Here is a 72,089-nt window from a genome sequence, read left to right on the forward strand (position 1 = left end):
TAGACCACACTGACCAAACTTTGCCCTTGAGATGTAGTGGAGTAGAAGTAAAAGGATAGAGAATTGGAAATACTCCAGTAAAGTAAAAGTGCCTCAGAATTGTACTTAAGTACAGTACTTAACACACACACACACACACACACACACACACACACACACACACACACACACACACACACACACACACACACACACACACACACACACACACACACACACACACACACACACACACACACACACGCATTTTGTCAGAAAGAGACTGATTGCTCTGGACCAAAGTTGGAACACTTCACTGGAAGACGATGTCTGCCAAGTTCAACTTCATCTTTCAGCACTTAAAGGTCCGTTTTGAGACAGACAGTGCTTAGAAGGCTTATCCCTCACTTTACAGTGATTCTCAACCCTTTTCATTTCAAAGAGCCCCAGATTGATAGGCCGAAAGACCCCCACTTGATAAGATCTGCATGGAAGTGGAACCCTATAACATTTTCTCCTTACTTCCAGAGCTTTATATCTGTATGCCAGAAAGAGAACGTGATGTCACACCATTGAAAGTAAGCAGTGAACCTCATAAGATGGCGCCACCTGTCCATTGAACTCAATGGAGGCTGACTGTCATGTTGAGATTCTGCATCTTCTTGCATCAAGACTGATCAAAGTAGCCATTGTTGTTGTAAAGTGGTTCTCAACCTTTTCAGGCTGTGACCCCCCAAAATAATCATATTTGAACTGGGGACCCCACAAAATAATCATATTTGAACAGGGGACCCCAGGAGTTGAGGAGGCATTACATTTAGTTTGACTGTGTTTGACAGACATAGTGAAAATAGCCTTGTTGTGAGCTTGCAGATAAGCTATATTCACAATTTTTGCCTCTTTCTTATATTATTTGACAATTTGGCCAATGTTTGACTAGATTTTATACGGTATAGTGTGTTGATTGCTTTTGATGCAGTAGGCCTAATGGTCTTTTTTTCATTTCATTTCAGGTATTAAAAAGGTCTTAACAGTCCTTAAATTGTCACTTTACTGTCATCTGGGGACATCCCAAAATCATGTGGGGGGCCCCCGACCCACAGGTTGAGAACCACTGTTGTAGAAGACTGACTTGTAAATAGGGGCAGGCTAGTTGTGAAGTCTGCACTGAAGAGACACTTGTTCACACAGGCTTTTGGCAGTTAGTTTGTTTATTTGTTGATGTAAAGCGTCCTTGTGTTTATTTAAAGGCGCTTTAAGTGTTGAAGAGGTTTGTTAAGGACTGTAACAATGAGTACAAAATACCATAAATACAATATATCACATTGCTGCCATAATGGAATATAGTATGCAATATAGTAGGCATTTTTTTTTAAATACACAGGTTATCACACAGTATACTGGTATCAGTCAATACCTGACAGGTGAAAGCATGGCAACAAAGGTGATCAAAAGAGTAAACCAGAGAACCAGATTTATGGGCAGAGTTTCCTCTTTTGTCAACAAGAATGCCCCTTTCAGGGGCCCTGATTCAGCCCCCTTTTGACTATGCTTGGTACTCATGGTACTCCAACACCTCAATGTCACTGAAGACTAAGCTTCAAACCTATCAAAACAAACTGATTCAACTACTTCTCGGACTAGGGCCCATGACCCACCTTTCTCCCACTCATTTTGCCAGCCTAGGCTGGCTCAGGGTAGAAGACAGGGTTAAACAACAAAAAATGGGATTGGTCTTCAAAATTGTAAATGCAAATTTGCCCGATATGCCCCCAATACCCGCATATCTGACTAAATACCTCCAAAAAGTTAGTGACACCCACAGTCACAAAACTAGAGGGAGCGTTAACAACGATCTGGTACCACCCACCCATAAAACAAACATGGGCAAATTCCTTCTAGTACAGCACTGCCACCCAGGTTTGGAATAGTCTAACACCATCCCTCAAAAAATGCAGTTCGCTGGGCTCATTTAAATCAGCCCTGAAAATTCACCTTTCAGGAGGCCAAAAAAGGAGGTAGTACCATTTTTCCTGTTAGATAGAGTAGACAACCCCCCCCCCCCCCCGCCCCCATTTTATTTCTGCCTTGACTCCCACTCCCCCATTGTTGTAAATATAGTGCTGCTATTATTGCTTTGACCCTCACCCCCCCCCCCCCCCCCCATTGTTTGTACATACTGTATTATTATTTTTTTACCTGTATTCTTTTGTGATGATATTTGAACTGTTGGTGACTTGGTGCCACACTATATATGACAATGAATTCAATACCAATTGGGACCTCAATGGAAACAAGACCGCAAGGACTTTTTTTGAACAGACCTTTTAGACAAAGTTTTTTAAATGTAGCCTAACTGTGCTGTTTTACATTTTTGCCTAATCAAATATTCAATCAATCAATCACTATGTATGATCAGGCATTCATATTATTCAAAAATAATAATCCACTTATATTATGTTGGGAGCCTCAACAATAAGAAACTCATGGAACCCTATCAAAGACCCCTGGGGGGCCCCCAGACTGCATGTTGTAACTTGTGTGCATTCAACTGCTGCAAATCAAATGAGTTCAATACATTTCTGGAAGAACTTCAGTGAAAACTCCTTTAGCAGCAGCAATCTATGTGGGGATAAATAATATTATAGTCTGTACTCTGTCATACAGTGCGTCGCTAGCCGTCATCAAAAATAGCAGATATATAAGCCCATACACACACACACACACACACACACACACACACACACACACACACACACACACACACACACACACACACACACACACACACACACACACACACACACACACACGCACACACGACACAGCACTGTGTTCGGGGCCGCGCGACGCTGTCGTACGACGAAGCACACGGCGGCGCGTCGCAGCGTGCGCGCGCAGCCCGTCCGTCCGTCCGTTCGGTTCACACGATCACACAATCCTCTCTCGCCGCGTGCACGCGCCTCTGGAAAGGAGGAGGAAAGATGGTGGCCAGCGCTCGGGTGCAGAAGCTCCTCCGTCGGTACAAACTGGCGATAGCCGCCGCGTTGACCATCCTCCTGGTCCAGGGTCTGGTGGTGTGGAGTCTGAGGAGCCTGGAGGAGGGCGAGGCCGAGGTGAGCGGTGTGGTGGTGGTCCGGGGGGGTCCGGGCCGGGGGGGTGTTGTGTGTTTGATTCCCCCGGCGTGGTGGACGGTGGTGGCTGGCAGCCCGGCAGGGAGACTCAAGCTTCGGTTCTTTAATTCTAGCGCTGTTAGCAACGTTAGCGGCTAACTGTGTTATATCACGGCGTAGTACGGTTCACGGTGGGGTTGCCAAGTCCGCTTATTATAAGCGACTTCGGGCTTCTTTTTCTGTAAAGTTGATTGTACATTTTGGTTAGTTGGCTTAGTTGCTTATTTAGGCTTGTTTCACAGTTATTTACAATTATTTTAAACCAGTGGCTCATATTTTCATGAATGTTTTGCCCAGGGAGCATCAGTGTTGTTAGAATATTTTATAAAAAAAAACATCCAAATATTCAACATTTTATTTCAAGAGTTTTTTGAAGTAGCCGATCTACAAGCTCACAACGCTTCGCGACGCGTTGTGAGCTTGTATATCGTCTATTTTCAAGTAGCCGATGCATAGGTTTTTGAAGTGCTCATGTGGCTCCTTTTGGGCTTGTTTTCCCAGACCTGGTTGCTTATTTCTCCCACAATATCTGGCAACACTGGTTCATAGCCAAATGTGCTAACATTAGCATCGCCGAGGAACTCCTCACTGTGTTTGTTTAAACTAAAACAAGAAGATTCATGCCGTCACTGTTCACGCCTTTTCTCCGTTTCCTCGCCGATAAAACGTTGTCTGGTGACTGACTGGCACACACACAGTATTATTCACTTTACATGATGATATCTTAAAAGTTGCTGTCACCGTTTTATCGATTTTAAGTGTCAAAGATATATGTTACCAGCGGCGGATCGTGTTTGACTTGGCCGCCTTTAGGTGCGTTTCGTTTGGTCTGTCAGTGGCTAGGGCTGTCACGATTACACATTTAAGTTGACGATTAATTGTCATACAAATAATTGCGATTACCTTGTTTTTGGGCATTGGAACATATGTATCAGAAATGTGTTTCTGTTTGCCTTTTAGGCTTTGTAATAAAACAATCTACAGGGCAGATATGACAAATAACTGAAATATACAAAGACATTACTGACATATTTAATAATTGTATACTTATTGTATTTATTTTATTAACTTATTGTAATTGTATACTTTAGATTACATTAATTATGTAATAATTGTGAAAGGCTAGCTGGTGTAGTAACGGCGATGTGAAGCTTCGTTAGTATCACTCCATCACGCCACGGCGTCGCTTAGCGACAAGAACTGATGATTTACAAGCTTGCACAATGCACATCACTAGTTTGTCGGCGACGGACACCGTGGTACGACGGAGCATAATTTAGGATTGAGACGTAGACAGGAGGAGGATTGCTTCTACTGTGTGGTGGTGTCAGCTGTCTAATGCCATGTCACTTCCATCAAAGGGAACTTAACTGTATGCTCTGATTAATTCCGACTGACAGGGAAATAGGATATCTGAATCTGGTCTATGCAAATCTTAACAGCTATTCTGCATAATCTAGCATATTGCGTTTTTGTCTTTCTATAGAAATGCATTCCAGATTGAATATTTCTGTAATCTCTGCACTGTTCGTCTTGTTTTTGTCTCTATGATCCCCACCGAGAGATAAGCACACTAGTTGCCAAACCTTTTAATTTCAAGGACCCCCATAACTCAGTTACAAACAAAGTATGTGGCGTTACATACATCCAGTGTTGCAATGCTGAATTGGAACGTGGTTGCACTCTATTTTAATGACCTGACGCGCACGTCGCTTAACACCTACACTACAGGTCACACAAATGGACAATTGATATGCGTCTAGGCTCATTCCTATGTTAATCCACCTGGTGTGAGTCGGGAGCCTTTGTAAACTTTGTCGAGGTGTGAATTTAAAGTAGTTTTAAATCTATGCGTGTGCCTGCGCGTGCTCCTGGTCAAATAGGTTCCTGCACGGCGTGCAAGGCCGTCCCATGAGCAATGCAACCCTGCATACATCCACTGAGCCCGGATCACCCACACCGGAACTTGAGTTATTTCTTTGTTTCCGTTTTTGCCAAGGTTTTGGGTAAACTCTGTGTTCCTCTTCTAGACCAGTAGTTCTCCAAGTGTGGTCCAGAGAACCTCAGGGTTCCAAATGCGCAGACAGACAGACAGACAGACAGACAGACAGACAGACAATGTAAATCCTAGATATAGTTCTTAACTAAAGAGAATAAAGAGTGGTTTATCTGACTGAGGCCACCTCAAAGAAAGTCTTTGAACCGGTCATGGTAACATTGGGCAGCACCTCTCTGTGTGGGAACCTTCCCTCTGTAGCTCACATGCACACCTGGAACAGTGCCTTGGGGTTGTGCCTCAGACCCTCCCAGTTCTTCTCTAAATAAGGTAATTGTGAGCTGTTAACAGATATGGCTCCCAGAGGGCTTTACATTTTTCGCCATTATGTTTTGAGGCACATGGATACAGTGGAAGACACAGGAATGTGAGCTGAAATGTGAGTTTGGTAGGAACCCTCTGCCCTCTTTTTCACATCATGATGTGACATGTGCAGAGCGTGCAGAACCTTCCCTCCAGACTGGTGGGTTATAACACCACAGATCTTTGCCTGAAGGGAGAGGCAGGCAGCGGTGGGTGTTATGAAGGCTTTCAGTCGGAGGAGATATTTGAAAAAGTGGAAAATCAGGGATTTGTATTCTGTACTTGGTCTTGGTGCCTGGCATTTCCACAGAGAAAACGTCCCACTGAGTGTGGACCAGCTCAGACAGTGGCCCGTACACAACAGCCTGCTAAGCTCCATTCTCTGCATTTCTCTGGCCCTCTGCCCTTTCTGTGGATAAAAATAACATTGTCTAAGACGCAATTAATCCATTTCCCCTGGACAGACGCCAGTGTAAACAGGAAACGTGAAGCGTGACATACGATTCCCCCTGAGGGAAGGAAGCGGCGTCCATTTTTTTCTGACCCCACTCACTCAACTGTGTGTCCCAAGTAACGCATGCTTCCTCCCTCATCGGGTGCAATCTTATGGAATGGCGTGACTGTCGTTCACTGGAACACTGTTCATCAGAGCTCGGAACAGAGAGCGGCAGACAGTCTGTGAGAGTTGTTCAGTCAGGGAGGCATAGCAAGGCAGAGAGAGACAGAGTGATTCCTCACAGCTCAGCAGTGTCTCATGTCAGCTGTGTTCTAATCAGCAGCTGGCTGTGGACGTGTGAACATGGCCACATGTGTTTTTATTAAGGCTGCCTGCCGCACAGAAGGAGCAAGCAACGGCTTGCGCTCTGTTCGACTCACTCTGTGCGTATTCTCTCTGGCTCTCTCTTTCTCTTTCGTTCCAGCAGATTCCGGCGCTGATATGGCTTTGCTCAGCTCTAATTGGAAAGTAAAGAGGCTTCGTGGCTCGCTTTTGAATCGATACATTTTTGACGCGATGGGGCTAATTAAAAGCTGTGAAAATGGGTGATAAGAACATTTAAAACATTAGGCCTTTGCTCCACGCAGCTGTTTTCTGTGCAAGAACACACACTCATAGAAGCCTCTTTATCAAACATGAGAGGACAATAGTCTTTAAAGGCGAGCTCTCACTCTCGCGCAGCTGTCAAACTTAAGCTCTCTGTCCTCTGATATGTTCACTTGCCCGTTAACTCGACTCTCGGGAGAAGCGAGGCAGCAGGCAGTGCGATGCGTGGTATGTTGCTGGGCTGTACAGTGCCTCTCGCTGTAATGGCTTTTGGAGTGTGATGGGCTGTCAGTAGCTGACTGCGCTGTATTGGTTGGCTGCTGCCTCGCTGGCGCTCGTTTATCTGCCCTGTGACGTCCTACCCCGCGCCCGCTGGCCTGGCCGCAGCCCCCGTTTTGTTCCCACTGTCCCTGCGGCTTGTGGCAAGAGAGCCTGCTTTCTGCCATGTCGTCGTCTGACACAGGCAGGAAGCCCGTGGCCCACTCACTGTTATTCTTGCCCCCCCCCTCCAAGTGCAAATTGTTGAGGCGCCTTTCGCGCAAAATCCAATAAACCAGCGTGGCAGGGATGTGATATTGCTCATCCAGAAGAAGCCAAAATAGCTCAAGCCCTGCTTTTGCGACGCCTATCAATTTTCGGAGGCCTGTTTTTGTATTCCACTGAGGCCGACCATACGGCGAGCTGTGATTTGCACCGTTTATTCCTATTATACACAAGAAAATGCTGCATGTCAGCAGCAGAGGATGTGTTTAAAGAACGACCTATAAGAGCAGCATGCCAATGAAACCCCGGGCAAGAATAGCTTTGCCATAACATTCTCGACTCAATCTTTCACATTTGTGCTTGTTTATGTTGTTTCTCTTCTGCCTCCAATCCCCAGTGCAGGAAGATGAACATGACCGATTCCCCCAGAGAGAACTGTATTGTCTTATTGATCTCTCGCTACACTGTTGCTTTGAGATTAAATTGTGTTGTATATTGGGGACGGTGAAGTATGATGTTGGAAGTAGCATAGTCCAGTGGCCACAGATCAATAACTCAAGATGATGGTGGTAATGCCAGCAGCACCAAAGCAGTTTCAAACCCGGAGAGGTACAAAATCGACCCTTACGGGTCCATTTTGAGTTAAATTAACACTGAGGATTTATGTGTTTTTATTTTGTATTGCTGGGAAGATAGACATCTTATATTTCATGTAATGGATGTTTTAACACAGTTCTTCCAGATGAACACAGGCCACTGGAGCTGCGTTGTAGTGTTGTTTTCCTCTGTGAAATGTGCCTGTTGTTACAGATACGGTTCTAAATCCCGTGCTCTTTTTGGATTTACTGTCAACGTGAGGAATTCCGCCAACAAAACCTCTCAAGTTCGTCATACTTCTGGGATTTAGTTTATTATCACTTCAAAGCAGATTATAAGAGGATCATGTCTACACCTGTTAGGAAGGTGTTTTGAGGGCCATGAAGTCAGTTAAGTCTTTCTTGGTGCTCTGTCTGTTTTGTTGTTGTTGTCGCTTTCAAGGCGTAGATGTCATCTTCATCATGACGACTCTGTAGTGTCTCTAGCCACGATCTGCTCTATTGAAGGTCTTAGCTGCTGGATCAGCAATACGTGACAGGGCTATATTATATTAGGCTGTCCAGTTTAATTTTAGTGTCAAATGGCAGGCTGTAACACTGAGCACGATGTGAAACTCCCCAAGATGAGAAAGAGAGAGAGGCACACACACACACACACAGCACACACACCTTCATCAGAGTTGCCTTTTTCTAGTCCAATACCTACTTTGGTGCTCCCCAAGGAGTTTTCCAAATCTTCCAAGATTTTTTACATAATTAGAAAATGGCAAATTCTGTCTGTTTTCAAATAGCCGAAGTACATAAACACGCCTTAGGTGGTTATTGACAGCGGCGGCTTTCTGTATCCAATCCTCATCCTCAGGCTGCCAGGGTCTGATGTGACGTGGGGGGGGGGTGTTGGTTGAGTAATAGGCTCTATGCACAGCAGCCATTTTGGAGAGAAATTGGGCCTCTTCTTACTTCCTTCACAGGTGTTACCGATGATACTAATGAAGGCTCTGTTCCATTCTGGTCAGGGTGCTGATATTGTGCATGTTGGCTCACTAGAAACACTCCATTTTGGTTCTCAAATGGCCCCTTATGGTGGGTGTGTAACTCTGAGAGTGTACAAATGGAACCAAATGGACCCGTAAGGGTCCATTTGGTTCCATTTGTACACTCTTAGAGTTATGGGGGTCCTTGAAAATAAGACAACCACTATGCCACACTAAATGGAACAGAGCCTTAATTACTATCATTGGTAACACCTGCGAAGGAAGTAAGGAAGGGGCCCAATTCATTCCCAATATGGCTGCTGTGCATAGAGCCTATTGAAGTGACGGGGTTGGGGGGTGGGTGGGGGGGGGGGCAGATCACCACTGGAACTGGCAGGGTGGCTGCTGATAGGTCTATTTGGCCCTACTCCGACAAGGTTGTTGGCCAGCGGTGCGGAGGATGGCATCCCTCCAGTGGCGCCCTCCATTGTCCATTTGAAAAGGCCTCTTCTGATTACTCCGCAACGGTCCCCGCCGTCACGTGTCACAGAAACATGCTCGCTAGCTCAGGCATAGTGATCTCAGGTTGGCCCCATTGTGGACACCCTCAGTATGGTCTCCTGAGCTCTCCTCCTCCATGATTTAGGAGGTGTGCGTAGGCCTACATGTGCCAAATGTGGAGCACGTGCATGTAGGGCTGGGGGGGTCAAGATTATTTCAAACTTTTGCCTTGATTACGATTAATGAACAATTATAGCAGATCTACATGCTCACAACACGTCGACGACGCGCTGTGAGCTTGTTGAACGGCTATTTTTACTTTCTGTACACCACCATTGTACAACAAAGTATAATACAGGGTTAAGTGGTTAATCGGACTACTCGATTTAGTCAATTATAAAAAATCTTAAAATGGATTGATATATAAGAAGAAAGAAACCTGCTTCTCAGTTAATCGATTAACCTACATGAGAAAGGTTACGTCAGTAATTCTAAATAATCGTTTTTTAATATATTTTTGGTTAATTGCCCAACACTACGTGCACGTGTCCACTTTTGCACACAAGCTTTGCCACAGAGGTTTCGTTAAGGTCCCCACACTGACTGTCTTTGTACGCGTGCCGCCTTAACCCGGACTGTCTCTCTCAGATTAACTTCCACAAAAGGCAGAGCTTTTGCTAAAAATAACCCAGATCATAGCAGCATGGGGTGGGGGGTGGGGGGGGGGGTAAACTCAAAACCAAACTGGAGTAAACACGTCCTCGTCTCTGGAGCTCCTGTGCTGTGTTGTCTTAGCGGGTTTCTTCTTTCTCTTGTCATGTTAGAGGTTGAATCATCCCCTCCTCCTTAACAGCAGCAGTCGCCCCCCAATGTTCTGCTGTTATGACTGGCAAGACATCTGGGGGTGTGGAATGGATTCTAATCACGTCTCTTCTGTCTACTCCTCCTCTGTTGCTTCTCTCTTTCTCCCCCCATCTCTCCCCTCACTCTCTCTCTCTCTCTCCCTCTCTCCCTCTCTCCTCCGTCTCCTCAGAGGAAGACGAGGCGGTCTAAGCTGCCCGACCACAACAGCCAGGACCCCAAGCAGCGGGACGCGGTGCCGTGGGACCGGCAGAACGACGCCCTGTCGGGGAGGAGCGGCGGCCGATGGAGCAGCCGGCTGCAGACGGGCGGCGGCGGCGCCGCGGCGGCCCGGGGCGCCACCAACCGGCGCCGGAAGCCCCCCCCCGGCGGGCCGAAGGGAGCCGCCCAGGAGCAAGGCATCATGACGGGGGCCGGAGTGGACGGCGTTCTGCCCCATGACCCCTCCAGCAGCCGCAACTTCAGTGAGGCCAGAGGAGGAGGAGGAGGAGGCGGCGGCGTCATACCACCAGTCATACCGGGCGAGCCGGGCAGCGTGGACGGGGTGCCCCAGGCCGCCCCCGGCGGTGACTTTGTGCCCAAGTGTGACATCGTGGGCAAGGACGCGCTCTCCGCCTTGCACCGCGCCACCACGCCGCAGTGCCGGCAGGAGATCGCCAACCTCGTGTGTCGGCACCAGGCCGGACAGCTGATGCCACAGGCACTCCCTCAGTTCTGCCCTCATCTCGGTGCGTTCACATGCCTCTCTGTGTGTGTGTGTCTCTCTCTCTCTCTTTCGCTCTCTCTCTCTCACTCGCACGCTCTCATCTCTCACACGCACTGCAGGTTTTTAACCCATTGAGACCTGAAGCCGATTCTACATGTCTCCTAAATCTCAACAGTTTTCTGAAAAACCTATGTTTCTATATCAGAGGTGCTCAATCCTTTTCATGTCAAGGACCCCCAAAATGATATGTATTTGGCCGCGGATCCCCATCAAAATATTTTGTTCCAGGGACCCCCAGAAGCAAAGATTTGAGTTAAAAATGTTCGCTTTAAAAATATATATATTCAAAGATTTGCACACATTTTCACGATTTTTCAAAAATAGCAGATCTACAAGCTCATAGCGCGGCACTCGGTGCCGCGCTATGAGCTTGTATATCTGCTATTTTTGAATAGCCCAAAGTGTAAAATAATGCTTTTTTAGCTCAAATCTAAAAATGACACAGTTCCAGGTCTTAATGGGTTAAAGATTTATTAGCACAATTTTCTCTCATTGATACATTTTTAATGGAAAAGGGAAAAAAACACTGCCTCGTCGCGACCACATTTGCATGAATATTACATGATGCGATGCTCCGTCACTGTTCCGTGTCTGAATGTTCTACCCCTCTGCCCAAACACAGTCCGGACTCTTACAAACACACACCCATTCATCTCTGTCAGTCGTTGATTTCGGCAGGTGTTGATGGTGTGTTATGGTTTGTTTGCTGTAGCTGCGAAGATCGTCCTCATTTGTCTTGTTTCAGTGTCTCTGTTTCAGTGTCAGAGAGCCTCTGCCCGAAGACCAAAAGTCTAACATCTTCCCTGGCCAAGAGGCATTCCCCTTTAGGCTAGTGGATAAGATGTTTGGCTTTTAGCATCTCTTCCCTGCTTTGTCATTTTGTTATCTCTTTCAGTTATTGTTTTCTTTATTTGTGATGTACATGTTTGCACATGCCTGGAATTTGTCCTCTGCATATAACCCATCCCCAACCATTAGGTGCTGCGTTCACACTAACGACGACACCGCATCGGTCTACAAGTCATTTTCAAACGTAGCCAGACATGAAACTACAAACTGACGACACAGCATGATGCGCTGCATATCAAGTCAAGGGCCGTTCACACCGAGCACTTACTATAACTTTTAAAAAAAATCACACCCTGTGTGAAGGAAGCGGTGCCTTTGGGGCGGCCCTTAACTCATTTCAGTTCGTCCCTATTGGTGGTCTGAGTCCACGTACTAAATTTGTACTTGGTAGCATGCTGCAAACTGGAATGATGGCTGTTTAAAGCCCAGCCAATGGGCAGACAGAGGGGGCGGGGCTTAAGTAATGACAGTTAGTCCCTATTGCTGCCTTTAGTCCATGTACAAAATTTGTACTCCATAGCATGCTGCGAACTTCAGTTATGGCTGTTTGAAGGCCAGCCAATGGGAAGACAGAGGGGGCGGGGCTTCAGCAATTCATGCTGGTCCCTATTGGTGGTCTAAGTCCACATACCAAATGTGGACTTGGTGGCATTCTGCAAACTGGAGTTATAGCTGTTTAAAATCCCGTGCTCATCCCGTGCTCATACGGGCACTGGGGGTCCCTGGACCCCTCTTTGATAACTTCATCAATTCATGCTCGTGCCTATTGGTGCTCTAAGTCCACATACCAAATGTGGACTTGGTGGCATGCTGCAAACTGGAGTTATAGCTGTTTAAAATCCCGTGCTCATCCCGTGCTCATACGGGCGCTGGGGGTCCCTGGACCCCTCTTTGATAACGTCATCAATTCATGCTCGTCCCTATTGGTGGTCTAAGTCCACATACCAAATTTGGACTTGGTGGCATGCAGCAAACTGAAGTTATAGCTGTTTGCTTCTTTGCCGTGCTCATCCGGACACACGGACGGACGGACGGATATACGGACAAAGTCAAGCTTAGAGCGGTTGGCACCGCTAAAAATACTTTTAAAAATGAATCGTCGTTAAGTCAAGTGGATGGCCACACCACAACTATAACAAATACAATGGTGAACGATATGGTTATAGTGCTCAGTGTCAATGGCCCTTTATGTTGGTCTCAACTTTTTAGTGCTCCAGTGATGCAGTTGGTGTGATGCAGTTGAAACAGCAATCAATCATATGTTTTTGTTTCACCCTTTTATTTATCTTTCTCACTGCAATTCCTGCCCTGGAAGAAGAACTTGTTCTTGCTCTTACCAGCTCCCTGTGCCAGTTAACCTTCTCTCTTTATGCAGTGTGGCTTGAGCAACATTTGAACGGCAACTCTGCAGCGAATGTCGCTGGCCACGCTTTCCCGTCTTGTAGCTTTTGTCACCACTAATGTGAATGTTTAGCATTAGGCTGGAGCATCATGTCTCTAACATGCATGTCCTTTGGTCCTCTAGGAGTGTCCAGTCCAGTTCAGGCAGGCGATGAGCTGGCCAACAGCCTGTCCAAGGTGGAGAACCCTGTGCGGGTGGCCTTTGTCCTCATGGTCCACGGCCGCGCCATCCGCCAGCTCAAGCGTCTCATCAAAGCCATATATCACCGCGATCACTACTACTACATACACGTAGACAAGGTGAGCTCTAGTGTGGATTGGACTACTACTGCTATACTGTACTACACATTTGTAAATGGATAAACTATACATTGATGAATGAACACTGAGGATTTTACCGTGTACTACGACTGCACACACACACACACACACACACACACACACAGAAAGAGCATCAGTACGGTGTAAACACACCTTAACCCATTAAGACCTGAAGCCGATTCTACAAATGTCTTCTACGGTATTCTGAAAAACGTATGTTTCTATATCAGTGCTTCTCAAACTTTTTCATGTCAAGGACCCCCAGGATGATATGTATTTGGCCGCGGACCCCCATCTCAAAATATGTTGTTCCAGGGACCCCCAGAAGCAAAAATTTGAGTTAAAAATGTTCGCTTTAAAAGAATATAAATATATTCATTTGCACACATTTTCTCAATTTTTCAAAAATAGCAGATCTACAAGCTCGTAGCGCGGCACTCGGTGCCGCACTATGAGCTTGTATATCTGCTATTTTTGAATAGCTAAAGTGTAAAATAATGCTTTTTTTTTAGCTCAAATCAAAAAGTGACACAGATGCGTCCCAGGTCTTAATGGGTTAATCAAAATGATTAGTCATCGCTGCCATGGCATAAGCCAACCTTTTATGCCAGCGAGATGATGCCTCCGCGTAGTGTGCGCCCCGACCACTAATGCGTTTACGGGCTGGTTGTTCTCGCGTCAGAGAGGTCAAACGTACCCAGAGGGTCTCGTGTTAATTATTCCTAGTGTAGTGGAGGAAAGTGCCCCGTGGTGTGGAACATGACGGCCGAGTAAAATGATACAATGCCAACGTTGAAGCGTCGGATCCCAGGGGGCGTTCCAGCGCTGACGAGGCGGCAGATAGTGTGCTCTCTGAGTCTGTACACCTGTGTACACCAGCTGGATAGGTCGCTCCCTCAAGCCGCGGGGGGCTGTCTCGGTACAGTCGCGCCGGGACTCGCAGAGAGACTAGTGCATAGCAGTGATGAATGAGGCGTGAGACGGGGCAGTCACCACGGAGACCGCAGAGTCAAGCCCGCCTCATCCGTCTCGGAGGGAAGGGGCCGATTTGAGAGTTGGAGCCGTGGAAAAAAAAGGAGGAGGAAGAAACGGGTCAAGTTGTACTGCTGGAATTAGTCCACCACCTCCTCCTCCTCCACCACCTCTCTCCACAAACCACCCCTGTTCTCCTGCTGTCTGTTTTCTGCTGAGCAGGCCACTGAGAGGGCTGTGAGTTCAGGACAGCCGGGGCTTAAGCCCTGCTGGCTGCACAGCTCTTTGACCTTCATTCTTTTATTTGGTATTTTTTCAACTTTTCTCATTTGCTCCCCGGTGTTTAATCCCTGTCTGACAGCTTTTCTCCAGAGTAACCTCTAAGCTCGGTTCTTGGTGGTCCTTATTCGTGTCCTGCTGTCAGAATCCCTATTGTCGTCCTCAAAGTGGGAAATGTACGTTTGCTCTTGCAAGACAAATACATTGAATTGTCTCCCGTTTCACTGACCCACATTTCCAGCCCTGATGTCAACACACGCCAGTTCTCCTCGGCTGCCCCAGCAGGGTGGCGGCAACCGATCAGGCTAATGCGGACTCTGTCACCCAGCCAAAGCTAGATTATCCTTTGTGATGAACGATGCGGTGTCATTTTCCACTCGTTTAACCCATTGAGACCTGAAGCCGATTCTACATGTCTCCTAAATCTCAGCAGTATTCTGAAAAACGTATGTTTCTATATCAGTGGTGCTCAAACTTTTTCATGTCAAGGACCCCCAAACCTATATGTATTTGGCCGCGGACCCAGGGCCCCCCAGAAGCAAAGATTTGAGTTAAAAATGTTTGCTTTAAAAATATAAGTATTCAAAGATTTGCACACATTTTCACGATTTTTCAAAAATAGCAGATCTACAAGCTCATAGCGCGGCACTCGGTGCCGCGCTATGAGCTTGTATATCTGCTATTTTTGAATAGCCAAAGTGTAAAATAATGCTTTTAGCTCAAATCTAAAAATGACACAGTTCCAGGTCTTAATGGGTTAACCGCGTGACCCTCTTTGTTGTGAACTCTCCGCCAGCGATCCAACTACTTGCACCGGGAGGTCCTGCAGATTGCCCAGGAGTACCCCAACGTGCGCGCCACGCCCTGGCGCATGGTAACCATCTGGGGAGGTGCCAGCCTGCTGAAGGCCTACCTGCGCAGCATGCAGGACCTGCTCTCCATGCTGGAGTGGAAGTGGGACTTTTTCATCAACCTGAGTGCCACAGACTTCCCCACCAGGTTGGTTAACACACACACCAATGCTAACAGGAGTCATTGCTCTGTGCGAATGAACAGAAAGAGGTTTCTGAGGTGAGATGTGAGCTTCATAATTGAACTTCTGTAGTGGTCACTCTGAGTTAGGTCTGCACTGCTGCCAAACAGTTCTGAGGGTTTTTTAATACTGCCTTTAACCTTTTATATTTTAGAGCTGCAACTAGCTATTATATTCTTCGAAATGATTCTGTAGATTACTTTATCTATTAATCGAAAAGAGTTTTCTTTTGTTAAGGCGTGAGAAAATTCTAATTGATTTTGTATAATTGACAAATTGATTACTCTGATTAACCACTTTTATACTTTGCCCTACAAGGGTGTCACACAAACATAGCAAACAGCAGCTCCACAAGCTCTCGATGCGATGCGTAGTGAGCTATTTTTGTAGCTGTGTTGTTGTTTTTTTTACAAATGATTGATTATATTGATCAGCTTCCAGCAGCCATATTATATTTACAGTTGGTTTGTAGGTTCATTCCAGTCTAGCCAAAATATATGCGAGTTATTTCTGTGTGCACCAGTGTTGCCAGATTCTGTGAGAGAAGTAAGCAACCAGGCCTATGAAAACAAGCCCAAAAGAAGCAACTAAGCTACGGCTATTTGAAAATAGCCGATCTACAAGCTCAGAGCTTGTAGATCGGCTACTTTCAAAATAGGTAAATTTGGAATATTCTTTAAACATTTCAACAATACAAATCTTCTATGGGGGGGGTCCCTGGCACACAATATTTTCAGATGGGGGGGGGGGGGGGATTCTGCGGACAAATGCATATTAATCTAGGGGTCTTTGCCATGAAAATGTTTGAGAACCACTGGTTTAACAATTTAAGGAAGCAAGCCCAAATAAGCAACTACACTTTAGAAACAAGCCCAAAAAAACGCAACCGGCAACCACCAATATTTACAAGCAACTTTACAGAAAAACAAGCCCAAAGTCGCTTATAATAAGCACACATGGCAACTTGACTGGTCTGCACGTGTGCGCGTTCACGCGTTAAACATCTCCCTGTCACGCTACTCAGGCCTGTGTATCCCGGATACACTACCAGACGCACGGTTTGAGATTATGATGATTAGCGCTGGCCTAACCCCTTTATCATCAGTGGCTTAGATTTCCAGTACTGCTTGGTCGGGGATTTGACTCCTTTACTCCGTTGACCTACAGTGACTTTGACTCGGCGAGCTACGAGATAAACGACGGCCCAAATGCATGCCGAATGGAAAGGCCCCGCTGGTAGCCGCATTAATCGACTGTTTTGGCTGTTGATGTACAGAGGCGGCAGTAAATCGCTGCCTTTCTTGTTGATCAGGCCTGGCTGCATGTCTGAGGGCACTGTGAGCCCCCCTATCAAGGCAGCGGCCAATCCTCCTGAATAGTCCCCGAGGAGAATAAGTGTGAGGACTATGCACAGCAGCCATATTGGAAAGAAATTGGCCCTCTTCTTGCTTCCTTCACAGGTGTTACCAATGATACTAATGAAGGCTCTGTTCCATTCTGGTCAGGGTGCTGATATTGTGCATGTTGGCTCACTAGAAACACTCCATTTTGGTTCCCAAATGGCCCCTTATGGTGGGTGTGTAACTCTGAGAGTGTACAAATGGAACCAAATGGACCCGTAACGGTCCATTTGGTTCCATTTGTACACTCTCAGAGTTATGGGGGTCCTTGAAAATAAGACAACCACTATGACACACTAAATGGAACAAAGCCTTAATTAGTATTATTGGTAACACCTGTGAAGGAAGTAAGGAAGAGGCCCAATTCATTCCCAATATGGCTGCTGTGCATAGAGCCTCTTGCACTCCGTCAAGCCTCTACCTCACTAATTCTACAAAGTCATCTCTCACTCCCTTTTTATGCAGCCGGAGAAAATCAAGCATATAAGACTCCCTATAACTAAGTTGGCAAAACAAATTTGGCATCACTTTTTTTTTAGATGATGGTATTCAAATTATCCCTCCCATCCCCCCCATACACACACAGTTGTCCCCCATATTTCAGAAAGCATTTTATTTCTGTCCGAATACTCGTTTGTTTTTTTGTTTCGTTTTTTTTCTCATCATTTCTGTTCCCTTCTCTTCTTTATCTTGTCAACTTCCCACAGGACTAACGATGAACTTGTGGCTTTCCTGTCACAGCACAGAGACCGGAACTTCCTCAAGTCCCACGGTAGAGAGAACGCCAGGTGAGAGCCGTCACTGTAGCACACACACATCTCTGATTCACATTATTGTCCACCTTAACCCAGTAAGACCTGAGGTCCATTCTACAAATGTCTTCTAAATCCTAACAGTTTCTGAAAAACACAACTTTTTGTTTTTTTTCCCCCCCATAAATTAACGCCCTACTTGATCATACTACATCTGTTTGGGCTCAGATAGCTCGTGACGAGCTTTACCATCATTATGTACTTCATTACCTTATTGTAACCATAATGTTATGGTCTAAATCAGTGGTTTTCAACCTTTTTCATGCCAGGGACCCCTAAATTGATGTACATTTGGCCGCGGACCACCATCTGAAAATGTTTTGTGCCAGGGACCCCCAGAAGCAAAGATTTGAGTTAAAAATGTTCTCTTTGAAAAATTATTATATTCAAAGATATGCACACATTGTCAAGATTTCTCAAAAATAGCAGATCTACAAGCTCATAGCGCGGCACTCGGTGCCGCGCTATGAGCTTGTATATCTGCTATTTTTGAATAGCCAAAGCTAAGTGGTTAAAATATTTCTGAGGCTATGTTAACTCATTTAGCTGGGGACCCCCTGGTAGCCCCCCAAGGACCACTGGTGGTCCCCGGACCACTGGTTGAAAACCACTGGTCTAAATGAATCACAGAGATCAAACGATCTAAAGAACGAATGGTTTTGTCGTACAATAATCGTTACTTGCAGCCCCCATAGTGCCGTGTTTTGAAGAGGTCCCTCGCTGTGTTCCAGGTTCATAAAGAAGCAGGGATTGGACCGCCTCTTCCACGAGTGCGACAACCACATGTGGCGACTGGGCGAGCGCAGCATCCCGGACGGCCTGGAGGTGTCGGGCGGCTCCGACTGGTTCTCGCTCACCCACCGCTTTGTGGAGTACGTGGTCACCTCCCAGGACAAGCTGGTGTCCGGCCTCAAGCAGTTCTACACCTACGCACTGCTCCCTGCCGAGGTAAGTTCACACCTCCCCTCAGAGTGACTGACGCGCACACACACACACACACACACACACACACACACACACACACACACACACACACACACACACACACACACACACACACACACACACACACACACACACACACACACACACACACACACACACCTACACCTTCTTAACCCATTGAGACCTGGAACTGTGTCATTTTTAGATTTGAGCTAAAAAGCATTATTTTACACTTTGGGCTATTAAAAAATAGCAGATATACAAGCTCATAGCGCGGCACCGAGTGCCGCGCTACGGGCTTGTAGATCTGCTATTTTTGAAAAATCGTGAAAATGTGTGAAAATATTTGAATATATATATTTTTAAAGCGAACATTTTTAACTAAAATCTTTGCTTCTGGGGGGTCCCTGGAACAAGATATTTTGATGGGGGTCCTCGGCCAAATACATGTAATTTTGGGGGTCCTTGACATGAAAAAGATTGAGCACCACTGATATAGAGACATGTAGAATCGGCTTCAGGTCTCAATGGGTTAAGCTGAGACGGACAGCTCAATAAACAAGTCTGTCATATAGGGTCTTTCCCCCCCCCCTGGGGAGAAAGACGGGACACATAGGCTGCATGATTGCTGATACCGATGTTGTCAGAAATGTCAAGTCATTGATTTATCAGCCGGGCTCTACATTCAGGTAGAGCACCAGACTGTCAGACTGAAGGGGGGAGTCGCGTTGCGTTTGCCTGTTTGCTTACCTGGATGAGTGGTTTAGCATTTAGAACGGGGACCGAACGATTTGTTTGCCGTTGCGGCGGGCCATCGTCGGAGTCGGCGTGTTGGAAATATTTGATATGCAGGTTTTGCTTTGTTTAGACAGGCCTGCTATTAGGGAACCTGAGAACGGACAGGAGGAAAGAGATGCAACACAGGTCTCCTGCTGAAATCGAACCAGGAACGTTGCAATTATGTGGTCAACGTTCTTCTTCCAGCACGCCTCTGACTATTGAGAATGTTTTTGTTTTTTTTAGTAGTAAAATATTACAAAAACATTTACTTACATTTTTCCAGTCAAGTCTCGTCGCCCTCCGCCACCCTACAACCCCTCCCCGCTCCACTTAACCCCACCCCTACTGCAACATGACCACAGCACTGACAAGAAAGTGCTGCTCCATGTTATTTACATAAGAAAAGGCTGCCAGATATTGTACAATTTGAGGGCACCACCCCAGCTTGTAGAATAGAGGATTATTGCTATTGTCAGATGATGCATACTATCTTTAATCCATAAAGTGAAGATTAACCCATTAAGACCTGGAACTGTGTCATTTTTAGATTTGAGCTAAAAAGCATTATTTTACACTTTGGGCTATTCAAAAATAGCAGATCTACAAGCTCATAGCGCGGCACCGAGTGCCTCGCTACGAGCTTGTAGATCTGCTATTTTTGAAAAATCGTGAAAATGTGTGCAAATCTTTGACTATATATGTTTTTAAAGCAAACATTTTTAACTCAAATCTTTGCTTCTGGGGGGTCCCTGGAACAAAATATTTTGATGGGGTCTGCGGCCAGAAACATCATTTTGGGGTTCCTTGACATGAAAAAGATTGGGCACCACTGATATAGAAACAGACGTTTTTCAGAATACTGTTGAGATTTAGGAGACATGTAGAATCGGCTTCAGGTCTCAATGGGTTAAGGGACTTGTCCTTCCATTTAAGCCGCCTAAGTCATCTCACCAAAAGGGTTGTAAAACATTTTACAATTTTAGCATTGCATATTATGTGACGGTCTCGTGGAGCAGCCCAAGTAAACATCATTACATCAAGTAACATCAAGTAACAGAAGGGTCTGTTGCTATGTTTTGAACATCAGGAAAGACATTGATGACAAATTCAAAGGTTGAGGTTTAGAGTGAAATCTCTGCTCACCTAGTCTTTGTCTCATTGCACAACGTTACAGAAGTGTTGTTCTTCCTCTCTCGCAGTCGTTCTTCCACACGGTGCTGGGAAACAGCCACATGTGTGACACGCTGGTGGACAACAATCTGCGCGTCACCAACTGGAACCGCAAGCTGGGCTGTAAGTGCCAGTACAAGCACATCGTGGACTGGTGCGGCTGCTCTCCCAACGACTTCAAACCGCAAGACCTCATCCGGATCCAGGTCAGTCTCAGCCAGATGGGGTGCTGCTGTGGAACCACAGTTACTATGAATAGCTGCTTTTCTTTCACTTAACCCATTAAGACCTGGAACTGTCTCATTTTTAGATTTGAGCTAAAAAGCATTATTTTGCACTTTGGGCTATTCAAAAATAGCAGATCTACAAGCTCATAGCGCGGCACCGAGTGCCGCGCTATGAGCTTGTATATCTGCTATTTTTGAAAAATCGTGAAAATGTGTGCAAATCTTTGAATATTTATATTTTTAAAGTGAACATTTTTAACTCTATTCTTTGCTTCTGGGGCTCCCTGGAACAAAATATTTTGATGGGGGTCCGCGGTCAAATACATATAATTTTGTGGGTCCTTGACATGAAAAAGATTGAGCACCACTGATATAGAAACATACGTTTTTCAGAAAACTGTTGAGATTTAGGAGACATGTAGAATCGGCTTCAGGTCTCAATGGGTTAAGCTGGCTGTGAGAGAAACCGGCAAAAATAAATGATCCCCCGAAAGAAGCAGCTTGATACTCAAAATCATATTTTCTCCTATCATCAACTGTATTTTATTCAGAACAATCTAAATTTCGGCACATTTCTGTAAAGTAACTGATTGACTTGAACAACAACACAGTTGAACAAAGTACCTGATTTACTTGCAACTGGTTGCACATTTATTTCCTTTATTTGGCTAGTGGCAGTGTGCACAAGAAATCTGCCGCCGCATGGTCAGTCCAGCATTTTGCGAGATTAGCTCTGGACACCCAAACACACTCACAGACCCATCCTCTTACAGAGGGCTAGACTCCTGCAGAGCCATGCTGTGAAAATAACTTATTTCATTTAAACTTCTTTTAATTCGTTTTTAACTCTCTCAGTGCCAAGCCCCGAGTTATCCCGAGTTTTTTCTTGAATACCCTCCCTGCCAGAACGAGAAATCCCGAGTTTTTACTTTTGACTGTGATCACGCTATTCTGTTTATTTTTCATCATCACTTTCGCTTCCTGATTCCTTCAGACTCACTGGGTTTCCGGTTTCATGACGCAGATTCCGTTTCCGTTTCTAATTCTTTTTCCCCGGTCATTTTCGGCCAGAATAGGGAAAAACACGTTTTTTTCACACGATATAAAAAACTAACGGACAGGTCCACTTCTATTCTCTTTGGTCTGGGTGACGATCAGTCATCGTAGTCGTGTATCACATCGTAATTTAGCCCGATCAGAGACTGTCGAAAACGTCACATCCGGTTTATGACTTATACAGTGTTTCGCCTGTGTGTGGGGGGGGGGGGGTCGAACGAGTCAGTGAGTCATTGAGGGGTCACTGTACTGCTCTCTGCTGGCCGATCTGTGGTATGCGTTTAAACCGCAGAAAGAAAAACTATTTGAAAATTTAAAATGACAAAATAACAATGGCACTGGGGGAGTACTTTATGAAAACACTCTGGCAGTCAAAGAGTTAACATTGTTTATTTAATCATATTGAAGTAGTCTAGCACCTGACTTTAATGCCCGTCATGTCTTTTACAGCAACTGACACGGCCCACATTCTTTGCCCGTAAGTTTGAGTCCATGGTGAACCAGGAGGCCATCGACATCCTGGACACCCACCTGTATGGCCACTATGCCCCGGGCACGGCAGCCATCAAGGCCTACTGGGAGACCCTGTTTGAGCGTGAAGACGGGCTAGGGTCGCTCAGTGATGTGGCCCTCACCGCTTACTCCTCATTCTTTCGCCTTGGACTCAAGAGTCTGGAGAAAACGCAGAGCAACATGGAGGCCTGCAGGTCAGTTTGCAGCACCGCAGCTGACCTTCTGTGTTATCTTTGCATACCTATTGTGAATGTTGTTGAACTCATAGTCAGTGGTGGGAAAAGTACTCATACTTTTTGCTTAAGTAAAAGTAGCAATACTGCAATGCAGAAATGTTACAAGTAAAAGTCTGGAATAAAAAATGTACTTGAGTAAAAGTATTGGTATCAAAATGTACTTAACGTACCAAAAGTAGAAAGTACTCATTATCCATTTCAAGTTTTCAAATGTATAAAATGTTTAAAAATCTTTTGAAAATAGCCGCTCTACAAGCTCACAATGCATCACATCGCGAGCTTGTAGATCTTCTATTTTCAAATGGCCGAAATGTTTATGGCCGAAGTGGTTAATGTATGTTTTGTAATAATAATCAAAATCTACAAAGTAACTAATAACTAAAGTTTTCAAATAATTGTAGTGGAGTAGAAGTACAATATTTGCCTCTTGAGATGTATTGTTGTGGAGTAGAAGTAAAAGTACTGAAAACTAGAAATACTCCAGTAAAGTAAAAATACCTCAAAATTGTACTTAAGTACAGTACTTGAGTGAACGTACTTAGTTACTTTACACCACTGCTCAAGGTAAACAAAGAAAATTGAGAGGGAGAAAAAAACATGACTGATCTTCTAATATCCCTCCCCCCGGCAGGTACGAACCGATGAGCCACCCTGTGGCGGTGCACGTGTACTTCTACGACGACCGCTTTCAGGGATACCTGCTGCGACAGGAAGTCCAGAACGTGAAGTCAAAGGTCAGGGAGACGGTTGAGGTGTGGGCGGTGCCTCAGGCCACGCTGGTGCTGGAGAACAACCTCAAGGAGTTTGAGAGGCTCAAGAACCTGGAGGTATTAAAGATGGCTTTGATCTCTACTGGTCGAAAAGATGCAGATGATGCCACCTCGGCTTCTTCTGTTAGACACGATCAAAGGCTGCGTTGGGTCCAGGCTCCGGGCTACGCTGTCTTAAGTTCAGCATCAAAGTTGCTATCACAGCTGAAAAAAATGCAATTAAATGTAGTGTGCTCCGAGAAAACTGCTAAGGGAAAGAAACTTGGTTTGAAGATTACCACCTTGATATTTTAATATCGGTTTCAAGGTAACAGGCTTGATCTAGGCAAAATTTTACTTTTTAATACAGCACACCTAAAGAGAGAGAAAATTGTTTATTCCACTCCATCCTTTGGACCCTATACATTTAACCCATTAAGACCTGGGACGCATCTGTGTCACTTTTTGATTTGAGCTAAAAAAAAGCATTATTTTACACTTTGGCTACTCAAAAATAGCAGATATACAAGCTCATAGCGCGGCACCGAGTGCCGCGCTACGAGCTTGTAGATCTGCTATTTTTGAAAAATCGAGAAAATGTGTGCAAATCTTTGAACATATATCTTTGAAAGCAAACATTTGTAACTCAAATCTTTGCTTCTGGGGGTCCCTGGAACCAAATATTTTGAGATGGGGTTCGGCAGCCAAATACATTTACCTTACTTTTTGGGGGTCCTTGACATGAAAAAGAACCACTGATATAGATATGGAAACATACGTTTTTCAGAATACTGTTGATGCGATTTAGAAGACATTTGTAGAATCGGCTTCAGGTCTTAATGGGTTAATACAGCACACCTAAAGAGAGAGAAAATTGTTTATTCCACTCCATCCTTTGGACCCTATACACTTAAACTGCATAAAAGTTTAAACGTTCTGTGACCGAGAAACACTGTACTATACAAACCATATGTCATAATGTGTTGTGGTGGACATTCATGTTGTACCCGTGTCGCTGACAGATTGGCACAGACTGGGATCCTAAGGAGAGAATCTTCCGCAACTTCGGCGGGGTGATCGGTCCGCTCGACGAGCCGGTCGCCGTGCAGAAGTGGGCCCGCGGGCCCAACCTCACGGCCACCATCGTGTGGGTGGACCCGGCCCAGGTGGTGGCGGCCTCCTACGACATCAGCGTGGACGTGGACGCCGAGTACACCCAGTACCGGCCCCCGCTGCAGCGCCCCCTACGGCCCGGCACCTGGACGGTGCGGGTGCTCAGGCAGTGGGAGCGCGTGGCCGAAGTCCGCTTCCTCGTTATGCCTTTGGCCTTCAAAGGAAAGGAGCCGCTACGCAAAGGTGATTTTTTGTTTGTTTTTGCAGTTCGGTTTACAACCTCCCAGTAAAGTTTTAGGGACAGGTGTCTTCAACGTTTTCAGGCCAAGGACCCCTTAGCTGAGAGGGAGATGAAGCAGGCACCCCCACTACATTTGTTTTGCAGATTAAAATTCTTCATAGATTTCATAGATAGCTTCATATACTGTATACTTTCTGACATTTAACCACTTAAATCGTCAATACTTAGTCAATTTGACCTTTGGCTCTATACTTGGTCTGCTCTTTTCCCCCCTCTACACCAAACCTCTTGGCCGAAAATAGCCGATCTACAAGCTCACAACGCTGCGAGGCTGTTCATGGCCTCCCTGAAATTCCTGCCCTGTTAACTACACAACCTCTACCAAAGTGGTCTTGCCCTGTAACCCTTTAAGACCGGGAACGCATCTTTGTCATTTTAGATTTCTTTAGCTATTCAAAAATAGCAGATATAAGCTCATAGATCTGCAAAAAGAAATCGTGAACATTTGTGCAAATCTTTGCTTCTGCGGGTTCTACAAATGTCTTCTAAATCCTAACAGTTTTTTTTTTTTAAACCTATGTTGCTATAACATAAGTGGTTCTCAAACCTTTTTCATGTCAAGGACCCCCAAAATTATATGTATTTGGCCCTCCATCTTAAAATATGTTCTTCCAGGGCCCCCCCAGAAGCAAACATTTGAGTTAAAAATGTTTGCTCTAAAACAAATAATATATATAAATATATATGCTCTGTGCCGCGCTATGAGCTGTTAGATCTGCTATTTTTGAATAGCCAAAGAAAGCTAAAATTACACACGGATGCGTTCCCGGTCTTAATGGCTTAAGCTATAAATGGTTATGTCCGTTCTCCTTGTATTATGATGTTCCTCACCCTCATTTTGTGTTTGTCTGTTGCAGAAGAGGACAGCTGGCTCCACTCGGGTCCCCCGGGCAACCTCTACCTGGAGCAGGGCTTCCAGCAGCTGAGCTCTATGCTGAAGCTGCCTCCCCAGGAGCCGGCCCTGCAGGAGGCCCAGCGCAGGGCCCAGCTGGTGGGCAAGGCCCTGGACGCCTGGGTGGACGGCAGCGTGGGGGGCTTCTGGGTGACGGGGGACCTGTGCGCCACGCAGACCTCCTCCTGCCCGGCCCTGGGGCCCTGCACCAAGTCCTCCTGGAGCTCGTTGTCCCCGGACCCCAAGTCTGAACTGGGGCCCGTCAAAAGTGATGGCCGCATCAGGTAGCCAGCGGAGAGCGAGAGAGAGACGATAGGCTTTTAACACAACGCGTGCGAACAATGGCAGAGCGTCAGAGCTCTGGAAGAGGACCTTTTGTGAACGCCGGGATGCTGAGGTCTCTAAAGGTCGGCTCGGAACCCGACGACACTTCAGAAACAAACGAGGCGTCTTCCAACGCTGGAGAGTCGAGACGATCTCAGTGAAGTGGCAATATGGACTGAGAGGAAGACACGCCTGCTGGAAATTTTGCACATAAACGACTGCGAGAGCAAAGACATGACGTTTTGCGTCGTCTTATCTGGAGAAGTTACTCAAGGGTTAACATGGCCGTCTGGTGTATTATTCCGTTTTCCTGCTGGCACACAAGTCCTCAAGTCGGGGACTGTCTGGTTTGGACTTTGACGAGGGCTCTCCGCACATGTTTAGAACTCCGTTTTCCACGCACAGTTTGAATCCTCCTCTCCCGTACGTGAATCAGAAAGCGGGTCGTCAGAATTCAGTGTCACACTCACTGCTGTGTTCTTTCTGACGTTCGGAGGAGGGGAGCGGGGCCTTTGAACCATGTTATCATGCTTATTTTGAAGCATTGTTAGGTGAGCGTAGGGACCGGGAGCAGACAGATGAAGTGCACTTTACTGTAAGATTATGATGTTAACACAGAGGCCACGTCAGCAGCAGCCACGTGAGGGAGAGGAGCAGAAGGTGAAAAGTCACAGGTAACGCGTCGGACGACATCCTCGCCCTTTCACTCCACAGTAGGTATCTAAAGTGCTGCTTTAAGGTTTACATTGGCAGCACTCACTATTGCACAGACACATCAGCAAATTACCTGGACGTGTAATCTCTCTGGTTTAGGAATAGCACGGAATTGGTCCCGTCTTGTCAAGCAAAAATGTGTCAGTTTAGAGGGTTTTGTCGTTTTATTTTTCTTCCATTGATGGTTCTCTGTTTACTGTGACATATTTTTGAATGTGATTTTAGATTTTTTTTTTTTTTTGTCCGAGTGTCTTGAATGGACTGTGACATAATTCAAGGCGTTTGATGTCCATCACTGCAAACAAAGAGTTTGTTTGCCTTGTCAGAGGAAGTGCCTAAACTGATGCAGCATACAGGCTGCAAATGGGATGGCTCTGTTTGAAATAACAAAGAGGAAAAAAAAGCTCTGACAAAAGATGAAGAAAACATTTTTTTATTTTATTTTTTAAAAACGGGCCTGGTTGCATTTCACATTACTACATACCTCCCGATGAGTTTAAAATGCAGTATTGGTATAGTATCTGTACGTTTACCCACATGGCAAATAGCCTTTCACAAGCATTTTTATGTTTTTATTTGAACGTAAAAGTCCTCCAGCCCAAAAGTGGACAATGTGATAGTTTGCTCAGCCTAGTGGAGAAAATCTATGCTGCCTTTATTTAGTTTGTACGATCAATTGTTTACCATGGAATAATAGCTTCAAGAGATGTGCAATTAATGCCTTTTTTTAGACAGATTATGCCCCTCCTATCTCCCCTTGTCCTGAGTGTCTTAGTTTATAATATAATTGTTTTAGAACTAGTTTTACCCCTCCCCCTCTACTATGTTGTTGATAGTCTTGACACAATGAGTTTTCAAGTGACCTTGTTTACCTTGCACAGCACACACTCTCTTTCAGCGAAGCTCTGCCGGTTTCACTGAAACGAGAATGCAGACCAGTGGGGTTTTAAAAAGAGTGAAATATCGATTATTTTTCTATACACGTTGAGAGGAAAGACTCCATTCAGACCATTCGTCCTCACCGCTCCGTTTGACGGTTGGGAGCCATTACTGTCTGTTGTGTTCTAGTGTTGGACAGCCAGCCACCATCCATTCGTTTGGAAATGAGACTTATCCTGAGAGGAGGTTGGAGAGGTGGTTTGCTGTATTATACACAGTGGTGGAAAAAGTACTAACATGTTTTTACTCAAGTAAAAGTATCAATACTGCAATATAGAAATACTCCGTTACAAGTAAAAGTCCAGAATTCAAAATGTACTTGAGTAAAAGGATTAACGTATTGGCATCAAAATGTACTTAAAGTACCAAAAGTAAAAGTAGTCATTATGCAGAATGTCCCATTTCAAGTTTTCAAATATATAAACATCTTTTGAAAATAGCCAAGCTACAAGTGAGCTTGTAGATCGGCTATTTTCAAATGGCCAAAATCTATATAGGGCTGAATTGGTAAATGTATGTTTTGTAATAATAATCAAAATCTACAAAGTAACTAGTAACTGAAGTGTTCAAATGTACAATATTTGGATCCGAGATGTAGTGAAATAAAAGTATTGGAAATTCTCAAGTGAAGTACAAATACCTCAAAATTGTACTTGAGTAAATCTACTTAGTTACTTTACACCACTGATGATACAACAACAGCCCGGTTAGTGAGTCATCACAGGCTAAAGCCTGATTTATACTTTGTCGTGCAACGGCGCTGTGCACCGTGAAATGGCCGATCGTCAAGCTCACTGCACGTTGTGTACACGTCGCGAGGATGTAGATCGGCCATTTTCGCCGCACGATGTCATACGACAAAGCATAAATGAAGCATTATAATGACAGGCACGCTTGTCTCTTATAAGTTATCTGTGTAGTAGACAGCTTTTAGCCTATCCCACTGTGTCACTGGGGAAGACGGGACACATCTTGAATGATGGCTCAATAAAGTGAAAGGAAGACCTAAATGACCCTGCTGTCCTGTGCTATTATTTCACTCATGTTGACACTTTTGAAAGGAATTACATTAGCCCGGAGCATCCTGGCCTGATGTAAATTCTCTCTACGAATTAGGCGGCTCTCTACATCACCGGGGTGATGAAGTGTTTTCAATGGTGTTCGACGCCAGTGGTGGGGGGTCCCCTCATGATTTTGGGGAGGTCCCCAAATGACTGAAGTGACAATTTAAGGGCTTTTAAGACCTTTTTAAATAACCTCAAGAAGAAAAAACATTGGCCAAATTGTCAAAATATAGGAGAGTCAAAGATGGTGTGAGCTTGTTGATCTGCTATTTTCTACATTCCAAGGGCTTGTCAGGGTGGGGACCCCCCAGTTCAAATATGATTATTTTGGGGGGTCGCGGCCTGAAAAGGTTGAGAACCACTATTCTACACCACAATTCACCGAGTGGGGGTTCCACTGCATCCCAGCTAGCTATGGAACCAAATGGACCCTTAAGGGTCTGTAACTCGCAGTGCGTAATTGGAACCACCTGGACCCGCTTGTACACTCTGGAGTTTAATTGATAGGATTTCTACTCTGTGGCCTGATGCATATTAAGCCATTAAGACCGGGAACGCATCTGTGTCATTTTAGATTTTACCTATAACCTTTATTTTATACTTTGGCTATTCAAAAATCTACAAGCTCATAGCGTGGCACTCGGCGCCGCGCTATGAGTGCGGCACCCAGTTTTCAGTACTTTTACTTCTACTCCACTACATCTCAGAGAGGCAAATATTGTACTTTTACTCCACTGCAATTATATGAAAACTTTAGTTACTAGTTACTTTGTAGATTTTTTATTATTATTACAAAACGTACATTAACCACTATACATTTTGGCCATTTGAAAATAGCATATCTACAAGCTTGTAGATATGCTATTTTCAGAAGATTTTTATACATTTGAAAACTTGTGAAATGGGACAGGTTGAGGACGGGTGCCAGACCCCAGAGCGAGCCACAAGTTGCTCTGTTTTAATGGACATGAATGACTATGAACTAAAAGTAAGTGAATGAGAACTACAGCAACGTGTGAAGAGTCCCCCATAGCCCTGAGAGGAGGGGGGAAATTGAGTCTCCCATAGCCTTGAGGAGGGGGGAAATATATTCATATTTATATGAACCCCCTCCTTCCATAGCCTGAGAGGAGGGGAGAAATGTGCGACTGAGATTCTCCCAGCCGTCCAAAGCACCATAAGGATTGAGGAAGAGATAACAAAGAAATTCAAAGAAATACCCATAACCTCTTCATTTAACCTCCTTGCGTGACTCTTAACACGTTACACAAAGCTAGTTAACGTGACATTTTCATATTGCATTGTCTAATGTAATTTACCTACGTGCAGACTATACATATATATATGTTTACTCTCTGAGTGGATAAAATTGGTATCCCAACCTGAAAATGTAGCAATTTTCTGTTTAATAGAGAGCTGGAGAGACCCCTGTTACTGAACAAGCACTCTATAGCACTGGTTTTCAACCGATTGTGAAGCAGGGACCACCACCCTGACTTAGAATCAAACTGGGGACCACTGTGATGTTGGGAGGGAATAGGGGCTAAGATGAGTTATTTTGGACCCACTTGATATGAGTTCCATGTCTATGCATCCCACTGTTTCTCAACTAATGGTCCTTGGACTACTAGTGGTCCATGGCGTAATTAGGTCTGCAGTTGGTCCATGGGAAAATGTTTTAAAATGTAAACAAATTAATAAAATACTGTTGTTAAAATAATGTGCTAATTCAAATTATATATATATATTTATATACCCGTAAGTATAATAATAATAACATTTGAATGAATAGGCGTGGTGTGGGGGGAAAGCTTGAAATTAAATAATGACTGTTAAGGCCTTGATATAATATGTTGCACGATACTACGCACAACACATTATATCGAGCCCTAATTATTTAACTGAAATATGCAAGTGGTCCAGAGTTCAAAAAAGGTTGAGAACCACTGATCTATTCCTTCCTCACAGTTACCCTTATTCTGTTCTCTTACTTATCCAATCTTCCATATTAAACTCATGTTAACTGATATACTGATTACATGGGCACATTTAATTCCTAATGATGGTGAGTCAACCAGGCAATACGGTGCACTTCCCCTTCTTGAGATTCTAACTCCCTTTTTCTGTGGAATTTCTTGACCTCCAACTTCCCAGTACATTTCTAAATTGACACGCATGCAGGTCATTCAGTGTACTGTTTCTCAACTTTCACTTTCCTACATTACTGAATGCATGGGCAGGGACCACACAATACCTTCACGGACCACCAGTTGAAAACCCCTGCTCTATATAGCAATGACTATCAGAATAGAGCTCCAGGGTGGGGGGTAGTTAGCAGTGAAACAGGTTTATCAAGCTGTGGGCTATAAATCATAGCACATTGAGAATGCATTGAAATGGCTGGGAGGGGGGTGACATTAACGTTGAAGTCAATGAGACCACCTGGGTGCAGTCAAGTTTTACACCCAGGTAGGCTACCCCCCCCAAAGGGGCGGGCCTATGGCTACACAGGACTCTTGACCCTGATTGTGACATTCGGTACGTGGTTTGAAGACGCCACTTTTGGTGTAACACCTAACAATGGCCAGTCACAGCTTTTAGAGTTACATGGTAGAATAAACATTTTCTCGTTCTCTCACCCATTGGGGGAGCGTCGCCTCATTGCACATAATGGACGAGCCGTCACTGCAATTATAAGATGTCTGTGGGGCTAAACCTGATTAACTAAAGCATCTCAGGGGTTGGCTTCCTGCTGATGAAGAACCTCATGTTGCCATAGAAACATCATCAGGACCTCCTTGCTGTACCTCTACCCCTGTGACAGATAAAAACCTCGCTCCCTTCACCGACACACTGCCCACATGTTGCCCCCCCCCCCCCCCCCCCCCCCCCCCCCGGTTGCCTCTGTCTTTTCCCCTATAAACAAGTCCATTATAAGGAGTTAACATGCCTACATCAATATTTAATGAAGAGACATTCAATGGAAATCGTGGGTGGTTTTTGCATCGGCCTGTGGCAGGCCCGGCCATCTCTGCTTCCACAGCTTCCCACAGAGCAACTCTTCCAGTGAGTCATGCAAGGCTGTAGGCCTTCGCCTCAATCTGCCTTTGTCACACTGGTAGAAGGAGACCAGTCCTAGCAGACACACACAGACATCAGCGGTTGAAGCATTCATTCAGTCAATGATCGCCTGTGGCTATAACTAGACCCTGCATCCAGCAAGAGACAGATTTCACAGATTGAATCGTGCTTTCACGCATGAGGTTTTATTTTTGCTGCTTTTTAAGAAATGATGCTGCTGGCAACTAACTTAAAATAACAAAGCCAGGCCTGGGCCACAGCGTGGCGGTCCAGGCACCGCAGGCTGCAATGCTGAGAACATGTCGCTGGTTCGAGTCCCGAATCCCGATGACCTTTGCTGTGTGTCACTCCCCATCTCTCTCCCCATGTCCTGTCAGTCTATTGTCCTATAAATAAAGGCATTAAAAAAAGCCCCAAACAACAAATATTTAAAGTAACAAAGCCAAAATGTTGCGTGTTGACAACCATTATTTGAAATTTAATAGCTGACTGTGTCTTGTTCGAGGAGGTTTTCGAAGCCTGATCAAGTCGTTTCAAAAGGTCTGTGCCGGTTGTCTCTTCGTTGTCTCTTCTGATAAAGGTCAGCCTCTTAATCAGCACCTCAGTACTTCTAAGAACCACACCTGCTCACATTTTCAGCTCCCGCATCCGTTAGAAATGGAATTCTTTTTTTTTTTTTTTGAGATGCAGACTCGGCGATTCAACGTAATTTTAAGCATGATTCATAGCTCAGAACCTGTCGCATCACGTTGTGCTGTGAGGTTGTAGATCGCCTATTTTCGGCCCGCAACACCGCCATACGATGGAGTCGACGTTATCTAAGATTGGACATAAGACGTGGTCAGTGTAGGTGGGCCTGCTGGGCTGGTGTGGGGGGGGGGGGGGGGGGGGGGGCTGGGGGGTGATAAATGTCAATGAAACCACTACCGAGGGACCCATGGGGGACGTGGTACGGAGGGCAGTGACGTGACAATAACCATGGCGACAAGGCCAATTGACGCCTACTGCAGCGCGCTGCAGCAGAACCCCTATTGGGATGATACATGACCCTCAGTCACTATGTGTGTGTGTGTGCGTGTGTGCGTGTGTGTGTGTGTGTGTGTGTGTGTGTGTGTGTGTGTGTGTGTGTGTGTGTGTGTGTGTGTGTGTGTGTGTGTGTGTGTGTGTGTGTGTGTGTGTGTGTGTGCGTGCGCGCGCGCAGAGAGAGAGAGAGCTTCATGTCACTGTGTAAGAGGTTCTCCAGATGAGTGGGCATTCAGCAAGACCTGAGGCCGATTCTACAAATGTCTTCTAAATCAGCAGTTCTCACGCTTTCATTTCATTTTTCAGAAATCTCTTGAGCCGGTTTTAATGGTTTAAACACATTTCCTGAAAATATAGCAAACTTTCTCAAAACTTCCACCAATCTCTTGCAAAATCAACACTGAATTCAAAAGCATGTTCTCTATCTAGCTCGAGCTCTTCATCAAAACCGTATTTTGGCATCGAAACACTTTGGTGTTTGGTCAATTTTAGAATCATGACGTCACGTTACATAATATTGAAATGGATAAAATTGTGCTACGAATCTTCGATAGGACAAATGACCCACTTGCAATGCACACACTAATGGCCCTGATGAAGAACACTTGGCAGGTTGCGATCACATATCTTCCAGCGCCACGCTGAAAAATGAGTCTTTGACTGGATTAAAGAAAGGTGAATAAATAATGCAGAAAAGTGTGGATGCTCAATTAACCAGATTGAAACTTAACATCGTCCCAAATTATAACACAGTTTAACCGCTATGGTCCATATCTTCCTCTGTGGGGTGATGATGATGTTGTGGAGTGAATCAAGAAGTATAACCTACTGTACTCGCTTGCTTGCATAGCAGCCACAAGCTCTTTCACCCTGTGAGAGTTCCACTCAAATGAAACCTGAAAAACGTGTTTCACGATGGTTGCACTTTAGGACACAGTCAATTGTTGATAAGCTGACACTATGATGTGTTTGTTGTCTTCAATGACTCTGCTTTGGATTTCCTAGCATTATTTGCCGCAAGCAACTTAGACGCTATCTGCATCTAAGTTGCAACACCCTTCATGAAACGGAAAAGTCCTATCTGATTGCGTTAATCAGCGCTAATATGCGTTAATACGCATTAAAACCGGTAAAGCATCTGTGTCATTTTAGATTTTAGCATTGGCTATTCAAAAATATCAGATATACAAGCTCACAGCGCGCCACTTCGTGCCGCGCTGCAAGCTTGTACATCTGATATTTTTGAACATTTTTAAAAAATATTTAAAGTGTGAGAACTACTGATTTAGAAGGCATTTGAAGAATCGGCCTCAAGGTCTTAAGGTCCACCGTTGTAGTGTTATGAGCAATTGCAAATTGCAAGTTGCTTGCGGCTAGAGCATTGGATAGCACCATATGTTTTGTTCTGCACTAAATGTGTGGCCTGAGCCTCCCCTTGGCGGTAGTCTCTCAATTCCGTGAAAGGTATACAAAGGCTAACATTTACTGTGGGTATGTCACACTATGCCTTTATATACTGTCATCACTGACAACTGTATTGATATGATACCATGAAGCTACATTACTGTAGTGTAAAGAGTATAGAATATTTACTGAAGTGGTTAGGCTACTTACCTATTCTCATCTCCAAAAGTCTGGATAACAGCCATGTTCAATCCATGGTTGATACAGTGACATGGTCGACTAATGTCTCTCATATTTCATTCAACCTTCTTCCTCTTCCTCTTCCATATCCTTGTTCCTTGTCCTCCTCTTGCTCTCCCTCTCTCTGCCAGCTGTGCTTCCATTGTTTCAAACACAGAAGCTACCTGATATGCCTCTTTTATGTTATAAATGGATAAATAAATAAATAACAGTTAGACCAATTGGCGTCTAACTGGTCTCTTAACTGGTTGTGGCACTTTGGAGGTCAATGTTTTCCATGTGAATAAAAAGGATGATAAGTATGATAATTGTACTAAATGACAGGATCTGTGTAGAGTTGTAAAAACATGGGATTTAGAGGGTTTTCACCATTGTGGTGTACTGTATGTATAGTTACAGTTTTTGTGTGTAAAATACATTGATAAAAAACTGTACAATCCTCTCCCTGGGGGTGAAGGGCAGGCACACAGGGAGAGAGCATCAGCCTGGCATTTGAGTAGCCATACTGCGACGCCACACAGGCGGTTGGCTCTCGTTTGTGTATTCACATAATTCCACTCAGCGGTCTGACTTTCACCCGCGGCCACGGGGCATTTTGCCCAGCCTCCACCCATCAGAATGCATTACAGAGCATCATACCCTGTCGGGCCTGTGCAGAGGCCTGTGCAACAGATGAGCGTGTAAGCAGTAATTTGCCCCCGTTGCAGAATCATGCAGCATGCTGGCCCACGGCCCACACCGACCAGGCAGCAGTGCTGAGCGGACCGATGTCGCACTTCAGAGGTTCTCAAACTTTGTATTTTATTTCAAGGACCCCCGTATTGGTATGCATTAGACCAATGGTTCTCAAACGTTTACATTTCAAGGTCTCCCCTTAACTCTGGAACCAAAATGGACCCTAATGGGTTCATTTTGGACCCATTAGGGGGCAGTGGCTCAGGGGTAGAGTGGCCGGGTAGAGTGAACTGGAAACCGCAAGGTTCCTAGTTCGATCCTGGTCAGAGTTACAGACTTGTAAGGGTCCATTTAGACCCCCTTACCAAAGGAACCCAGAGAGTCCCTGGAATCCACTTTGAAAACCACTGCATTAGACCACGGACCCCCATGACTGCATTTGTACAAAGTTACTGACCTGCAGGGGTCCATTTAGTTCCTAACGAATCAATCATTTAGCTGGGGGGACCCCCTGGAACCACCTCAAGGACCCCTAGGTGACCCAGACCTCACTTTGAACACACACACACACACACACACACACACACACACACACACACACACACACACACACACACACACACACAGGCAGGGAGGACATCTCTGCTGGTCCAATACGACCAGGCAGGGGGATTTAGTTGATGGAGGGGATTGGCTTCATGGCGAGCATCACCTTAGTTCAAGACCACACAGTACAATCCTCAATGTTCATTTCACTCTGACAGTGTAGGCTATACAAGTGTACTAAAACGGACCAGCAAGGGTCAGTTTAATTACATTTGTACACTCTAAGTTACAAATGGATATAGAATTAACACTTCCGCTCCTCCTCGCTCTTCTCTGTCTTTCTGCAAAATAAATGCACTGTGCACGCTTTCACCCGCTCTCTTGCTCTCTTATCAGTTGTTCTATCCTGCCTTTCTCCTTCCTTCCCCTCTCCTCCCCTCCCCTCCCCTCCCTTACACTGTGGTTGAACCTAAGGGTCATGATGAAACCAAGCCAATATCTTCTCCTTCCCCTCTGTCTGGTGTCTGTGTGTGTGGGTGGTAAAAGGTGACGGCCTGCGTTCGCCAAAGCGGTGGCGTGTTTTAAATGACTGTGAAGCGACTATAGCGAGTGCTATAGCAGAAGGGTCTGTCTGTGTGCTTTTGGATGTTCAGTTTTTTCTGCAAATATGTTTTAAATCGGGTGATTGTCTATCTCCTATCTTCCTATCTCCATATTTTAACCTTTTGTGTTTTTTAGTAAATAAATGCCCTACTTGAAAGTAAAGTAGCAGATCCACGCGTCGCTTCGTGCTGTGTTTTGAGCTTGTTAGATCTGCTACTTTTACTATTTTTATATTTGAATCCTGAAAAGTAACAGTCTTGGACACATGAAGTTTTCCATCCAACAGAGATGATATGCAGTCACCCAGTCAGTCAGTCAGTCAGTCAGTCAGTCAGTCAGTCAATCTGAGCAAGTGTGAAAGTTCTGTGTGTGAAATTCTGTGAATGGATGGCATATATTTACTTCTGTTTGCCTCAACCAAAGGCAATGGGGTGAGACATGGCATGCAGCTGCCAGCATGTTGTCTGACCCGAGAGAGAGTGCAATGCAGTTATGTAACATAAATGAACCATGACCTTGTGTCATTATGCATGTCAACAGGAGCACAGCGGAAATGTGAAGATTCTCTCCCTCCCTCTGTCATTTTGTGTGTCTTGAACACTGGGGGGAGACAAATACTGCAGCAAAAATGTTCAATTCTTTAAAGAGACGTTAATAATATGTATTCATCCACATATGATTATTGCATTGATTCCTTAGTAGCTAATCTTTATTTAACCACCTAAGGGTTAGGGTTAGGGTTAGGGGAATTGTTGTGATGAGGGATTATAAAAGAAGTAGCTTTATCAAAGAGCTAGTAAAAAAAAAGGTGCTGATCTATGGTTTCACTTGTGGGAGATTCTAACCCTAACCTGTGAACACACACGCACGCACGCGCACAAACGCACGCACACACACACACACACACACACACACACACACACACACACACACACACACACACACACACACACACACACAGCACATGCACAAGCACACTCTTAATTAATAGTCGACAAACAAACAAACTGAAAACCACTCTTGTGAAACCTTGTTGGTCATGGTCCAGGTTTTTCCTTTCTATCCTGACTTTCTCTGCTCTCATGAATGAAACACCTTGCTCGCTCCACACCACCTGTAGAGAATGAGTCACACACACTACACACACACACACACACACACACACACACACACACCGCCTGCTGGCATGCAAGCTGGCTGCTGTTGCCCGTGATTGACCTCGTTGGAACTTAAGAAGGAAATAAGAAAAACTATTAAGTGTCACATTTCACTTTGATGACAACAACAGTCATGTTGCTTCATCATCATCATCATCATCATCTGCCCACGCGTAAAAGGATGAGGATGCAGAACTGAACTGAACAATGTTTCCGCCTAGTTGTTCATATCATGTTATTTCCTGCACTGGTGGAACTAAAGCGTGGACATTTAACTGCGTTCCCTCGGCGCTCGTCAGGTTTAAGTTCGGATCTCACGCCGATTTAATTCGCCGCACGTCGCTTGATTGGTTGCTTAATTAGGATCATTTCTTCGGGGAGCGCTCGGTGACATTTTTTTTGGCAACGCGATATGATTACCGACCGACTGGACGCCCTCCGGTGACTGGGATTGAATCATATCTCCCTCTCCCTCCCCTCTCTCTCTCTCTCTCTCTCTCTCTCTCTCTCTCTCTCTCTCTCTCTTGACAGATCTAGCTGATCTTACAGATCATCCTTCTACTCTTTTATCATTGCGATGTCCACAAGAAAGCATCCGTTGTCACCGGATCAACAGCAAAACGGAACGTCAAAATATGTGTTGTCGAGATGCGCGTCTGTTAACGAGTATTACGATGTTGTCTTCAAGGTGTGTATTGCATTATTTTTTTAATCTTCATCATATTATATAGCGTGTTTATTTGCGTTTGTTTTAGTAGTGTGTGGGTTGTGATACTACTGAGATCTTTGAAACCCTCAGCTGAGGAGGAACAGGTGTCTTTTACTGCATGGTTAACACAACTGGGACTCAAAATAATACATGGATCATTTATTTTGGTTAACACAACTGGGACCCCAAACAAATAATCATTTTTAAAGGCTGCAAACATGGATCATTTATTTTGGGTGTTGCTCGAGGCAATTTAAAGGCTTTCAATAATGTGTAAAGAAGTCAAATGGACATGAAAGCATCTGTGATTGTTGTAGACTAGTCTAGTTGTGAATTGGCTGGAGGCTAGTAGTTCTCATGTCATTGTCATCCATATACTGTGCATGGCTGTTCTCTGTTTATGGCAGAGAGGGGACCTTATATTCTTCTATATCTGTGTTTCTCAGACATTTTCATGTCAAGGACCCACACATTGATGTATTTGGCTGCAGACCCCCATCTGAAAATATTTCTGTGCCAGCAACCCCCATAAGTGAAGATTATTTTCCCCTTCTTTTGCCCGAAAATAGCCCATAGTTCAAAACAAAAAGTGATTAAACGGATGTTGATGCTAAATTAACTAATTTAGCTGGAGACCCAATGGAACCTCTCCAAGGACCCCTGGGGGTCCCCGGAACACAGCTTGAGAACCACTGCTTTGTATGAATAAGTCGTCTTAATATCATATGGCCGCTGTCTGGTGGAAACCTTGTACTGTATGTCCAAAACTGTTACTTTTCTGGAAATGTGTTCCAATGGTAGTTATTATTGATTGATTGATTTAATTATTTTTCTTGCTAAAAGTACAGATGTGCAGTTATACAATAATGCTAAAAGGATAACACAAAAAGCCCTGAGGGCTCGTTTCCATTGTGGTCCTGTGTATTCAATTCAATAGACATACAATACTATACAAGACATCATCTCTCTCTCTATATGTGTGTGTGTGTGTGTGTGTGTGTGTGTGTGTGTGTGTGTGTGTGTGTGTGTGTGTGTGTGTGTGTGTGTGTATGTATACACACACATATATATATGTGTGTGTATGTATACATACATCATATGATATCAATATATCATCTATTCATCTTTCATTGGTTCAATATTTATAAAATCACACTTAAACCACTTTCACTTTCAACATAATTAGTTTTAAAAAGATTGCTAAAACAGCCAATCTACAAGCTCACAACGCGTCGCACCGCATGAGCTTGTAGATCGCCTGTTTTTGGTACTTTTGTGTGACACTGTAGTATGACCAAGTAGAGCATTCATTTATGAAAAAAACATAAACAAGTTGAAATATGAGGTTTCTGCCCGACAGCGAGGATATTTATGATGCTCTCATGTTGAATGGGTCCACCCATGGTGATATGCAAATGTTTGCTGAGGGAGGACTTGTTGGGCCTTGCCAACCCTCCCACCTCTGCGTTTTTATTGAGCTCACACTCCACTGTTTTCCATAAGCCCAGAGTGACGGAATTCTAAAGGAAGAAGTCCTATTTTGTGTCACCGCTGGTTTCCTAAATGTATCCCTTTGCACCGTTACATGGTTGCTATAGACCAGTGGTTCTCAACCTGTGGGTCTGATCAAATGTAATCAACAAACTAAAAACTCGTCAAACATTGGCCAAATTGTCAAATAATATGAGAAAGAGGCAAAAATGTCACAATATTTATCTGTGGAACCGAGTAACCGAACTAAATGTAATGCCTCAACTACATTCCTACAAGTGCTTGTCAGGGTGGGGGGTCCCCAGTTCAAATTTGATTATTTAAGTGGGTCGCGGCCTGAAAAGGTTGAGAACCAGCGTGATCTAGTATGAGAGTGACGACACTAGCATAGACTCCCATTGTAAGAATGGAATGCGGAAATGCTCTGTCTATCTCAACGAGGAAGTTCCAATGTTTGGAACTAGAGCCCATAGCAGACGGAACTCTCTCTCTCTCTCTGGGTCTGTTGAGAACCACTGCTATAGACTGTACAGTCTTACCAGCATTTAGGAAGGCCACTAGTATATCGTGTACGGCTTGTTATGAGGAATCCTGTTTGTGGATTTTGTGATTACACATCACTCCCTCAAATCTCCTCACAGTATTGACAGAAGCAGAGGAAAATAAAAAACACACAAAAACAATGGTTTGTGGTGTGTGTACCCATAGGTTGTATCACAAGAAACCCTTCATTACACTCTTGAGTTAGAATAACACTTTAAAAACAGAATAGACCAATTATTTGTTTACTAACATTGAGACTGGACGCACAGGTGATTGTTTCATGCAATCAATTCCCAACCTGTTGTTTCGGGGTGCACTGGTTTCAGCCCACCCCAACCCCCTCTTGTGTGTTGGCTAGTTAGGTGCGTCCAAGCGAGACCTGATAGAATGGGTTTCATTCTATCAGGTGCTGGTTGCACGCATACTGGTACTTATCAGTGTGACGTCGTCTGTTAAGGGGTCTATAAGACATGCATACAAATTGAGCTTGAGATGTCGCACATCGTCTGGCGCAAAGCTCTCAGTCGTGATTGTGAAACTGTGTTTTAACTTAGAATTCACGATTGCTCCACATCCCTACCCGAAGCTGTAACCAGCAATAGTTTTGTAAGGCAAAAGCAAAAGTGGAACAATAGCACAGACTCCCCTCGGTAGCCTACTATTGCACTCGTAATGTAGAGTAGAGTAGTAGAGAATGTACCGTAGGCGTAGACAGTTAGACACATAATCCAAATGAATTCAATTTGTAATTCAAGTGTATACAAAATGTAACCTAATGGTAACTTTTGCACAATGTCTGAGTTAAATGAACACTCTCTCTCTCTGGTTCTGTTGTCTTGTGTTGCTCTCCAGGTGATGATGCTGGGGGACTCCGGCGTGGGCAAGACCTGTCTGCTGCTTCGCTTTAAAGATGGAGCCTTTCTGGGAGGCAACTTCATAGCCACCGTGGGAATAGACTTCAGGGTGAGATATGCTCGTCCTCTAAAAGCACCGCTGGAGCCACAAATGGCTGGCCATGGCTCGAGACATCCTCCTCCTCAAGCAGTAGTGTAAAGCATTGGTTCTCAAAGTGGGTACCAGGGGTACTTGAGGGGGTTCCAGGGGGTCCCCAGCTAAATGATGGATAGGAACCAAATGGACCTTTATGGGTCTGTAACTCTGAGAGTGTCTAAATGGAACCAAATGGACCCTAACGGGTCCATTTGGTTCCATTTGAACACTATCAGAGTTAAATTAACATTGATTTTACAATATGAATTGGGGTCCCAGAGATATAAATGCATTTAAATGGGGGTCCGTAGCCTAATGCATGTGAAACTGGGGGTCCTTGAAGTTAAAATGGTTGAGAATCACTGCTAGAGAGCCGTAAAAATCTTCTCTTATGGGGGTCCCAGGCTTATCTTTTCAAATGGGGGTCCGCGGGCTAATAAGTGTCAATTTAGGGGTCCTTGACGTGAAAAAGTTTGAGAACCACTGGTGTAAAGCAGTGGTTCTCCAACATTTTTTCGTGTCAAGACTGCCAAATTGATATGTATTTGGCCGCAGACCTCCATACATCTGAAATAATTTTGTACCAGGGCCAAAAACAAGCTCACACATCTGCTATTTTTGAATAGCCAACGTATACAATATGGATAAAGTGGGTAGAATAATTGTGATGCTGCATTAACTATCTTTGCTGGGGACCCCCTCAAGGACCCCTGTGGGTCCCCGGTCCCCACTTCGAGAACCACTGCTGTAAAGTAGCTATAGTTTGTTTACTCAAATACTGTATTTAATGTACAATTCTTGTACTTTTACTTGAGTATTTCCAATTCTTGATACTTTCTACTTACAGTATCCTCCACTACACCTCGGAGGCAAATGTTGTACTTTTTACTATACTACATTTATTTCACAGTGTTAGTCACTAGTTGCTTTGCAGATGAATCATTTATGCCAAAGTATAAAATAGGTTTAGGTGGTTAATGATCATAGTCAGAAAACATGATATAAAGTTTGTGAAATGGCCATTCTGCATAATGCATACTTCTGCTTTTGGTACTTTAAGTATATTTTAATGTCAATCATTTGTAATTTTACCTGAGTAACATTTTGAATTCGGGACTTTTACTTGTAACAGAGTATTTCTACATGGTGGCATCGTTACTAAATCAGTCTGTTCTGTTCATTTGCTGTTTTGCCCTTTTCTTTTTTTTTGTGCTCTCATTTGAGATCTGAAGTGTTAACGTAAGAACGGTTTGCAACAGGGTTTCATCAGGGCTGTTTTTCATCTCCATGTTCAGCACTTTATAAGGACATTTGTCGTCAGCCCAGGGAGCATGGCACCAAGTGCACGCACGCCCTCTCTCTCTCTCTCTCCAGTCAGCCCAGGGAGCATGGCACCAAGTGCACGCACGCCCTCTCTCTCTCCAGTCAGTCAAGTTCACACACCACTTGTGCTGCGAGGACAGCATCACAAATGGCCTGGCTGCCGCCCGCCCACGTCCCCATGTCTCCAGGACAGATTGTCTGCCTCGCTGTGCAGAGGCATGGAGAGTTGGAAGAACTACTGTACTGTCAGACAACCTCTCACCGTCCTCTCCTACTCCCACACCACACACCGGCAGTACATGCAAGACGTAGGCTACATACCAACAGTGATTCTCAAGCTCTTTTAGTTTCAAGGACCCTCAGTTTGATATTATGACTGCGGACCCCCATTTGATGCCATTTATGTTTTAGCTCTGGGTCCCTAATCTCCACTGTACAATCCTCAGTATTAATTTAACTCTTGAGTGTGCAAAATGGAACCAAAAGAACCCGTAAGGGGCCATTTGGTCCCATTTGCACACTCTGATTTACATACCCGTAAGGGTCCATTTGGATCCTAGATGGTCCCTGGACCCAACATTGAAAACCAGTGACCTGCAACACAGTCACTTACTCATTTTAACCACTTAATCCATGTATATGTTGGCTATTCAAAAATTGCAGATCTACAAGCTTGGACATCTGCTATTTTTGAGCATTTTTGAAAAATCTTGAAAGTGTTTTTTTTAAACATATTTTCCCCTCACAAATCTTCTCTTCTGGGGGTCCCTGGCACAAAACATTTTCAGATGGGTGTCCGCAGCCAAATACACATACATTTGGGGGTCCTTGACATGCAAAAGTTTGAGAACCATTGGTCTAAACGATATGAGCTCCTGGAGTCTGCTTGGCGTTACAGTGGCTGATCAACTCCATTCGCTCTGGTCTGATCCCCACCCCCACTCATCCATTTCCCTCCATTCAAGGCTGAACACTTACGCTAATGGCAAGTCAAGTAGGGTTTGGTTTTGAGGAGGAAATTGTGTGGCATTAGGCGGAGTGATGTACTGTCCTGTTCTGATGGCAGTGAGGACATTAGGGAGCGTAATGGATGTTTGACAGATGGAGCCATGTCGAGACGGTTTACCCAGTAAAATGAACATTTTACTTTCCCCCTTAAGCGAGGAGAGCAACAGGTATTGTGGCCATTGGCTCTGCGGGAGGTCTATTCAATGATATACTGGTGGGTTTATGGTAAAGTTCATGTTTAAAATGTAGAAATGATCACTTGTTTTCAAGCTTCATGAGGGACATCAATGCCTGCGCAAATTACATTTAGAGAGTGTAATGGACCTAAATTGATCTGTAATGGTCCATTTGGGTAAATTCTTACATTGATATTTTTGACTGAACACTGACGGTTTTACTGTGTGTTGAAACAAGGAGTTATACTCTTTATGAAGACGCACACATGCTCTATGGCTCTGACTCTTGGAGTCTATGCTAGTATTGGTCAGTGTTTGTCTCTGCTAAATGCCTTAATTTATGAACGAGAATGCACCTGCTTGCTTGCATAGAGGTGAAGGGCACAGAAGTGGCTTAGAACCCCAGAGAGAGACAGAGGATACTGCGTGTCTGGCTGAATCTGACATTCTCTGAGGTTGTGCGTGGATGGACGGGCAGACAGGCAGGCAGGCTGCTGTTGGCGGTCTATTTTTGGGCCTGTTTCCTCGTAGCTGTTACTCAGCATGCGGGCGTGTCAGAGCGGCCATGTGGGCAGCTCTGTCAACGTCATGAGTGGAGGGGGAAAGTGGAATCCCATGGCAACTAATGGCAGAGGGGCTGAACTAAGTCCATTCTGGCAAGGTGGATAACTCTGCAGGTGACAGCTGTTAATTGCGGGCGACCCCCAGCCTCAGTTCAGACATGCTTGAAAGATGTTTTTGTGGTATCGCAAAAAGCTATGCTCTCACTGCATTTCTGTCACCAATACAGAAGCTACGGAGTGACTGAGCAAGTCATGCACAACCTTGGCTACTTTCACTTCCTTCATGGACATTCCTTTAACACCTCTCTCTCTCTCTGTGTGTTTCTCAGTTTCTCAGTTTATTTTGTTCAATTTTAATTGTTTTTTCTCCCAATTTAGTTATGCCGATTCTCCTCGACCAATGAATTACAGCTTGGTCCCTATTGCTGCTAAGCGTGATGCATTGTGAGCTTGTAGATCTGCTATTTTCAAAGAAAAAATATGAAACATTTTGAATATTGTTTTGAATATTTTAACAGCATGTACATCTTGTATCGGTGTCCCTCGCACAAATATTTTCAGATGGGGGTCCGTGGCCAAATACATCCTTGACATTAAAACGTTTTAATCACCAATTGGACACGCCTATCTTTCTCTCTTTCCAATGGTGCTTTTTTTTCTATGAGGAAGGAAGTGTCTGTCCTCCTTTCACTTTTGAACTTCTTCAGCCTGGGTGGAAGCTTATTCTGTTGCTATAGTTGGTTGGATCGAGTTGAAACTTGATCTCATTGCCTGTGGAGATGTAGCATGTGAGTTTTATCTCTTACCACCTCGCTCATTCTATTTTCTCTTGACGAGCATTTTCTTTTCTTTCTTTCTTTCTTCTGTCTTTCCTCCCACCACCACACTCATCACTTGCAGCATTCGTCTTTCTGTTATCTGGGCTGGTTATAACTATTTTAGGTTAATATTAGCTGAGCAGGAAATGGCAGGGTGCCCCCGACAACTGCAGGAAATTCATGAGGGAGTGAACTGTTAGTTCTTCCTTCACATTATTGTGCAATTAAGTCTAATCTCAGGACCTTGTTGTTGAGTGGGTGGTGCAAATTGCCTTCTCCGGCAGCATTCAAAGCCCGATATTCTTCTAGTTTCCTGGGCTACATGCTGCGTCTGTGGCCTTCTCAGTCTGCTGCCGAAATCATCAACTCAGCGTCTAGCGTTCAAAGCCCTCTAATCTTTAAAGGGAACTGCAGGTGGAGGTTTTTTTTGGGACCGTGCCCTTAGGGCCCATGCCAGAATATTAAATTCGCACATGCTCAAATTGAACATTTGCCTCCTGTTCACCTCTGTTCCATGCAAGCGACGGGGCGAATAAAACATCAGTGGCAAAAGCTAATTCTCATCTCCGGCTTCACGTGGAGTTTGACATAAACTAATAGCAAAGAAGTGTATGTAGTTGATGCCACTTGGCCTGTATTCACATATGTGCCCTTATCTTTCACATTGGGACAAAATCTGTGTTTTGCATCAACTGCAGGCGTACCTCTACCTTGTTCTAGTGATGAAGTTTATTATTAATGACTTTTTTCCTTCTTTTTAACAGTTGACAGCATTGGTGGAAGAAGTACATTCATTTTGTGCTTAGATAAAAGTAGCAATACCACAATGTAGAAATACTCTGTTACAAGTAAAAGTACCAGTATTCAAAATGTACTTGAGTAAAAGTACAAAAGTATTGTCATAAAAATATTTAAGTACTAAAAGTAAAAGTACTCATTATGCACAATGTCCCATTTCACAAGTTTCTAAATATATAAAATCCTTTTGAAAATAGCAGATCTACAAGCTCACAACACGTCGCAAAGCTATTTTCAAATAGCCAAAGTATATTATAGGCTGAACTGGTTAATGTATGTCTTACAAAGTAACTAAAGTTTTCAAATAATTGTAGTGGAGTTAAAAGTACAATATTTGCCTCTGAGATGTAGTGGAGTAGAAGTAAAAGTACAGAAAATTGGAAATACTCCAGTAAAGTAAAAAATACCTCAAAATTGTACTTAAGTACAGTATTTGAGTAAATGTATTTAGTTATTTTCCACCACTGGTTGACAGATCATCTGAAAGACAGTGTTTGGCATACAGGCAGTGTTGTGATTTCGGTTGACCAACATATGGTCCCTAAGAGTCTCCATCTACCTAAGGGTAATGGTGAGTGAAGGTTTCTGTTGAGTCACACGCGCGGAGAACCAGATGACACCAGGCAGTATCACACGACAAGCTCTGAAGTTTAATGCACACATACAGTACTGTAGAGAATATATACAGTATTGCACAGTGGACACATGACGTGACCAGATATGGAACAATGACAAGAACAGAATGGATAAGAATAGAACATACATCTTGTAATATTGTGCACAGACGTCAGTCTCTCTGATAAAGTAGTTGATGATCATGGTATCACGGCTATCACGGTCATAAATCATGACAGGCAGCGTCATTGTCTGCTTTTGAGAAGATGCAGTACGATTTCGTATCAGTTTTCGTCGGTGGTAAAAATCATTTCACTTCACATTGTTTCCTTCCTAGGTCCAGTTATGTTCTGGCCAGGGGGTGGGATGTTAATACGCTACTCTACTATAGAGAGTGCTTCAGGGATATGTGCTCAGATTTCCAATGGAAGTTTTGCATTGGGTTTTGCATAAATGAAGGAAATAAGCTCAACATAACATAACATACAAAGGATTATGATAGCATAGTTATTAAGATTTTTGAACATAGGCAATTGACACGTTTAAAAAGGGTTGGGTCCACAACGACTTCCAAATTCACGGGCGAGTATTAACCCATTAAAACCAGGAAGGCATCTGTGTCATTTTAGAACAGTGGTTCTCAAAGATAGCAGATATACAAGCTTGCAGCGTGTCAATTCGTGCCACGCTGCGAGCTTGTACATCAGCAATTTCTTAAAGCATTTTTGAAAAATCTTGAAAGTGTTTGGAAGCATTTTGAATATATATATTTTTTTTTTAATACAAATCTTCTCTTCTGAGGCTCCCTGACACGAAACATTTCAGACGGGGGGGTCCGCACCCAAATGCATGTCATTTCCTACAGCTTTAGAAGGCATTTGTAGAATCTGCTGTAGAAACCCTTTTGATGAAAAAGCATTTGTAGTCCAACGAGGGAACCCACACACACTCTTCTGGGTTTTAGGTCTACAAACTGTAGCACTCTGTTCATTGTCACTCCATCCTGTGTATATCTGGGTTGAGTTCCTCTTTCTCTGCCCCTCAGAACAAGGTGGTGACTGTGGACAACTTGAAAGTCAAACTTCAGGTAGGAACGCTCTTTTAACGCCATACTTTAACACAAGACCTGCAACAAAACTGTAATAGAAAATAATCTTTATTGTATGTTAAACTACTTGGGATTGCCAGATGGGTTGTGGATTACGACGTAGGCTTATCTCCTCTGTTGGCCTACTCATGAGGTGATCAAACACAAATCAAACAGTCATTTGCCAACACTATTTGACCGAGGTCTACACTTACACCCGACATGTTAATTATTTGCATTGCTAATCCTCTCAGATTTTGTCAATTCAATTCATATTCACGTTAGGAGCTACTGTTTGCCGACATGCTTATCTAAAGCAAACAGCTAGCATCACATCCTGCTCATTCAACCCCTGCTGAGTGGGAGGTGACAAAATTTGCCTCTCTTGAGATGGCCTGCGGCGCGACAAATAGCGTCTTTCGCGGCGGCCTCCCTTCATGATAAAAGCCCCCTATGTGCAATTCTAGAATGCTGCCCTCTTCGCGCTGTGTCTTAATAATAGCACTTGTTTGAATCATTAGATGTTCTTGTTTAGGATTCCTGGTTATCTGCTGTGTAATTATGATGTTTGTTCCAGATCTGGGATACTGCGGGCCAAGAGAGATTCCGCAGCGTAACGCACGCCTACTACAGAGATGCCCAGGGTAACACCTGCTCTTAACCCATTTAGACTTGGAACGCATCTGTGTCACTTTTTGATTTGAGCTAAAAAAAGCATTTTTTTACACTTTGGGCTGTTCAAAAAGTAGCAGATATACAAGCTCATAGCGCGGCACCGAGTGCCACGCTACGAGCTTGTAGATCTGCTATTTTTGAAAAATCATGAAAGTGTGCAAATCTTTGAATACATATTGTTTTAAAGTGAACATTTTTAACTCAAATCTTTCCTTCTGGGGGTCCCTGGAACAAAATATTTTGAAATGGGGGTCGGTGGCCAAATACATATAATTTTGGGGGTCCTTGACATGAAAACTTTGAGAACCACTGATATAGAAACATACGTTTTTTTCAGAATACTGGTGGGATTTAGAAGACATTGGCTTCAGGTCTTAAAGGAGGAGTTCACCCAAAAAATGACTTATTTTCTATCAATTGCACACCCCATGAAGCCTTGAATTCATGGATTTGTTTTTGTTTTTGTTGCATTCCTAAGCTAGTAATTTGATTCCCGTCTCCTACCGGCTAATGTATCCGGTAGGAGACACAAAGTAGATTATTGTGTCTCCTACCGGAAATACACAACGTCATCAATTTATTGGTTTAGGAATGAGACAAAAATAAATGAATTCAAGGCTTCATGGGGCGTGCAATTGATATAAAATAAGTCATTTTTTGGGTGAACTCCTCCTTTAATGGGTTTAATACTGCACCTCGTTGCTGTCGGGCAGAAACCTCTTATCTCCATGTTTTAACTTTTTGTGTTTTTTCGTAAATGAATGCCATATACTTGATCATACTGCAGCGTTGCACGCGGCCACATTTTGAGCTTGTAGATCTGCTACTTTTGCTACTTTTTTATTTGAATCCTAAAAAGTAACAGTTTTGCACATATGATGTTTCCACCCTACAGAGACGGCTTCTCGTGTGTGTTGTTGTTGCTTGTGTGTGTTGTGCATGCGAGGAAACAGCTTATCTTTTGTATACATATTTTTCTTTGTGTGTAGTGCAGGTCTGTGTTCATGTGTTTTGCAATGCAGTGGTTCTCAAACTTTTTTTTTCGTGTCAAGGACCACCAAATTGCTCGCGTACCCCCCCATCTGAAAGTGTTTTGTGCCAGGGACCCCCTGAAGAGAAGATTTGTGTTATTTTTTTAAATCCAAATTATTCAAAGTTTTTCAAACACTTTCAAGACGTTTTAAAAATGTTCAATAATAGCAGATGTACAAGCTAGTGACACGCTGTGAGGTTGTATCTCTGCTATTTTTGAATAGCCAACGTATAAATAGATAAGCAAGGGATAATGCATGGGGAGGTGGCCGCCTCTGTGCATAATCACCCTGTCAGGCTTCAAATTTCAATAATGACCACCTCCCCATGCATTATCCCGCTTATTACACGGCTACTTGATAAATACATAAATAAATTTACCCAAAAGTAACAACAAAACGAAGTATTTCCTTGCGTACAGCAATGAAAGTATTCCATAAGTATTGGGCTGGGCGGACAAGTTCGCCTCGGAAAACAAATGACAGTATTCCACAAGGTAACCGGAAAATTCTCCCCAAAAAACACTCACTCGCCCCCCATTATACATTCTATATACCGCCGATTTGCTTGTAATGCCGCCGGATTTGCCCCGGGGCGACTGTGTTTTGGGGCGAGCGTTTTGGTATTCCCCCGTTGTTGTGCCATGATAAACAAGGAAGCGCAGTGGATCAAATAGAATCACTTTTCGGTTATTGCATCGTCTATTTCTCACTTCAAATGTTTTCAAAAACATTCTTGAGAGCAACGTTTAGTTGTAAATGACATTGGTTGTTTGTTTACATGGCTGTCATGTTGGATAAAGCATAAAACCAAGCAGCGCAGGTTGGCATGAGCAGGTGCTCTGAGTCTCTGATTACACAGCGGTCCGTTATAGAGCCAGAAATAATGACCGATGACTGACCAATTAGAATCGAGCATTCAACCAAGCTGTGTAATAAAGTGGTTTAACCTCTTTGAGAACCACTGGTGTAATGCACACTAAGTATTGTATTTGGTAATGTGTTACACAATGCAGACGTTTTAAAGTAAGTAACATAATGTAACTCAATATCATAAACGACACAGAGCCGCATACCTGACAAAATCGCCGGGGGGGTTTTCAAGAGAAAAAAAGAACACTGTGACCCAGGGGGTAGTGGGAGTGACGTCAGGACTCTATTGAGATTCTCTTCTCTATTCATTCATGAACTTGTTTGTTCTTCCCCAGCTCTCCTCCTGCTGTATGACATCACCAGCCAGAAGTCATTTGACAACATCAGGGTGAGAGGTTCTCATATCCTAGCACTGAGGTTCCCAAACCTTTCAGCTCGAGACCCAAAAGGGGAATTTGATGTCTCCCCTGGGCCCAAACTAGTGAAAATAGACCATCTACAAGCTCACAACGTGTCACATCGTGACAAGTTGTGAGCTTGTAGATCTGCTATTTTCACGAGGCTACTCAAAAGTTTCTTTTTTTCATATGAAGTTGTTTGAAATTCTCGTTATCTCTGAAAAATTTAGATTTTCCTTTTTTCATTAATCTTTTTTTTTTAGAAGAAGGGGGAAAAAAGGATATTTACTTGTGACCCATAAAAATGTGTGGGAAACACTGTCCTAGCAGACCCTGAGAGAGAACAGGAAGTATACAGGAAGTACTGTATATATTTAGTTTAGGACTAGAAATGGTTCCCATGTCCCCACACGACATTTGTCCGAATGACCTGTTTTTATCTTATTTTTTATAGGACCCTAATGGTGAAAAAATAACTTTTTCAAGATTTTTCTTGTTGCCGAGGTCAACTCATGTCCCAAGGGTTTCTTTTGGCGTGTGGCGAAAATTCAGATTTTCATAACTCTTCAACCAGACGACATAAAAATAAATATGAACCCCAATTTGTCATGTAATATTGACACTAGGAAACTAATGGAAAAGTCATTGACATGGTACAACCACAACGAAGGTAAAGGCAAGAGATGGTACTTCCTGCAATGATGCCTGTGGAGTATATTATACTAAATTAGCTAACTTGATGGATAAAGAAAATAGATGGAAAGAGAGAGAGAAAGAAAGAAACAGAGGGAGAGAGAGAGAGAGAGAGAGAGAGAGAGAGAGAGAGAGAGAGAGAGAGAGAGAGGCAGACAGACAAGTAACTTTAGTATTCAGTGTTTTACTGTTTGCATTATTAGCTGTCCATTGTTGTTTTTACACTCAGTGCATGTAATTGCTGTTATGAATGAAAATGTCCACCACAAGCAGGCATGTACCATGTCAGTGACCTTTCCATTTCATTCCTGGTGTCAAGATTATATGGACAAAGTGGGTTCATTTTTCATTGTCTGTTGTCTGGTTCAAGGACTATGAAAATCAGCTTTTTTTTGCCACTCATGTGGACATCAATTCAAATGGCCTCCAAACAAACCTCATGGAACAGTAGTTGAGCTCGGCAATGAGAAAAACTCTTTGACACGATTCAGGACCTAAAATAAATGCGTGGCATAAATAAATGTCACGCTGGTACATGGGAACCTATTTTTCTCCTTCTAGTTAGACTAATAGGACTTAGTATTCTCTCTCGGGGTCTGTGTCTGTCTAGTCTGTCAACTGTTCCGCAATCTCTGAATGCTATACAGTCTGTAATTAGGCACTCTGAAAGCAGTTTAGAAGAAGTTGTCATTTCCGTTCATGAAAATATCTTACCATAAATGCACGGAATCTCTGTATGTACATACTGTACGTCTATGATTTACGTATCTCGAGAAGCGTTCGACCGACCGACTTCAAATTCGGCACGTGGGTCGCCGGCGACCCAAGGGAGTTGAGTGCACGCCGCCGAGTCAGTCGGATAGGCGGTTGTCCAGAACCGCCAGAAAAGGCTCTGGCCGTGGCCCAAATGAGCCAATTGATTGCCATAGCAACCCCATTCTAGGCTTGATTTGGCATTTTTCCACACATCTGTCGAAGTCCCCACTCCTGCCATTTGATTAGTTAGTCAGTCAACTTTCCACACAGTTTGCACTCTTCACACATTCTCCACAGACCTTTACCACTGCACAGGGACTTTTCCATATGGGCACAAAATGGACGCATTAATATATTAAATATATGTATGAATTTTCCATTTCTGCAGCGCAAGCTAGATAATGCTATGCACTAACTTAATTTACAGTTGGAAAAGTATTTACGTGACTGCAAAGACAACGGAAGGGAGGGGGAGGGATGGTGGACATCCGCTTTATAGCCTTGAACCGTTTCAGCGCTTCAGATGCACAGACTGTACAGATGCATGCTGTGGCCGTTTGAATATCTCCATATTTAAATGTTATGTTTTTTCTGTCACATAATGCCCTACTTCCTCGTACAGGAGGGTCAAGCAAAAGTAGTGCCATTTTCACACTATCTGAACATTTTCATTCCATTTCCTGAGAAGTAATGATTTTGGACATACAAGGTTTCCACCCGACAAGTGGCGGTATTTAGAAAATAAGTGAGAGACAGTCGGTCTGTCTGGTGTGTCTGTGCGTCTGTCGCTCTTCCTCCCACTTCCTCTGCGTTCAGCTTGCTTGTCTCGAAAAAGCCACTCGAGCTGAACGGCTCTCAACGTGGTTCCTTTTGAAACGCAGAGCCCCCCCACTTGGCGCTTCCAGGGTTTTCTATTGGCTCCTCTTTGGAAATGGCACAAGTGTTTGTTATCACAAAAGATGTACTGTTGTAGAGGTTTAATAAGGACATACAGTGAGTCATCCTCTTGAGTAATGACACAAAAGCAGTAGTTTCACCTTTTTCACATACTGATCTAGTGGTGCAACAGTTAATCAAATTAATCTAATTTATTATAAAACTTAATTGATTATTTAATAAAATAACCATTAATAATCAATCCATATTTTGGGTTTGCAAAGTAAAAAAAGAAAGTATTTTTTGTTGCATAACAAAGTATTAAACGATGCTAAAGTGGTTAGTTGGTTCATTGATATATACCAAGTAAAAATAAATATATATATATATAAAAAACATGCTTCTTAATTATTTGATTAATCGAAAAAGTAATTGCTAAGAAGATAACCGATAGTTGCAGTCCTATACTGATCTCCTTCCTCCGTCTCCCACTTATCTCTCTCTCCTATATCTGTCTGTCTCTCCTGTATCTGTCTGTCTCTCCTGTATCTGTCTGTCTCTCCTGTATCTGTGTGTCTCCTATATCTCTCTGTCTCTCCTGTATCTGTCTCTCTCTCCTATATCCGTCTTTCTGCATTGAAGGCTTGGCTGACTGAAATCCAGGAGTATGCCCGGAAGGACGTGGTCATTATGTTGCTCGGCAACAAGGTGAGCAAAGCTTCTTTTTAGCATCGCAGAAATGAAATGAAACGGTTTGACCTGTAATATAAATGGATCCCATTCTCCTCGTCCCCCGCCAGACATGTGCCTGCTTAAACATGCATACTGTAGGCCATTGGTTCTCAAATCTTTTCATGCCAAGGACACCTTGGCCGCAGACCGCCCCCCATCTGAAAATGTTTTGTGCCAGGGACCTCCCATAAGACAAGATTTGTGTTAAAAAAAATATATATATATACAGTATTCCAATTTTTCCAAAAATATTCAAAAATACAGTAGCAGATGTAAAAGCTTGCAGCGCTGTGTGCTTGTATATCTAATTTTGAATTGCCAATGTATACTATAAATGGATAAATTGGTTTAAATGATTGTGATGCTGTATTAACAAATTTGCTGGGGACCCCCTGGAACACCCCAAGGACCCCTGGGGGTCCCCGGACCCCACTTTGAGAACCACTGCTGTAGGCTATATACATGCCACACATGAGTACAATGCTTTCATTTTCTTAATTCAGTGCTTCTCTAACGACCCCCAAATAAATATGCATTTGTCCGCCAGGTGGAAACCTCATAATGTCCAAAACTGTTACTTTTCAGCATTCAAAAGTAGCAGATCTACAAGCTCAAAACGCGTCACAAAGCGGCGCGTTTCGAGCTTGCGGATCTGCTACTTTTGATGTTTTTTGTGTGACGCTGCAATGTGATTAAGTAGAACAGTGAATAATATGGCGTGCACGAGGCTTGAACGTGCATTCATCACACATGACTGTTTACACCGATATATATTATAACTCTATGGTTTACACACTCCAGATTCCCCTCTCCCCAGCCTCCTGCCTCAGTTGTACATCAACAACTCCCATTAGACAGGGAACATTCTATAATAATGTAATAATCGGATGTACAACCCTTTTGATGTACAAACCTCAGTTGATCCTAAGGTAGTTTTTTTTTTTACATAGAATCCGTTTCTGATTGATACATTTTTTTTTGGTATCGTGCATATTTAATGACACAATTTACATATTTGAATGAATTAGCAGAAATAACGAGTCAAGGTCTTCCAACTTATTGTTATACATTGTTATATGTTTTTTCCTGTCTATGTGCCCGCTGTAAACACCAGTGTGTGTGTGTGTGTGTGTCTGTGTGTGACATGTCTCCCCCTGGTGCTTCAGCACGGACTCGCGTCTCACCCTGGGGGTCATAGCTGTCACACACTGTGATCAGTGTTGCCAGATGTTGTGTGAAAGCAATAGCTTGTGGCAGTGGCGTACCCACTGTAGAGTCAGGGAGTCAGGCGGTCGCCTGCCCAACTAAGATCTTGCCTCCCCTAAAAAAAACAAATAACCCGAAAAGGTGTCATTGCGTGCTTAATGTCCTCAAAGTCACGCATCCAACAAGCTTTGAACTGAGCAGATTGGACCGTCCATTCCAGAGATAATGGCCAAAATATCTTCAAAACAGTCACTTTCGCCGGTTTTCGATCGCCGATTTTCGATTGCGAAAAAATAGTTTTTATAAATGATTAAAGTGGTTGGTCTGAATAAGCACTCATGTCATGGGGGGGGTATTTTTGGAAAATGTATTATTTTTTATCAAAATGTGATATTTCTTACAAACGATGAAATGGATTAGTTGGATGAACCTGTTGCACTCCTTATCCTATCAGTCGGACATGGCTGCAGAACGGGTCATAAAGACTGAGGATGGAGAGAGGCTGGCTAAGGTAAGAGGATCTCTCTCTCACCCAACACCACAATGTACAATTAAAGTAAAAAGTCCTGTTTTCAAAATCTTACTTGAGTAAAAGTACAAAGGTATTGAGCATCGAAATATACTTACAGTGCCATCAGTAAAAGTACTCGCATCAAACTTTTCCAGAAAATAGCCGATCTACAAGCTCAAAACTGTTCGATTGGCTGAAGTATGAATGAGGGTATGTTTATGTAATGGATGTTTTGTAATAATAATCTAAAATCTTAAAATAATTGTAGTGGAGTAAAAGGTACAATATTTGCCTTTGAGGTATGGTGGAGTAGAAGTATAGAGTATTGAAGAATGGACATACTCAAGTAAAAGTGCTTCAAAAGAGTACTTAAGTACAGTACTTGAGCAAATGTACTTACTTACTGTACACCACTGGTCATCTCCTCAATGAAAGAAATTCCAAATGTTTGACTGTTATTCTAATACTTCTTCCGTCTCAGGAATATGGCGTGCCATTTATGGAGACCAGTGCCAAGACCGCAGTCAACGTGGAGCTGGCCTTCCTCGCTTTAGCAAAGTACGTCTTATGAATACATGATGTCAGATGCTCAACCGGACAATTATTTGTCACGGAATTCTCCTTTTTCAACAGGGTTTCTTATTAACCCGATTATTATGGGACTCTTCAGGGGCCTGGCAGTCAGTTAGCTCTTGTTTGACTTTCACCATTTCAATCTGAACTGTGGTGTAAAAACAGACTGTGACGGATTCAAAGAATGGAGATATTTAATACGCAAACGAACAGGATTTGGGATATCTTTACCCATTAAAACCGGGAACCGGGAAAGCATCTTGTGTCGTTTTAGATTTTAGCATTGACTATTCAAAAATAGCAGATCTACAAGCTCACAGAGCGGCACGAAAAATCTTGAAAGTGTTTGAAATTGTTTATTTTTTAATTTTTTAACACAAATCACAAAATACATATAATTTTTGGGGTTCTTGGCACAAAAAAGTTTGAGAACTACTGATTTTAGAAGGCATTTGTAGAATCGGCCTCAGGTCTTAATGGGTTGATGAATGAATTAAATTGTCATCCTTAATGAAACCTTCCAATTTAAATAACTTTTTATAATCCATATGACGCACAGGTCACAGTTGTGGGGTGGAAACCTTGCGTTTATTATTTAGTCACATGCTCTTGTTAATACCTTTTTCATTGGTTCAATATTTATAAAACCCACAGTCATCACACTTTTACTTTCAACACGTCGCTAAGCAACCCGTTGTGAGCTCGTACATAGGCTATTTCTGCTACTGTTGTGCGACACTGTTGCACAAAGAAGTATGGTATTCATTTATGAGGAAATATGGAGATCCAAGGTTTCTGCCCGACAGTGACGATATGCAAAGATGGGGTAGAATCCATATTGGAAAGCACCCATTGCCTTTTTCTCATTTCCTGTGCCTTCTGTATAAGTAATCCCAAATACAAATATCATAAGCTTACATAAGCCATCTCAGCCTCTCTGTCGCCCTTGGAGAGATTCCATGGCCCCAAATCCTACTTGAGAGACGCTTTCTTTACCTATAATAGAGAGGCCAATAACAATTACATCATTTTAAGTTTTGTGGCACTTCTTGCCTCTAGCCCATTAAGACCGGGAACGCACCTGTGTCATTTTAAGATTCCTTTGGATATTCAGCGTGGCAACCGAGTGCCGCACTATGAGCTTGTAAATCTGCTCATTTTTTTTATTTTATCGTATTTTTTATGTGTTTTGAAGCAAAATGTATTCTTCTGGGGGGTACCTGGAACATTATATTTTGAGATGGGGGTCCATGGCCAAATACATATCATTTTGGGGGTCCTTGACATGTAAAAGAAAAAATATAGCAACATACAGTACTGTTAGGATTTAGAAAACATTTTTAGATATGTATTTGGCCGCGGACCCCCAGCTCAAAATGTTTTGTTCCAGAAACAAAGATTTGAGTTACAAATGTTTGCTTTTGAAAATATATATATTCAAAGATTTGCGCACATTTTCCACGATTTAAAAAAAAATAGCAGATCTACACCTCATAGCGCGGCACTCGGTGCTGCGCTATGAGCTTGTACAGTATATCGGGGTTTTTTTTAATTGCCAAAGACATCTTAAAATGACAGCTGCGTTCTCGGTCTTAATGGGCTAGAGTGCTGACAAGCATGAGTCTTGGATGTCTTGTCCTCGTACACAGACCAACTGACTGTGACATTAGATTCTTTCTCCGCCAGCAAGCCCTCATATGCCTCTGGCTTGATAGTGGGTGTACCTCGGTAAACAAGTCAAATTAGATTTGGAATTTAATTCGACACTACACGAGTCTATCTATCTATGATTGTTTGATGCTTATTTTAGCCTAAGGATTCATGTTTGCCTAATTTCTTTGTACCAGTCTCCTCATGATGGGATCGCGTAAGGAAAGTTTGGAAAAGGATGAAGTCTTATCATCTTCAAAAGCCTAGTAGTGCTTTGAATGAATAGGATGGGAAAGGCGTCGTTTCTCAACATCGGGTCCGGGGACTACCAGGGGTTCCAAACGGACCCTGTTGGACTGTGTAACTCTTGAGTGTAGAAATGTAACCAAATGGACCCGTTTGGTTCCTTTTTGACACTCTTTGAGTTAAATAAACAGTGAGGATTTTACAGTGTAGCTTGGGGTCCCAGAGATGAGGGGGGGGGGGGCATACCAACTGGGGGTCCTTGAAATAAAAAAAAAGTTGAGAACTACTGGAATAAAGAGAGTGATGTGGTTCTCTGCATTTCAAGTGCAGGTTGGATTAGATGATTCATGGCAGAGGACTTTGGATTGAATTACTGCACTGATTGTTGTTTTTCTTCTCCATCTCTCTTTGTACTCTATCCCACACACGTCCCTCCCTCTCCTCCCACTCCTGCTACCCCCCACCTCCTCCCCCCATCTCCTCTGTCTCTCCATCTTTCCTCCAGAGAGCTGAAACAAAGAGCAGCACAGCCGACCAACGAGCCTAAGTTCCAGATCCACGATTACATTGAGTCTGAGAAGCACAAGTCTGGCTGCTGCGGTCTCGTTTAGCCCCCCCCCCCCCCCCCCCCCCCCCCCCACACACACACACCCAATTCATTCTTGGACGTGCAACTGTGCCAATCGGAGGGGGGGGGACGGGGGGAGGCAGGCATTGTCCCTTCTCTAAATGAGCTTTTATCTGAATGACAACGCATCTGAACTGGGGGTTGGGCAAACCCTTATCTAAAAATGTGAATTGAGGTTTATTATAATGTCAGTATGTGTGGTCTTTTGTGGTGACGGCTGTATTGAAGCTACCCAGTTAGAGGAGTTCACGTCTGGAATGCTGTATCCATCTGCAGACAAAACAAACTAGAAAAAACACCACCATGGCTTTATCACGAAGTACCCGATAAATGTTTTATATGAATCATCCAATGTGACAGTTTTGAATCGACTGGGTACAGCATTTTGCGGTGAAGCTCTGTTTAATCGTGAGTACATTTTGAACAAGCGGTGAGCTGCACTCCCCGCTCGCCTTACAGTCACTGTTAACGCCTTTCGGGTTTTGTATTTTTTGCGTCTTTGAGAATTATGTCTTTTTTTTTTTTGTCTCGCAGTCTGATTGTAAAGATTCCTGTTTGTTTCCATTATGCTGGTGTTAGGTAGAATAAAAAATCACTGTTTTCAGTGTGTCTCTCTTTGTATCTCCAATTCAGGATCATTGATGCCTCTTTAACCACATGAACCTTAGCGTCCCTGTTCTGGGAAAATGGCAGATCTACAAGCTCACAATGAGTCGCTTTACGATGCTTTGTGAGCTTGTAGATCGGCTATTTTAGGCAAAGATATTTGGTGTAGAGGAGGAAAAGTTGATCAAGTATAGACCCCTGGATACCCTATGTCCACTATGTATATTGGGTTTTTAATGGCATTGTACTGTGTGTCCTCATTCCGGTCATTTACCAGAGGTAAATTGGAAGATTGATTTTGTATTAATGCCCTTGTTGGTTGGTTGGTTTCGCTGAATTTGTGGTTGGTTTTTTAACCCATTTAGACCTGGAAAGCCTGTACGTTGTTATCCGGGAAACCATCTGTCATTTTAGATATTGTTGCTGTCGGGCAGGAACCTCTCTTGAGTTTCAAATTGGTATTCTTTCTTAATAAATTAAAGCCTTTCTTCATCGTCCAAGAGTGTTGCACAAAAGTAGTGAAGCTATTTACGCTATTTTAAATCTTTTTTTTTTTAAACGATAAAGGAACGCACATTTTTTTGCACATGCGCGGTTTACACCCGTTTTTCAGAAAACTTGGGTCAGGTTTTAGAAGGCGTTTTGAAAACTGTCTAAATGGGTTGATGTCCTTTTAACATCTCGATCCGATTCCTGAGCATGTGTCATGATTCGCTTGGAATCTCATGCCATTTGCAGCCGTGCCACGTAGGCCTACACCAGTGGTTTTCAACCTTTTCAGGCCGGGACCCCCCCAAAACGATCATATTTGAACTGGTGACGACCCCCCATTTAGTTTGACTCCGTTCCACAGATAAATATTGTGAAAATAGCAGATCTACAAGCTTGTTGCGAGGCGTTGTGAACTTGTAGATCGGCTATTTTCAGAATGTTATTTATTACATTTGTTGTTTGACAATTTGGCCAATGTTTTATAGTACTATATTTTGTTGATTACTTTTGATGCAGTAATGGTCTTTTTTTTGTATTATAAAGGTCTGGAAAGTCCTTAAATTGTCACTTCACTGTCATCTGGGAGACCCCCCAAATCATGTGGTGATCCCCCTGCGAGTCCCGACTCACAGGTTGAGAACCACTGGCCTACACCAACGGGAGAGCACTCTCCCAATGTCCCCCGTCACTATGGCCTCACGTCTCCTTTCTAAGACGGCTGTCCTTGGTCCATTCTGCAATGCAGGAGTTGATGTGTGTCACAAACTGCATAGTGTAACATGTTTCTTTTGTACAATGTTCATTTTTGAACGTTCGCTTGTCGGACTCGCTTGATGTCTCGTGTGTCCCTCTCAGTGGAGATGTCAGTGTGATCACAAAGTGCCATGAAAACGTGCTTTGTTGTATGCTCTATAAAAAGAAAGTATTTTGTAATGTACATGATGTCGCTTTGACTCTGTCTTGTCTGCTTGTCCTTGTGCGTACAGTATGTTTGTTTGTGTGTGTGTCTTAGGATTCTATATAGGGAAGGAGTTTGGGGGGTTTTCAAGCATTTTCTTGTCGCACCTCCTTTTCAAATTATTCAGCCCCTACAGCATGGACCCGGATATGAAAATATGTTTTGGTTTAAATGTAATTGTCTTAATGTCGTACACGAGGAATAGATTCACAATGTTGATATTTAAGACGTTAGGATAGTCATATATTTTATTTCTTATAATTGTATGAAGATTTAATATAAAGTTAATTGAATTCTAGTGAAATAAAAAATTACACTGATTTGGCTGGACACCCCTGGGAATCTTCTCAAGAACCCCTGGGTGTGGGTGTCTGGGGACGACACACTCTGTTTAGAGTTCCATGGTATATCCAGATGATGTGTGATCAACAAGCCACTAGGTGGCAGAAACGACCCTGTAAGACTTGCATGGCTGCATGTCGAGGTCAACTAGTGGCTCCCATCGTGGCTCACTGTTCCCTAATGACCAGTGGTGGTAAGTAACTGAGTACTCAAGTACTATTCTTAAGTACAATTTTGAGGTATTTTTTTTACTTACTGGAGTAGGCCTATTCACAATTTTCTGTAGGCTACTTTTACTTCTACTCCACTATATCTCAGAGGCAAATATTGTACTTTTTACTCCACTACAATTATTAGAAAACTATAGTTACTAGTTACTTTGTAGATTTTGATTATTATTACAAAACATATATTAACCACTTCAGCCCTATATACATTTCGTCCATTTCAAAAGAGCTGAATTGCAAGCTCCCAATGCACTGCGATGCAACGCATTGTGAGCTTGTAGATCTGCTATTTTAAAAATATTTTTTATACATTTGAAAACTTGTGAAATGGGACATTCTGCATAATGAGTACTTTCTACTATTGGTAGGCCTACTCTTAAGTATATTTTGATGCCAATACTTTTGTGCTTTTACTCAAGTACATTTTGAATTCCGGACTTTTACTTGTAACTCTACTTTTGTATCTACAACATTGCAATATTGATACTTTTTACTTTAAAAAAAAAATACTTTTTCTACCACTGCCTAATGACAAGAGGGTCCTGGGTTGTGCTCCTAATTGCAATGTGACAAAAGATACCCCTCTTTCCCCTTCAAACCTGATTGGAGGCCTGCATGGTCAGAGCTGGTGTCTTCAGATCCCAGGATGGAACCAGCTGAGAAGAACCACAATCTTATCCAAGCGTTTCTGGGCTATGTTGTATAGCTTGTTTCCCAAGCAATGGCTCAGGACCCATTTTTATATTAAAAAAAATTGTAACACTCAAAATCCATGAATCCACGAATAAAAGAAAAAAAGATAGATTTTCATTATTGTTGAAATAGGGATTAAGTGGTCGATTCATCATTTTGTTTTAGTTTGAGTCCCCGGGAGACACCAGACTTATATGTTGGGTCTCTCTCTCTCTCGGAAAAGGTTTGGGAAACTCTGGTGTTCTAGCTGGATCAGGATGCTCATGTCTGAAATGAATCATGTAAAAAATGTGATACCATGGTCCCATGGGGAGAGATAGAGTGGGTGGTGGATCAGAGAGGTAGGCACACATACATACATAACATACCTTCCTCTCCCTTCACCAGTGCTGGACAAAGCTACTCAACCCCAGTAGTTGAGTCAAAGTACAGATACTCCTGGTCAAATATTGCTCAACTGCAAGTGAAGGTTGCTCAGTCAAAACATTGTTTGTGGATCTGCTACTTTGATGCTTTTGTGTGACGCTGTGTGATCAAGTAGGGCATTCATTTACAAAAAAACACAAAGTTAGAATTTGGAGTTAAGATGTTTTGCCTGACAGCAACGATATACTTAATACACAGTACAGTACTCAAGTAAATGTACTTAGTTACTAATGCCCACCACTGCTCTCCCTTCGCCTACACGTATGAATCATAACCCTACAGCCTCAGATCACCAGCACGATTACAACAAACCACACCTTTCAATTGAATCTCATCCCCTCCATTAAACCATTATTTTGTCATGGAATGAAACACATTGCCTCGTATTTATTGATGGTTTTAGATTGCATTTCAAAGTCCATCACTCACTGCAATAGGCCTCTCATATGAAACCAGAGAGAGAGAGAGACTGAGTGAACCTGGCAACGTTCCCAGTAGGAAAAGTCAAAAGGCTGCTGTGGTTTTAAGCGAACAAGATCCCTGCCAAGTTTTACGTTTTACAGTTGATGGCACAACAGGTCTTTCCAGGACCGGGGGAAACCCTATAGGTTGTCCCATTCCAAAAGGTTGAAACAGGAAGCCAGAAACTGTGACTAGTGTAATTTAGGGGGCACTGAATGCTAACCCCAAGGATAATACACAGTGTTCATGTATCCATTTTGTACTACTCTCAGAGTTCAAATAACACTGAGGATTTTACTGTGTAGATTAGAAGCACATTAGGGCCAGAAGAATGCATCATCTCAATAGTTGACATTGCAAAACAAAACAAAACATTAAGACCATATTATTGATGACCAACATTGAAGTATTTTCAGAACCGTTCTGTTATCAGCCATAACATGAACTCTGTTGCAAGCGTTCTCTTATGGTGTGGGGATAAATATGTCTAGGCCTAGATGTGTTATTATGCAGTGTTTAACATCTTTGCTCACACAATAGAGCACAGTTTTGTACAAAGTGTGTGTGTGTGCGTGTGTGTGTGTGTGTGTGTGTGTGTGTGTGTGTGTGTGTGTGTGTGTGTGTGTGTGTGTGTGTGTGTGTGTGTGTGTGTGTGTGTGTGTGTGTGTGTGTGTGTGTGTGTGTGTTTGTGTGAAGAGAATTAGTCACGGTCATGGACAACCATTAGTTCATTGGTAGGCTTGTCACAATTATTACATAATCGCCTTATCGCAATTATTTGAGATAATCACAATTACTGTTTTTGCATAATCATCATAATCATTTCCAGGTTGAAAATGTGTCAAGTTTTTTCCAAAATAGTGGAAATAGCAGATCTACAAGCTCAAAACGCGTCATGTTGTGGCGCGTTTTGAGCTTGTAGATCGGCTATTTTTTTTATTTAAGAATAAGTTATTGCATCATGTAAGTTATTTATCATGCCTTTTGTTTACAAAGCCTAAAAGCACACCATTATTTTTGTATTCATAACGTTCCAACATTCAAGGACAGAAACGCAATTAAATCATTAATCGCAATTATATGAGCGTTAAGTGAAAGTTAAGTGAGATGTCATTTCATTGGTGGCATGATGAGACAGCCATTATGCACCACCGATGGATGGATGGATGGATGGATGGATGGATGATGGCCCCTGTGTGAGTGAACATCTCTTTTCCTGACTGCATGGCTAAAAGGCAACTTGTTGCCAATGGTGGAAAGGCAAATATTGTACTTTTTACTCCACTATAATTATTTGAAAACTTTGGTTACTAGTTACTTTATAGATGTTTGATTATTATTAAAAAATACTTCAGACCCATACATCTACTTTGGCAATTTGAAAATAGAATAAAAAATGTGAGTACTTTTTCCACCACTGGATGGATGGATGATGGCCCCTGAGTGAGTGAACCTCCCTCTTCCTGACTGGCTGAAAGGCAACTTGTCGCAGCCTTTAGACATGCCTTTAGAATAGAATAGACTACTAGGGTAGTGCTTCTCAAAGTGTGGTCAGAAGGGACCCCCAGGAGTCCTTATGGGAGGGTTACCCCCCCAGAAAAATTAGGTAGCCTACAGTTTAACCACTTAACTTAGCAAAAAAAACAATCAACAAAAAACAAAAATAGCTGATCCACAAGCTTGCTGTAGATCTTTGTGTTGAAAGTTGTTCATTTCAGTATAATTTCACCACGGTAATTCAATGAGAGAATGTAGCCTACCGTAGGCTATAAGAACATTATAGCCTATTATATAGCTTACAGAGAGTCATGTACTGTTACATGTATTACATGACTCTCCCGTTAAGAGAGAGGGAAGAGAGACACAATTCAATTCAAAGGGTTTTAGACACACGCACGCACGCGCGCGCGCGCACACACACACACACACACACACACACACACACACACACACACACACACACACACACACACACACACACACACACACACACAGAGAGAGAGAGAGAGAGAGAGAGAGAGAGAGAGAGAGAGAGAGAGAGAGAGAGAGAGAGAGAGAGAGAGAGAGAGAGAGAGAGAGAGAGAGAGAGAGAGACACACACACACACACACACACACACACACACACACACACACACACACACACACAGAGGGAGAGTGAGTGTGCAGGGAGGTGACAACCAGACCACCGTTTCCACGGACGGCGCCGGATTTCTCCCAGAGGGCGGAGGTTCCTTTAGAACCACAGAGAGAGAGAGAGCGAGAGAGAGAGAGAGAGAGAGAGAGAGAGAGAGAGAGAGAGAGAGAGAGAGAGAGAGGGAGAGAGGGTTTTATCATTCATAGTTTCTATCGTCAGCATCCTGAACAGAGCAGAACAGAACAGGTCTCTGCACACATTCCCACCACCTCCTCCTCTAAGCAGCAACAAGTAGACTCTGAGGGACGAGAGGCGGCAGAAAGAAGAAAAAAAGTGCGCGCTGGCGAGATAAATAACTCCAAACAACAACAACAACAACGACGACGACACGATGCCGAGCAAAAGCGCGTATCTCCGCCCGAGGCTGTGCGTCCTGGAGAAGGGCGACAACGGCTACGGCTTCCACCTCCACGGGGAGAAGGGCAAGACGGGCCAGTTCATCCGCCTGGTGGAGGCCGACAGCCCGTCAGAGAGCTCGGGGCTCCGCGCCGGGGACCGCCTGGCGTTCGTCAACGGAGACGGCGTGGACGGAGAGAGCCACCAGCAGGTGGTGTCGAGGATCCGCGACACCGCGGGCCGCCTGGAGCTGGTGGTGGTGGACGCGGACACCGACGCGCTGCTGAAGAGATACGGACTCAAGTAATAAGAATGATAATGATGAATATGAATATGAATATGAATATGAATATGAATATTAGTAATAGTAATAGTAATGATAACATTAATAATGATATTATTAATAATAATAATTGTAATCATAATAATATGAATAATAGTAGTTATCATAATATTATTATTATTATTATTATTATTATTAATAATTATAATACACTTTATTTACATAAATATAGTACATCAGTGGTTCTCAAACTTTTTCATGTCAAGGACCCCCAAAATTGATATGTATTTGGCTGCAGACCCCCATCTCAAAAATATTTTGTGCCAGGGATTTTTCAAAAATAGCAGATCTACAAGCTCTTAGCGTGGCACTCGGTGCTTGTATATCTATGAGCTTGCATATCTGCCATTTTTGAATAGCCAAAGTATAAAATATGGTTAAAGTGGTTAAAATGATTGTGACGCTATATTAACACATTTTGCTGGGGACCCCCTGGTACCCCCTTAAGGACCCTGCCAGGGGGTCCCCGGACCCCACTTTTAGAACCAATGCTTTACATTATATAAAAAGAGATCAACAAATGAAAAAGAACACAATATTAACCACTTAAACCCCAGAATCCATATTGTGGGGAAATGCTTTCGCTGAAAATAGTAGATCGACAAGCTCACAATGCGATGCTGCATCGCATTGTGAGCTTGTCGATCTGCTATTTTCAGCAGATCTGACGCGTTGTGAGCTTGTAGATAGGCTATTTTCAGCAGATCTGACGCGTTGTGAGCTTGTAGATCGGCTATTTTCAAAAGATTTTGAAATCTTTGAAATGGGACATTCTGCATAATGAGTACTTTTACATTTGGTACATTAAGTACATTTTGAAGCCAATACTTTTGTACTTTCACTCATGTAATTTTTGAATTCCGGAGTTTTACTCGTAAGTAACCGAGTATTTCTACATTGCAGTATTGATACTTTTACTCAAGTAAAAAAAATGCCAGCACTTTTCCCACCACTGGTATAGTAGTCACACACAAATCTCTCGCCCGTCCAGGTGTCAGAGGGAGTACGTGACGGACGGCGTCCCGCCGCCTCTCAGTCTGGACGGCTCGGAGGAAGAGGAGGATGAGGAGGAGGAAGGAGAGGTAGAGGAGGAGGAACTGCGTCAGCGCACGGAGGAGAACGGGACGACGGTGATGGCGGTGACGCCGAGGGAGTCGTCGCCGTGCACGCCGGTCCCACGGGAGGAGAACGGTAACGGCGAGGTCCACGTCGAGAAGAAGCTGAGCATCAACTCTGAGAAGGTCAGTGCAGTGTGGGGTTCTCATAAAGTGGGGTCTGGGTCCGGGGACCTCCTCAGGGGGTCCTTGAGGGGGTTCCAAGGGGTCCCCTATAGCAAAATAAGCCATTAAGACCGGAGGCCCATTCCACAGATGCCTTCTGAATCAGTAGTTCTCACACTTTCAAGATTTTTCAAAAATGTTCAAAAATAGCAGATCTACAAGCTATCAATAGGCAACGCAACAAATCTAAAATGACACAGAATGGTATATGGAACATTTTAACCCTACTTTATATACTTTATTTTCATTTTGAAACATTCTCAAAAGTTGTGAAAAGGTTGGAAAAAATGTCAACAACACAGATAATACGGGGGTCCCTGGCTCAAAATATGGGGACTGACTACTAAGTATTGTTGTCAGTCCTACAATAATTGACTCTGAGGGTGTACTCTGAAAGTACACTGAGAAAGCATACACTGAGAGTAGAATTCTTTGTACTCTGAGGGTCTAACTGAGTGTACTGAGACTGAGTGTCAGAGTACACTGAGAGTGTGACCCTGAGACTACACCGAGCGTGTTACTGAGAGTATGGCTACTCTTGAGTGTGTTACTGAGAGTATGGCTACTCTTGAGTGTGTTACTGAGAGTATGGCTACTAGGCACTCTCAGAGACAGAGTGTACTGTACTCTCAGTGTAAAGCCTGATACTGCATATACTTAGTTGCACGCTGGTGTTGCATGGCGTAAATTTCAGATCTACAAGCTCACAGCGTGTCACGAACGTGACTCTCATACTACACTCAAGAGTACACAGGACTCTGAGAGAGTACACCGTGGTTCCATTTTTGGGTACTCTCTCACATCGGGCATTTGACTGTGTACGTACGTTCGAATTTGCTTCCTTCACCCGTGCTCCAGCCAGGCCTCATTTAACTCATTCACTTTTTTTCCCTGCATTTCGCGAGACATGTTATTTTCAACATGCTGTTTACAAGGCCAGGGGCGGTCGCGATAGTTTTTTTCTCTGGGCGATGCGCAACGGTTATGATCGACCGAACGGTCGATCATAATGGATATACAATTTCTGTGACCAGTTGAAAAGGTAAGAAAAACGAAAATCGCTGGCAGAGGGCAAACGCAGCCAGAAATAAGTCTGGCAGCGAATGAGTTAGAGATGCTCTCGCTTGCTTCTCAGCATAAATTGCATCCACTGAGTCCCACTTCAGTGTAGGCAGCATGCACTTCAATGAGTTTAAGTGCATGCACACCTTGCCTCTACACTGTCAAATCCAGAGTGCTGCTATTTATCTCTCAGGGTATACAAATGATACTGGCACTATGATAGCCGCCTATTAATAGGCTCTATGCACAGCAGCCATATTATCACTTCCTTCACAGGTGTTACCAATCATACGAATGAAGGCTCTGTTCCATTTAGTGTAGCACAGTGGTTTCCACGACCCCCATAACTCTGAGAGTGTACAAATGGAACCAAATGGACCCTTACGGGTCCATTTGGTTCCATTTGTACACTCTCAGAGTTACACACATGTAAGGGGCCATTTGGAAGGCCCATGAGGGTCCCTGGACCCCAACTGTAGACACACACTGGTGTAACAGAGTGTTTCCAGTGGGCCAACATGCACAATACCAGCACCCTGACTCTGTTTGACCAGAATGGAACAGAGCCTTCATTAGTATCATTGGTAACACCTGTGAACGTCTTCATAATATGGCTGCTGTGAATATAGCCTATAGACCATATTCACACGGTGGCCATATTGGAATTTAACATTGAAAGTGCCGCCACCCGGGGTGGCTACTTTCATTGACTTCATAGAAACATGGCCGCCGTGTGAATATGGTCTATTGTGTTTCGTACACAAACTAGTAGAGCTAGCTAACCAGTTTCAACCTGGCTTCCCCTCTTTTGGTGGCATTTCATTACAGGTGGAAAATGCTCGTACGATGAAGTATAAAATAGTGTTTAGATGATATTTAGTTTTGTTTTTTTTTTTACAGAGAGAGAATAGGTGGTCTGTGTGGATAACATCATTAATATGTACAGCTGCACCAGCAGTGGTCTCACACGCTGCTTATTGTTGCAGCCTTGGCGGAGCGCTCAGGCTGTAGGCGAGACACTCAGTTGGCCCGGACATTTTGTTGTGGGCGGGTCCGTCGCTGCAGGGGAACTGGACAAACAACCCGCTTCAGTCCCCGGGTTCAAGTAAACAGACTGTGTCCCAGACTGGACTGGCACCCTTTGTCTCTCCATGCAGCAGGGTCCATCCTTAGTTGACTCTAAACACCGACTGAAGTCGTCCAAAGATCCACTGCAGAGTAACGCTAAACAAAAAAGTGGTTCCAGCAAACTTGTGTACCGTGGGAACCGACCCACAACACGGGCAGTCGACCACAAGGGGCGTCCCACACCCATACCTACTACCTACGTGGACGTGCGGGGACGGAAAGTACTGGCAAACTAGCCATATGTACATAGCCGCGGGAAGATGTTTTAGGGTACGGGTGCTGTATGCGCGCACATGCACGCGCGCGCAGTGCCCGTGAAAATTTGCGGTTATTTTCCGTTTTTTTTAACCTTTTTGGGGGGGTTTTGTTACTTTAATTCGGTTGCTTCGGTTCCAGAACACATATTGCACTAAACCCCCCCCCCCCCCCCCCCAAATAACGACCAACAGCAAACAAAAATGTTTTTAATATATATATATATATCTTTTTTTTTTCATACATTATTTTCAGGGGGTGCTGCAGCCCCCCCAGCACCCCTACTTCCCGCGGGTATGCATATGTATGGCGGATCAGCATGACTAGAGACACCGCTAGAGGGCGCTGGTCCAAGGACAACCTGTCCTAGAGCAGTGGTTCTCAACCTGTGGGTCGGGACCCCCAGGGGGGTCGCCACATGATTTAGGGAGATGACAGTGAAAAATATAAAGAAAATGTGTACCTTAAAAACAAAAAAGTAAAGAACAGAAATGAAAAATGACCTCTGGAACCATGTGTAATGTAATGCCTCAACTCCTACAATTCCAAGTGTTTGTCTGGGTGGGGGGTCCCCAGTTCAAATATGATTATGTTGGGGGGTACCCAGTTCAAATATGATTCTTTTTGGGGGCCGCGGCCTGAAAAGGTTGAGAACCACTGTCCTAGAGAGTGCCAAATAGCACTAAAAGTGTTGTAAATTTGGTATCTTTTGGTTGATGCCATGTCTCTCTCTTGAAGACATTCAAGCCATCAAGGTACATATCTTCATGGAGTGTTTATTGCAGCTTGAGAGAACCAGCCAAGGTTTCAGCCAAACCCTTTCAGACATACAATACAGCAACCAGCTCTCTGTGTACATTGGTTAGTGTGGTTATGCAACAAAGAACATTACGACAACATTGTACCTCAAGTACCAGCAAAGAGGTCCAGGTCAATGTTGGTCGAAAGAGTTGTGCATTTTGTTTTCACTTGTACAGCGTCTTGCATCAAAAATAATGTGGGAGGTTATGGCACATGTTATAGCACCTTTGGCAAATGGTTCTTTATAGAACCACTAGAGTTTCGGGGGGCTACGCCCCCCTCAACCCCAGCCGCGCACGGGGCCCAGCGTGGGTGTGTGTATATTGGGGTACCCAAATCGGCGGAGTGAAAGTGTCCAAAAGGAAAAAAAAAAAAAAAAAAAAAAAAAAATGTTAATAGTGATTGTTACTTTGGTGGTCCGCGGACCCCCTGGTGGTCCGCCGACCCCTGTGAGTGTTGGGACCCCCGGGGACCCCCCTGGAACATGGCGGACCCCTTCGGCATTTTTTTTTTTTTTTCATGCACGGTTTGCTTGTTTCTGTCGCTTGTTTTTTAAAACCTGGCAGCAAACTTGGCAACCCGACTGACATCACTGACCTATCCTTGGTATTTGTACTTCCGGGTTGCATAATGATGACATCACTGTCGAGTCCTGTGGTGTCATGAACCTAGGCAGGTTTGTTTACCACATTACCGTGGGCAGCGTGCTGTGCTGTGGCTGTTTGTTTTTGTGTTTGGGATGAACATGGCACGTGAAGGACGGACATATTGTGATCGAGACATGAGTGAAGTGAAAGTAACGGCCTGGGTGGAACAAAGGAGGTACGTAAGAAGGGGGGGGGGTTGAAGCAAAGGAGCTGTGTGTGTGCTGTTGTGGAGGACATGGGCAGAGTGCAATGGCGGCCGCTCGTGTTGTTTCGGCGAAACCCGTCGCCGTGCGGTGTCGGTGGTGTGCACGGTAAACGGTACGAAGCTGCCTCCCCTTCCGTTTTGTCCGACATTTGGTGAGTAGAATTAAATATGTTGCGCGGTGGAAAAGGTGTAGTGAGCAATGAGATGTCCCCTACGCGACGCGTAAATTCAGCGCGGCCGCCGTGGCGAGTCAGTTGGCGACATGTGGTCTGGCGGTGCGTTGTTTATTCGATAACAGAGCTGTGGGGTGTCGCACCTAGGGTGCGGAAGTCGCTCGCCATTTATATAGTTAGATTAGAGGTGCATAGACTATGTTGAAGAACCATAGAGAACCTCTAAGAACCACAGGGGCAGAACAGGTTCTGTGTAGGGCAGCAGTGCTACGTATAGCACTTAAACCACCATTTGTGATTGATTTGTGATGCAAAGTCAAACTAAGAGCAGCATTAAGATTTGGACATCAAAGTTAATTTAAAAGGAAGGAGGCTCCTAAAAGAGGAGGCCATCTGAACGGAGCAGATTGCATGCTGAATACATTCTCCGACACAGTGTGTGTGTGTGTGTGTGTGTGTGTGTGTGTGTGTGTGTGTGTGTGTGTGTGTGTGTGTGTGTGTGTGTGTGTGTGTCACCAGTAACCTGGCCGTTGTGTTTCGAACAGCAGTCAGAGATAAACATAATGTCAGTGTTGTCAAGTCTAATGACAGACTTAACGGCACACGCACACAAGGACAAACAGGGATGTTTAGGGTCTGGGGACGACAAACACTCTCCTATTCCTTGTTGAGCTGAGAAGCCAGGGAAGAAAACAACGTTTTTGAAGTTGCTCAACATACCACATCAACAACGACACAACCACGGTACATAGTTTTGGTGGCCTTCACTTTTCTTCCCCCCCTTAGAAATACAATCAATGCCTGCTCCACAAAGTCCCTAAACCTTTGATCTGTGATGAACATCAGCTGTGTGTGAAACGCGTTCTCATGCTACGGTGGCTGCTTGTGGCTTTCTGAAGTGTTGCAAGTGATTCAGACACTTCATCCCTCTCATG

General features: G+C 43.7%; 3 protein-coding genes across 3 annotated transcripts in view; all 3 read left to right on the forward strand.

Moving 5' to 3' along the window:
- Positions 1–2,917: 2,917 nt before the first annotated feature.
- Positions 2,918–28,761, forward strand: xylt2 (xylosyltransferase II). Its single transcript, XM_084072991.1, has 11 exons — positions 2,918–3,095; positions 10,141–10,696; positions 13,109–13,284; positions 15,353–15,555; positions 17,697–17,777; positions 18,533–18,749; positions 20,726–20,902; positions 22,430–22,686; positions 23,360–23,555; positions 24,500–24,833; positions 25,749–28,761. The coding sequence occupies exons 1-11, from the start codon at positions 2,964–2,966 to the stop codon at positions 26,069–26,071; spliced, it is 2,652 nt and encodes an 883-aa protein (XP_083929117.1). The 5' UTR covers positions 2,918–2,963; the 3' UTR covers positions 26,072–28,761.
- Positions 28,762–38,048: 9,287 nt separating this feature from the next.
- Positions 38,049–60,563, forward strand: LOC311055009 (ras-related protein Rab-37). The gene is made up of 9 exons (XM_084071072.1): positions 38,049–38,241; positions 41,149–41,259; positions 47,633–47,674; positions 48,252–48,318; positions 50,589–50,641; positions 53,619–53,684; positions 55,369–55,425; positions 55,907–55,983; positions 58,400–60,563. Exons 1-9 carry the CDS (start codon positions 38,131–38,133, stop codon positions 58,503–58,505), a joined length of 690 nt encoding a protein of 229 aa, XP_083927198.1. The 5' UTR covers positions 38,049–38,130; the 3' UTR covers positions 58,506–60,563.
- A 4,370-nt stretch (positions 60,564–64,933) lies between these two features.
- nherf1b (NHERF family PDZ scaffold protein 1b) overlaps positions 64,934–72,089 on the forward strand; it is a 67,258-nt gene continuing 60,102 nt past the window's right edge. Inside the window, exons 1-2 of the mRNA XM_084072571.1 lie at positions 64,934–65,563; positions 66,595–66,844. Of these exons, the coding sequence (XP_083928697.1) occupies positions 65,256–65,563; positions 66,595–66,844 (558 nt within the window). The 5' untranslated portion in view covers positions 64,934–65,255. The remainder of the gene's footprint in view (positions 65,564–66,594; positions 66,845–72,089) is intronic.

This window comes from Gymnoscopelus microlampas, assembly GCF_963454915.1.
Source record: "Gymnoscopelus microlampas genome assembly, chromosome: 11".
NCBI classification, from domain to species: domain Eukaryota; kingdom Metazoa; phylum Chordata; class Actinopteri; order Myctophiformes; family Myctophidae; genus Gymnoscopelus; species Gymnoscopelus microlampas.

Excerpts from the sequence above, each read along its gene's own strand:
- LOC311055009 (XM_084071072.1), top strand. The coding sequence starts at position 38,131 with ATGTCCACAAGAAAGCATCCGTTGTCACCGGATCAACAGCAAAACGGA. Across the intron at positions 41,260-47,632 it reads CCGTGGGAATAGACTTCAGG|AACAAGGTGGTGACTGTGGA; the intron begins GTGAGATATGCT and ends TCTGCCCCTCAG. Across the intron at positions 55,984-58,399 it reads GCCTTCCTCGCTTTAGCAAA|AGAGCTGAAACAAAGAGCAG; the intron begins GTACGTCTTATG and ends TCTTTCCTCCAG.
- xylt2 (XM_084072991.1), top strand. The coding sequence starts at position 2,964 with ATGGTGGCCAGCGCTCGGGTGCAGAAGCTCCTCCGTCGGTACAAACTG. Across the intron at positions 15,556-17,696 it reads GCCACAGACTTCCCCACCAG|GACTAACGATGAACTTGTGG; the intron begins GTTGGTTAACAC and ends AACTTCCCACAG. Across the intron at positions 18,750-20,725 it reads ACGCACTGCTCCCTGCCGAG|TCGTTCTTCCACACGGTGCT; the intron begins GTAAGTTCACAC and ends CCTCTCTCGCAG.